This window comes from Pantherophis guttatus, chromosome 6 (assembly GCF_059756535.1).
Source record: "Pantherophis guttatus breed Tessera chromosome 6, ASM5975653v1, whole genome shotgun sequence".
Taxonomy (NCBI): Eukaryota; Metazoa; Chordata; class Lepidosauria; order Squamata; family Colubridae; genus Pantherophis; species Pantherophis guttatus.
In genome coordinates this window covers 80,031,041-80,103,129 of record NC_142068.1, presented here as the reverse complement: position 1 = coordinate 80,103,129, position 72,089 = coordinate 80,031,041, and the positions used below count along the sequence as shown (strand labels likewise).

At 43.0% G+C, this 72,089-nt stretch overlaps 2 protein-coding genes across 2 annotated transcripts; both read left to right on the top strand.

Annotated features, from left to right (window-relative positions):
* The first annotated feature begins 6,923 nt into the window (after positions 1-6,923).
* NEUROG3 (neurogenin 3) lies at positions 6,924-7,277 on the top strand. Its single transcript, XM_034438685.3, has one exon. The coding sequence runs from the start codon at positions 6,924-6,926 to the stop codon at positions 7,275-7,277; it is 354 nt and encodes a 117-aa protein (XP_034294576.3).
* Positions 7,278-40,095: 32,818 nt separating this feature from the next.
* Positions 40,096-46,618, top strand: FAM241B (family with sequence similarity 241 member B). The gene is made up of 4 exons (XM_034438635.3): positions 40,096-40,287; positions 40,627-40,720; positions 43,751-43,888; positions 45,133-46,618. Exons 3-4 carry the CDS (start codon positions 43,784-43,786, stop codon positions 45,415-45,417), a joined length of 390 nt encoding a protein of 129 aa, XP_034294526.1. The 5' UTR covers positions 40,096-40,287; positions 40,627-40,720; positions 43,751-43,783; the 3' UTR covers positions 45,418-46,618.
* Positions 46,619-72,089: the final 25,471 nt, after the last annotated feature.

Below are 72,089 nucleotides of genomic sequence, written 5' to 3'. Positions count from 1 at the left end.
AGAGTTTCCTCCTTTTCTTTCGTTCTGGGGTATTCCCTTCAAAGAATAGACTTGTTAGACCTTAGACTTCCCTAGTATCCGCATACCCTGCTATTGGCCACTTTCCTGGTGCTCTGGAGGATGCCCCTTTTGGCGACGATCGCAGAGATAAGGGAGAAGGAGTTGTGGAAACGTCCTTCAGCCCTTTATTTTACAAGAGAACCGGAAAGCAGAGGTCTTTGGGTGGGGGGACAGGGCAGTTTCCCCCCTTGGCCATTACTGAAATGAAACACTGGATTCTTTGTCTGTGGAGGGGCTCCGAAGAAGTGTTAGGACATCCCACCCAGCCTTTTCTAACCCAGATGGGTGAGGAACTACAACTTTTATCTCTTCCCAATTAGAAGCCCTATGCTGGATGTGGATAATAAGAGTTGGAGTTGCTCAGTTTAGTGGGCACCTGGTCGGAATGACAGCTCATAGATATTAGGGGTGTTAGGTATAGGGGTGACTCCTCATCCCAGATGGCTGAAACCAGTGTGCATAAAGGAAACTAACCCTAACTCTAACCCTAACCCTAACCCAACTGTGGCGTCTTTAATTCTATGGTATCCAGTCCACAACAGCAGTGTCTTGCATTCCTGGTTGCATCTTTTGATCATGGCCCTGTGCCAATGCCTTTGTTTTCACTCCTAGTTATACATGCATATCACTACAAATACTTCCTGGCAGCTCACACCCTGCTCCCAGGTAGATCTCTCCATCCCCCAACCCCTTCACCCACAGGCAGTATATGCAAAACCCAATCTAGCGATTGCTTTTACTATGAGCCAAGAAGAAAGGAGGAGGGAGGGAAAGAAAGGAAGGAAGGAAGGAAGGAAGAAAGAAAGAAAGAAAGAAAGAAAGAAAGAAAGAAAGAAAGAAAGAAAGAAAGACAGGAGATAGTTAAATAAGGAAAGGGCAAAAAATGAAATCACAAATAAAGTCAAATGGAGAATTGAATGTGTATGTGGAGGAGAGGACTTGAACCATCTTCCCAATAAAACTATCCATTTTCTAGAATATAAAGAATATAGAATATAATTAAAACCAGAAGGAAGCTTAGTGGATTAGATGTGAACATAGATCCACTCCCCACCACACCTCTTGCTGGAACTTTTCTACCCTGAGCTGAACAGAAAGGTAACTACCAAAATAATAAACAGAGGTCGAAGTGAAAGGATTTCTTTCGACTGCTTATTTTTCATGGTTAGGAAGATACTTCAACCTCATCTTAATTGGACTTCTTGCTTATTATTACCCTGAACATCGGAATAGTTTTGCATTGTAATGGAACAGATTATAAAACACTCATCCTTGCTATTGCATCTTTCTGCAGTAAAAGTGTAAAAGCGGAGTATGAAGCTTTTCAAAGTTGCTTCTGTGGGCTTTATTGTCCCAATTCATATTATTTAGGAGACAATTCCAGTGTCTCCTAAATAATATGCACTTACAACTGTGGATCTTCTGGGTGGTCTGAGGTTATTAGTTTAGATTCCTTAAGTCTAAAATGGAAACTATAGACATGGAATACATTTATGAAATGTTTGCTTTTTGTACGCTAAAATAATGCTGTTTAAAGGCGTGAGGTTTTTTGGCAACACCTGGGCAAGCCATTCCTTCCATCCCATCAAAGAAACCATGATATTGGACTTGGCTCTAAAACTTAAGTGAGCTGTGCTAAATATCAACCCTTTATAAAAATGGGCCACAAGAGTGAATGTATCCAATTCCTTGAAGTAATGTCTTACTAATTATGAACTGATAAAATTTGCCAATGTCGTTTGAAAGTTAGTAGTTTCTGAGTAGTTATAACTCATATTAGTTGGGAGTTCAACACATCTGGAGGGTTCTAGATCTAGAAGAATGACTTAAATGAAGAACAGGGTTTAAAGTATTTCCCCCCTTAATTTCCCTTAAATGTATTTGCTTAACAAATTATGAAAGCTTCCTTTGTTTGGCGAATTCTGTCTGTGGTAAATAATTCAATGGAGACGTTGGCATTGGCTCCAGCGGCTATCCTTCATTGTTGCAGCTTGCAGTGGTGCTTCGCCTCTATAGCCAGACTATTTATGGGACAATCTTTCTCTCATTACCTCTGCTCACCCCTCCAAATCTGGCACAGAGGACAACGCTCCAAGTTCCTTCCAGCAAACAATGCAATCTTGTTGGAGCCTGGAGTTGTGCCTTCTCAGTGGCACCATCTGCTCTTAACAAACAGAATTGCCTTGGATAGTTTGGATGGTTCTGGGTTGCTTTCACAAGGCACTGAAGACCTGGCAGTTTCCCCAGGTGTTTGGGTCAGAATAGGTGAGGTCTGCTGCTGTTAATGTTTGTGTGTGTGTGTGTGTGTGTGAGAGAGAGAGAGGGGGGGGGGGAGAGGGGGAGAGAGAGAGAGAGTGCATGAAAGAGAAAGAGAGGGGGAGAGGGAGAGAGAGAAGCAGAAGGGGAGAGGGAGAGAGAGAAAGAGAGGGGAGAGAGGGAGAGAGAAGGAGAGGGGGAGAGGGAGAGAGAGAAAGAGAGGGGGAGAGAGAGAGGGGGAGAGAGAGAGAGAGAGCACAAGAGAGAGAGGGGGAGAGGGAGAGAGCACACAAGAGAGAGAGAGAAAGAAAGAGAGGGGGAGAGGGAGAGAGAGAGTGCAAGAGAGAGAGAAAGAGGGGGAGAGGGAGAGAGAAAGAAAGAGAGGGGAGAGGGAGAACGCATGAGAGAGAGGGGGAGAGGGAGAGGGGGAGAGAGAGAGGGGGAGAGGGAGAGAACACACAAGAGAGAGAAAGAAAGAGAGGGGGAGAGGGAGAGAGAAAGAAAGAAAGAGAGGGGGAGAGGGAGAATGCACAAGAGAGAGAGAAAGAGAGGGGGAGAGAGAGAAAGAGAGTGGGAGAGAAAAAAAGAGTAGGGGAGAGGGAGAGAGAGGAAGAGAGTGCAAGAGAGAGAGAGAGAGAAAAAGAAAGAAAGAAAGAAAGGGAGGGAGGGGGGAGAGGGAGAGAGAGAGGGAGAGAATGGGGGCATTATTTTATCCTTTGTCATTGGAGATTGTATATTGCAGTTTTTATGCTTTTAGTTCTTACATGTTGCTCAGAGTCACCTGTGGGAGATGGGCAGCTGTCTACATCAAATAAATAATGGCTAACATTTCAAATTGTGACTCCAACCTAAGGAAGTGATTTTTAGGTTTTCTGTGTTTTTCAGCTTCACCCACTTCACAGATGCTGTGTGAAGAGAAAGACAGAAATGGATGTATGCTTCCCTAAGCTCGTTCTTGGAAGGACAGGATAAAATTATATCAGATTTGCTCTAGTGCAGGGGTCAGCAACCTGCGGCTCTGGAGCCGCATGTGGCTCTTTCACCCCTCTGCTACGGCTCCTTGTCACTCAAAATATGCGCCACAACCGCCATTGTGCGACACCCGCTGGCATGCGATTTATTGAGCTTTTCAACCCCTGGTAGGCCAACCATGGATAAATCCAAGAAAAAAAAAGTTTCAGAAGAAAACAGAATGTTTAATTCAACTACATATACTAGTTTTGTGGCTGCTCAAGAAATAGTCAGGCACGGGAAGGGTTTTGTGGCTCCTGGTGTTTTCTTTTCTGTGGGAAATGGGTCCAAATGGCTCTCTGAGTGTTTAAGGTTGCAGACCCCTGCCCTAGTGGTTGAGGCTTCAGGCTAGAAACCAGGAGACGGAGTTCTAGTCCTGCCTTAGACATGAAAGCTGGTTGAGTGACTTCTTTGTCACCCCTCTCAGCACAAGGGGAAAACAAGAAGGGGAGCGTTAAGTATGTTTACTGCTTGAGTTATTCATCAAAATAAGAAAGGTGGGATTTAAAAAAAACACCAAATCAAGTAAATAAATGAAGAGAGTCTTGATAATGTCAAATTTCTTTTTGACCAACTGAGTATTTTTTATATCATTATTATCTCTCTACCCCATAGAAATATACTGTTGATACTTTTATGCCTTATTCCAAAATTCAAAAGTATCCTTAGGAATGGAGACGCTCTTCCCAAAGAAGCCCTCACCCATGGGAATTTGCTTGAGATGATGGGCAATGTTTTTCTTTAGGACTACCTTTTTAGCATTTTGTTCTTGATTCTCAAAAGAAAGAAGTCCAGGGCACAATGGATCCATGCAAGCCCCTGCCACAAGATGTGGTGATTCTCACTCTCTTAACAGGAAAATGATTAGATAGTGGACCAAAAACAGGACTAAGGTCTCTATGTAAGTGTAGAGGAGGAGACCCCAAACTTGGCAGCTTTAAGACTTGTGGACTTCAACTCCCAGAATTCTCTAGCCAGCTGGCTGGAGAATTCTGGGAGTTGAAATCCACAAGTCTTAAAGCTGTCAAGTTTGAAGACCTCTGGTGTAGAGGAACAACATTATAATTATTGAGACAAACAATAAAGGCAAGCAACTGCTTTCTACCCTGTGCTTATGCGTTTCCCAGAGAAACCATTCAGGTACCAGATCAGAGGAATTTTCAGTAGTGTTTCCAGAGTCTTTGCAGCTCCAACCTACAAATTACCCACCTACAAATCTGTAGTTAATTTCTGGACGCAATGCATAGCTGTTTTTGAATTGGTGTCCCCCTCAATTTCCCTAACTGCAATTCTCATTGTCATTGGATAGCATGGCTCTTTTCTAGATGATGGGCAATGTAGTTTATACATTTTACATATGTGGGGGTAAGGATGGGGGAACCAGATTGGAGAAGCTGGGACAAGTGTGCATGATTGTGGCTCATTCCGAGAGGGGAAAAAAAATCAGGATTTTAGGACAGGAAGCGTGGATCTATTTAAAGCAGTGGTTCCCAACCTTTTTTTGGCCATGCCCCACCTAAGCATCTCTAAAATCCTGATGCCCCATCCAACCCCGTGACATATAATTCTTATTATTCAAAAAGCGAACTCCTACTCATGCGGAGGAAGCCTAAAAGGCCATTAACTTGGTTTAAACAAGGTTGGGGATATTGAACAGAACCTACAGTAAAGAAATTAGATATTTGATTTTACATATAATTACAGCGGCAAGGATAGTCTACGCACAGTCCTGGAAAAATGAAAAAGTCCCAACAGAGGAAGAAATAATTAAGAAAATCCTGGACTGTGCGGAGATGGACAAATTAACAAAAGAAAGAAAAGAAAAGGAAGATAAGAGAATATTATCATATATGAACTAAGTGGTATGATTGGCTCGAGACTAGGGCAAGTAAAAGTGAATAGTGGATGTGACAAATATGTATAATACTCTAAATGAATAAAACTAGAAATAAAGGTACGATAAAGAATGAGAAAAATGGAGAATGTAGAAAGTAGAAAGAGGAGCGAAGCTGATACGTAAAAAGAAACACATATTGTGTGTTTGTGTTTTGTATGTTGTGTTGTTGTAAAATTAATAAAATAATTAAAATAATTAAATAAAATTGCCCTCCTGTGGGGCGTGGGAGCCACTGATTTAAAGTATCTAATAAGGAAACAGATATTGGTTATGTCCTCCTCGACCACGGAGTCCTGACTTTGTCCCCCTCTTCCAGGATAAGCAACCTCACAAGGCTGTTGTCCTGTGGGAGCAACATTAGGGAGAGGAGAGAGAAAACCTCAATTGGAAAGGGGACTTTTAGTGCCAAAGAGCCCTTTTCCATGGGAAAGGCCTAACAATCCTTCGGGCGTCACTCAGGAAAAAAGGCGCTCGGTGCAAAGCGAGATAAAAAGGCGCCCTCAGGGACGACTGGCGCGCGGGACAAAATGTGGCGGCATCTCAAAATCCGCCCCGCAGTCCCAGGACGAGGCGGCCGCCTCTCCAAAAAAAAATAAAAATAAAATGGCAACGCTGCGTCTTTGCGCGCGCGCTCGAGGCGCCCGGCTTTGCAACTGAGGCGGCTTCCCACACTCCCCAATGGCAGCAAACCCCACCCCCCCCTCCACCGGAGGGTCGGTGGGGCCCGACGCCCAGCCAGGGGCTCGCGTGGCTGGGGCGAGCCGCCTTCCCCTTCTAATTGGCTTCCCTCGGGCGGCGAGAAGCCGGCACGCTCCCAGCCGCTCCGATAAGCTCAAGCGTGCCAAAAAGCGGGCAGGCGTGGCGAGGGCCGGAGGGAGGAAGGGAGGAGACAACAACTCCCCCTCTCCATGCCATCCAGAAGGGGGGAAAACCCCGCACTGGGCCACAGAGCGCCGTGTGTATATATATATATAGGAGCCCCGCGGCAGGCGTGTGGCCAGCCTGCCGTCGGGGAAGGCGCGCTCCTCTCCTCCTCTCCTCTCCTCCAGCCTGGGCTCCTTTCCTAGGCAGAGAGCTTCGGCGTCGGCTCAGGTAAGCAGAAGCACCCGCTGCCCCGTCTTTCCCGCAGCGGGCGGCAGAGGCGAACCGCGCTCTGCTTATGCGCAGAGGCCTCCTGAGAGAAGCCACCCAAGTGCCGCGGAGAATGTCTAGGAGCCGAACCGCCTTCGGGGAAGGAAGGGAGGTTTGGGGAGCCTCCGCTTTCCTTCACGGCGCGCGCGGGCCAAGGTTTTAGCCGGGTTGGGTCTCCCCCGGGCAACTTTTCTAATGGAGTCTCTGCTCTCCCCTCAGGATGCCTCCCCAGACGGCCACTTCGCCAGCCTCGCGGGAGACGAGCGAGGGAGGGACGCCCTCCTGGGCCATCTCGGACGACGAAGACGACGACGGCGGCGGCGCCTTCTCCTCCTCTTCTCCTTCGCGCGTCGCCGCCCGCCCGCTCGACTCTCCCGGTCCTGGCTTGCTTGCACTGGAGGCCCCGGGCGAGCGGTCGGGCCGCGGCGGAGCGCCCTGCGAGGGAGGCGTCCCTTCCAAGGCCAGAAGCCGTCGAGGCCGCGGCAAGGGCAAGAGCGACGGTCTCGGGGTGTCGGGCCGAGCCAAGCGGAGCCGGCGCGCGAAGGCCAACGACCGCGAGCGCAACCGGATGCACAACCTGAACTCGGCCCTGGATGCGCTGCGCGGCGTCCTGCCTTCCTTCCCCGACGACGCCAAGCTGACCAAGATCGAGACGCTCCGCTTCGCCCACAATTACATCTGGGCGCTCACCGAGACCCTCCGCCTGGCCGATCAGAGCGCGCTGGCCCGGCCGAGCCAGGAGGCCCCTTTCCCAGCGCTGGACGGCAATCCCGAAGGCCCCGTCGCCTGGCTTTGTCCCTGGGACTCGCCCGCCTCGCAAGAGAGCAGCCTCAGCCCCAGTGACTCTGCGGAGGACGCGCGCGTTTTCCGCCCTCCCTGTCTCAGGCTCCCCACCCAGGCCGCCTTTCCGGACTTCGTTTGAACCCCGTGCTTGGCGCAAGAGGTCGAACCGGGGCCAGGATCCCGGGGGGGGGGGGGACTCTGGTGGTTGCTGCGATCACAGGGCTGCTGGTGAGGGGAGTCTTAGCCTTTGCCTTAAATAGGAAGTTTCGGTCCACTTCCCTGCACTTTTCCCAAGGTCCTTCCTTTCTCTTCCTTTCCCCTTGAGGAAGACTCCTGGGCAGGGGTGAAATCCAGCAGGTTCTGATAGGGGAAATTTTGAGTAGCAAATACCACCTGTGGCTGGCCCCAGAATGGGGTGGGAATGGAGATTTTGCAGTATCCTTCCCCCAAGAGTGGGGAGGGAATGGGGATTTTGCAGTATCCTTCCCCCTGGAATGGGGTGGGAATGGGGATTTTTTTTTTTTTGCTTTAATTTATATGCCGCCCTTCTCTGGAGACTCAGGGCGGCTTACAACGTGTTAAGCAATAGCCTTCATACTTTTGTATATTTATACAAAGCCATCTTATTGCCCCCACAATCTGGGTCCTCATTTTACCTACCTTTGAAAGGATGGAAGGCTGAGTCAACCTTGAGCCTGGCGAGATTTGAACTTGCAGTAATTGCAAGCAGCAGATGTTAATAACAGTGCTTTAGTCCACTCTTTTTTGGAGTATCCTTCCCACTGGAGTGGGGAGGAATGGGGATTTTGCAGTATCCTTTCCCTGCCACGCCCAGCAAGCCACGCCCACAGAACCGGTAGTTAAAAAAAAATTGGATTTCACCACTGCTCCAGTGCTTAGCCCAAGGCTGATTGAAAGAATTGGGATTCAGTGGTAAAGGGATTTCTTCCCTGGTGTGATTGAACCATAAAAATCTGGCTGTCTGATTTGATATATCGAATGCTTGACTTAACAGGCTGTGGGATTCAGTGGCTGGCTACTTGGCTTGTTAAAATACTAAGAACAGTATTTCTGTAGTATGATTCCACTGCAGCTGAAAACTTTTGGAGTATCCTTAAATTATTCAATGAAGTATACTCCTCTTTTGAAGCTGCTTTTGCCAAGACTTTTGCTAGTGTGCGTTCCAGACTGATTGGTCATTCTGGGAAGTCTGGAGGGAGTAAGAATCCCTAGGGAAGTCCACTTTAAACCTAGCTCTTAGACTCCCCTGTCAACTCTGGAATGAAGTTTTGTCACGCTTTGCTAATTACGGTCTTCTTAAAAATTGGAGTACGTCTCTCTTGGAAAGGTTGCTTCACTTTATGTTGCAGTATGTAGAGCTGGGCAAGCCTACTCAGGCACACATACTGGTGAGTTTAGTGAGACACATTTTGAGATATATAGCAATACCTATATAAAGAATTGCAATCTTCCCTCCCAATACCTGCCTTTCTCAAGTTAGAGAATCTTTCCATCTTCGAGGAATGTCCAGGTGATACAATAGCACTTTTGAAACAATTTGTGTGAACAGCCTGCTAAGAATGTAAGGTGGAAGCACAATCCATCAATTTAAGTATTCACTCAGTTCTTCTTACATGGAAATAAATAGGATTTAAGTCTTGGTTGGGTTGGACAAACAATGGACATCCTTTGTTCCCACCTCCACCAAATCAGCTCTGTTCTGAATGTAGCTCTTTAAAAGTTGCTGAGTTCAGCTCAAAATTGTCTTATACTTCAGGGCTTTGCCACTTTGCCCAGTTGGAAGCAAATTAATTCTGAATATCAAATTTCCATCCCTTCTTTTGATAGAAATCCTCTCTGAGTATTGAAGGATGGATAAACCTGCCTTTTAATGTTATTCTCAAATCACCCTGAGTACTTAATCAAGAGCACTTAATATAAATTATGAAGCCGTTTTTCCTTTTAACTATTCTGTGAGGGAATGATGTTCAGTGCAATTCTATACATTCCTACTCAAACCTAACTCTCCTTGCATTTAATGAGATTTATTGGGATCAGTTGGTTCTGAAGTAGGCAGATTTAAACGGGGGAAAGAGGGAGAGTAGCATTTTTCTTTTGAATGTTGCTTTTCTTGAAGAATACTTTGTTGGGACCCAGCTGCATGGCAGCAACTAACTAACTTTAACCTTAAAAAACTGAAAAGTATCGAAATAGGAAATTTCAGGGCTGTAGGCAAGACTGGAAATTATGTCCTTGAAGAAGGCAATGGCAAACCACTTCTATATGGTTACCAAGAAATTATATGAACTTCTGTATACAGTCATCAGAAGTTGAGCTCAGTTTGCGGTGACTATATCAATTTATTGGGGACTACAAATGGATGAAAGCCAGTTTGGTGTAGTTGTTAAGATGCCAGACTAGAAACTGAGAGACTGAATTCTAGTTCCACCTTAGACACAAATCTGGGCCAATCACACACTCAGCCATAGGAAGAAGTCAAGAGTAAACAACTCCTGAAAAGTTTGCCAGGAAAATGGCAAGAGACATCTCTACAAGACGACTCTTGTAACCAGGAGTCAAGAATGACGTGACACAAAGCAATCAATATATATGGCTCTTCCATTTTCTCTTTTTGTGTGTGTTATTCGATTGTCTTTTTCTTTCTATCTTGCCTTCCATCCCTTCCCCATCCCTGTAGAGGGAAAGATGACTCTAGAGATGCATGATACAAGCACTTCCAGACACTTCCAAAATGAAGCTGTCTTCACCTCTGACTTAGAGGAATTAATAGCTCAATCCATGGTATAAAAAGCACAATACATTCCCCTGAGAATGAGAAATAGCAAATGAATAAACTTAAATTAGTTTGTGTTATTCTGGAATAATGACTGTTAAGATGTTTTGTTTTGATCTTGGGTTCTTCTTGTAATTAAGAAATTGTGTGTGTGTGAGTGAGAGAGAGAGAGAGAGAGAGAGAGAGAGAAATCAGAAATGCCTATTCCTTTTAGGCAAAACTTCCTATTTTTCTTTTTTCTATGGAGAGATTGTAATTTATAAAAAATTATCATATTTATTGATTATATTATAGAACAAAGATATAAATATATGTGTATATATATAAATTTATTAAAAGTTTGGTACCTAAGATTATAAATTATATGTTTTGGAGAACGGTGATGGGAAAGATTAAAATTAATATTCACTAGCGATGGGGCATTGCATTTTCTTTGGAAATCTTTATTTGCCATTTTTCAATCTTCACAAGCACAATGGGAGTTTTGAATGGCACTCAGTTCTGGAGCATCTTTGGATGGAAAAGGTTGATATTTTTGCTTATCCTTTCCAGAAATAAAAGTCACCTTTGAAATCTTCAATTTTGAGTGTTCATCGTGTATGTGGAGAATCATTTACTTTTGAGTAAAGGTGACTCGCGATTTTTGCTCCAAGCAACTTGACTGCTTTGGAGTTACAGCCACTGCTGATGTGACTTCCGTAGTCTTCCCCACTGCCTTTTACAAGCAGACAAGAAAACCTACACTTTTCAGTAGGTTTTCTCTTAATTGATAGGGGCAGTTGTCAGCTACCCATTTCAACAGGTTGTCCACCCATTCTCCTTAGCTTCTGTTTAAAATAAATGGATTAATAGAATTGTACTGGGCCCTATCTAACAAAATGAAATTCAGTGTAGAAAAAAGTAAAGTCTTACACTTGGGCAAGGGACACGGTGGCTCGGTGGTTAAACTTGTTGATTGAAAGGTCGGCAGTTCAGCGGTTCAAATCCCTCGAAAGCATGTAAAACATGCAAGTAGGAAAATAGGGACCACCTTTGGTGGGAAGGTAACAGTGTTCCGTGCACCTTTGGCATTTAGTCATGCCAGCCACATGACCATGGAGATGTCTTCGGACAGCGCTGGCTCTTTGGCTTTGAAACGGAGATGAGCACCGCCCCCTAGAGTCAGGAACGACTAACACATATGTGCGAGGGGAACCTTTACCTTTACTTACACTTAGGCAAGAAAAACCAAAAATACACATATAGACTGGGTGAAACCAAGCTTAATAGCAGTAACTGTGACAGGGATCTTGGTGTCTTAGTGGACAACCAATTCAATATGAGCCAACAGTGTGCAGCGGCAGCCAAAGAAACCAACACAATCCTAAATTGCATTAACAGAGATACAATCAAGATCAAGTGAGGTACTAATACCACTCTATAAAGCCTTAGTAAGACCATACCTAGAATACAGCATCCAGTTTTGGTCACCACACTATCAAAAAGATGTTGAGATTCTAGAAAAAGTGCAGAGAAGAGCAACCAGGAAGATTAGGGGACTGGAGACTAAAACATATGAAGAACAATTACAGGAACTGGGCATGGCTAGTCTAGTGAAGAGAAGGACCAGGAGAGACACAATAGCCGTGTTCCAATATTTGAGGGGCTGCCACAGAGAGGAATGGGTCAAGCTTTTTTCCAAAGCACCTGAAGGCCAGATAAGGAATAATGGATGGAAACTGAACAAGGAGAGATTCAACTTGGAAATAAGCAGAAATTTTCTGTCAGAGCAATCAACCAATGGAATAGCTTGCCTTCGGAAGTTGTGGGAGACTTGTGGGTCTGTAATAGTATCCATTGATACATTTTTGTGCGTGTGCCACTTGACGACTTAAAAAAAAAACACACCTCAAAATTCCAGATGTTCCCAACAGCTCACAAAAGTTGGGGAGAGCACGAGAGCTGGAGGCTATGTTAGAATATGAAGTTGTACACAGTTTCTTTCCAATTAATATCAATATTATTACCCTTGGGCTTCAGTGAAATGCAGGCAGCAAATTTTGGACATTTTAAAAGCAGACTTAGGACTCTGTATATATTAGTAATTGAAATATATGTTCCCCACCTAATCAGGGAAATGGAACTGCCAATTTCATAGCACCTCTTGTGTTGCCACCAAAGTGTGTTACAGTTCTGCAAAAGTGTCTCAATTCATCTCCAGGATGACATATGACACTAATCAAAACCTGGACAAAGGTTGAATAGCTAACATATATGTGAAGGACGCTGTTGTTCCATTCTTGGGGATTTGATTGAATAGGCTAAGATAAATGGATGATGATTAGGCATGTTTGCCAGGCTCAGTGGAAGAGGAACAATTGTACCAGGAGCCTTCAGGCACAGCAAGTTATAGCTACAACCTGGGGAAATGACAGCAAGAAAAGGCCAACAATTCATACAAATTAGGCAGAGTGCTAAACCTCTCCTTATATGAGATTGCAGGAGACATTTCAAGGGATGAGTAGCCATCATGAGCAAGGCCTCTTGACTTGGACAGGCAGAGCTTTGAAAATTTAGGTTAGGAGACACCCCCCCCTCCTTTCCCAGGGCTTGCAAGAAGCTGGAGTTAGGGAAAGACAGCATAAATGCTGAAATTTTAGGAGTGGTCTTGTGATGCCAGAAAAAAGGATCAACGAGGGGCTTTAAGATATATGCTGATATCCATTGAGTCTGAAGAGAGTTGTTACCAGCAAGTAAGTAGAACATAGAACATAGAATCATAGGGCTGGAATGGCTTGGAGATTTTCTAGCCCAACCCCTTACTAGAGGTAGACACCTACTACCATCCTAGTCAAATTCATTATTTAATTGTTCTCACTACCCGAAAATTTCTCCATTCTTCTAGGTTCTCTCTTTAACAGGCTTCTATCCATTGCTTCTTTTTATGCCCTCTGGTGATTTGGAGAATAAGTCAATCCCCTCTTCTGTACTTGAGGGACTTCTGTGGCAGCTTATTCTCCTAAAATAAGTCATCCCCTGATAATAAGCCCAAGCAGGCTTTTGAGTGCATGCACTAAAATAAACTTCCCCCTGAAAATAAGCCCCCCAAAAATATTTAAGTGCATGTGCAGCCAGTCCCTGCCATTTCCTCTGGTTTCTTCCACGTGCCCCAAAATAATAAGACCTCCCCGAAAATAAGGCCAAGCGCTTATTTCGGGGTTCAAAAAAATATAAGACAGGGTCTTATTTTCAGGGAAACACGGTACTGGAAGACTGATATTAAAGGTAAAGGTAAAGGTTCCCCTCGCACATATGTGCTAGTCATTCCTGACTCTAGGGGGTGGTGCTCATCTCTGTTTCAAAGCCGAAGAGCCAGCTCTGTCCGAAGACATCTCCGTGGTCATGTGGCCGGCATGACTAAATGCCAAAAGCGCACGGAATGTTGTTTCCTTCCCACCAATGGTGGTCCCTATTTTTCTACTTGCATTTTTTACGTGCTTTCAAACTGCTAGGTTAGCAGAAGCTGGGACAAATAACGGGAGCTCACTCCGTTACGTGGCACTAGGGATTCGAACCGCTGAACTGCCGACCATCTGATCGACAAGCTCAACATCTTAGCCACTGAGCCACCATGTCCCCTAAATTGATATTAATACTAGACTGATATTATGTCACCTTTAATCCTTCTCGTCCATATACTACTAGACACACCTACCTTCCTGAACTGTTCATCATACAATTTAGCCTGCAGATCCTTTATCATTTTTGTTGCTTTTTTCTGCATTTCTCCTTCTGCGTCCAAATGTTCTTTAGAATTGGAGTCTTCAGACTGATGCTTGGGTCTGTAATAGTATCCACTGATACTTTTTTGGTTCCACTTGATGACTTAAAAAAAAAAAAAGATGAGAAGCTTGCAGGCTGCAAAGCAAAATGTTGACTTCCAACTTCTCCTTTGCTTCCAAGAGGGCCATCATTCTAAGAGCCATTCTTAAGAATTAGTAGGGGTAGCATGACCTCAACAGCCTAAATGCATCTAATAGTCTAGAAAGCTTGGAGATTTCATCTGTAAAACCTTAAGCAGAATCTTTCTGACAGATCTGGTGATAAGAACCGCTCCTCTCCTAGAGCAAATAGGCAAAAACAAAACAAAACAACCGGCTATTGTGCCAATTAAAGGAAGTAGAGAACATTCAAGCCAAAAATCAATATTTCACTGCAGCTGTATACTGCTGTGTATGAGAAACTGATTTGTGCCCCATTGGGCTCTTTTTTTCAGGAGGGAGAAGCTATGGGTCTCCAAATCCCAGATAAGATGGCCAACAGTACATGACAGTGGTTCTTAATCTTTTCTTCATCCCAGATTCCCTTTAAATATCTTTTGTGACCAAGGACCATGGCCATGGACCACCAAGACCTCTCAAGTTTAAATCATAACATTTCTTCAAGTCTTCGTGAACTCCCTATGGTAACATGATGCCCCCCCACCTCCCCACCAGGGATCCACAGACTACAGGTGAGAAGCACTGGTATAGGATGCTGGGAGGAATTTCTCAGGACACACTAGCAATTTTATTCTGCTTAGAGTTGCATACCCCGGCACAAGTGAAACACAAGGGGGGAGTACAATAAGTACTGTATTTTTCGGAGTATAAGACACACCAGAGTATAAGATGCACCTGGGTCCTATCAGCTAAACAATGTCGGCTGGCGGGCCCGCGGGGGAGGGCCTTCTCTGTGCCTGCCCCAGCTCTCTGGAACCAGTTACCTCCTGAGGTCTGGACCATCCCCACCCTATTGGCCTTCCGAAAAGCGGTGAAGACCTGGCTTTTCCGGCAGGCCTGGGGCCGTTGATCTCGCTCTTGTGATCTGGCGAGATCTGGCCATGAATGGTGTGAATGAGTTTTTAATGTTTTTAATTTTTCAGTGTCTTTTTATAATGATTTTTTAAATGTATTGTGAGCCGTCCTGAGTCTTCGGAGAGGGGCAGCATATAAATTTAATTAATTAGATTAAATTAGTTTTTGGGGAGGAAAATAAGAAAAAAGCTGATTGACAGATGGATCGGCCTTCCGGAATACCCCCAATCAGTTGTTCCCAGAGGTGAATTTTAGCAACAGGTTCCTTGGTTGTGAGTTCTGTGCCTTGCTTTTTTTTTTTTTGCTTTTTTTCCTGCCTCTGAAAGTTTCCGAAACAGAGCTTCAGAAAAAAAGCCTCTGAAGCTCTGTTTGGGGGCTTCTTTTCTGAAGCTTAGTTTCTGATGCTTTTTTCAGCCTCTGAAACCTCCATTTGAGAAGCTGGGCGGGGCTACATTCGGAGTATAAGACGCACTCAGATTTTCACCTTCTTTTTGGGGGGGAAATATTCTGAAAAATACGGTAGCTAAACTAATATTATCATACAAATAAAGCACACACTTCATGTAGATTGTGCAACCTCCCTCATTGAAAGCATAATGAAAGCCCGGACTTCAATAATTTCAGTGTTTCATAATAGTGAAGAAGTGTACTCTACCATTACACTGAATTATGTTGTTGTTTTTTTGACTCTCCTCATCTGTCACTGGGGTTTGGGCATGTTAATGGTTTATTTGATACAGATATTTTGGTGTGTTTGTCAAAAGCAGTCCAGACATATTGCTGAACCTTCCTGCTTAACAAAGTTTGAGTATTGGTAGACACTGGAAATAGGAAACTTGGTGAATCTTCCATTGTTGTAGCAACAACATTGACAAGTAAATTAACATATTAACAGAGTTGGAGAACGATTCCTTCTTGGCCAGAGATCAGGAATGAAGTGGATGGAAGTAGATGCTAGGAATATATTGTTCACTAATTAGAAAGGGATAAATATGGCTTCAACACCTATCCCAGGTGACATCATAGTCCAATGTCTTGAATAAACCCATAGGAGCCTGGATAGCTCAACAGACAGAGCACTGTAATTTAACACCAGCTGTCTGCAATTAAAGTAAGATCGAATCTTGCCAGGCTCAAGGTTGACTCAGCCTTCCATCCTTTCTAAGGTAGGTAAATTGAGGACCCAGTTTGTGGGGGCAATAAGCTGACTTTGTATAAATATACAAAAGTATGAAGGCTATTGCTTAATACACTGTAAGCCGCCCTGAGTCTCCGGAGAAGGGCGGCATATAAATAAAATAAAAAAATAAAACAAAATAAAAATAAAATAAAGATATATGGATCATCCAAAATGTGTCTTAGCTAATACATAGTTCCCTGTGCTCCAAATTATTGGAGAATTTGGCAAGATGAGATCTAGCCAATTGCCATTCATGTCCTATATCTGTCTTTGTCCAATCAACTTTTTGGGTTTTTACAGAAAAAAGATGGTCGCTCCTCTAGTAGAGTCCCCCCCTCCTTCTCTAAATCTAAAGCCTTTGTCTGGGTTAAAGAATGCATAGCTTAAAAGCCATGAATCTTGGCTCTCCCCCCTCCCTCCTTCAGCCTGCCCTCCTCCTCTTCCACCATTAACTCCTCAGACTGAGTTTGTTCTAGGTAGATTTATGGCGCCTCTCCTTTCTCTGCCTTCTCCCACTGCCTCTTTGGCCATCCATCCCATAAACAAAGGGGGGCTCCTGGGCCAAAAAGTCAATTGTCATGCTAACTGATGTCAGTTGGAGGCCTCATGGCCAGCCGAGTAAAGAGACCCTATTGAGGCAATTTGTAGAACAAAAGAAATTTGGTTATTTGGGGACAAAAGCACACGCACATCGCACATCCCTCCATGCTTCGCCCCTCTAAGGAAAAGCAGACTTGCAAAACTGCCGCTTAAACTGGGATTCCTGTCTGTCTGAGATTGTTTACAACCTGCTCCTCTGAATGGCTTTTGCAGGGCATTTATTTTTATGCTCCCTTGTTTCCCCATAGGAAAGCTTGATTATTTTTTACCACCCCCGTATTCCAATATGCCAATGGATGTTGAGGACATCTTAGGAGCGCTTTCACAAACTGACAAATCAGTGGGTCGTTCTTAATGGCGAGAAGCTAAGTCTTCAACCCCTGAAGTCAGGAATTCAGCTACTTTAATGAAGAGATGAATGCTTATGTGAGGGATTTGGGCTTGTGTTTCTTGAATGGTTGCCCTTTGACTCATTTCCCTATGATTGTCTGACAATGGAGGGAGGGTACAGGAACGGAATCAAAAGAATGGAGGATGGGAGGCATATGTAGGCATCTTGACCTGACACATTTACTGAGGAAATACATCCCATTGATTTCAATGGGACACTTTTCTAGTCCAGTGAATTTCGAGCCAAGGCATGAGCTAAAGGTTACAAATTAATGAATGCATACAGTGGAGGTTGGTGACTCGAAAAAGAATTGGTGGGTGACAGGGTCTTCAACCATTAGTCCACCTGCATATGCTCCAAGTTGACTCAGATTTACTTGCTTTCTTCTCCTGACCTTCATATACACAGTGCCACTCATTGCTAAGCATCCATAGCAGTGTTTCTTAATCTCAGCAACTCAGACTTCAGTTCCCAGAAGTCTGGCTGGAGGAATTTGGGGAGTTGAAGTTCACACATCTTCAAGTTGCTGAGGTTGAGAAACACCTGCTCTAGATAATTTGACGATACATCTTGCAATCTTTTCTTCCAGCTTAATTCCTTCTCTTTCCAATGCATCTGAATCAGTCCAAGGCTTTTTGTTGGAACCTGTCCATTTATTTATTATGTAAGAAAGTCATACTTTTCTTCTAAGGGGGAGCGGTACGGTGGCCTAGAGGTGGAGCTCTCATCTCACAATCAGGAGGCTGTGAGTTTGATCCTTGGTAGAGGCTGATATTTCTCTCTCTGGGCACACTGAGAATATACCTGCTGAACAAAATTCCGCATTGGCAACAGGAAGGGCATCTGGCCATTATAACACCCTCCTAGCTCAATTCAGTTGCCCAGACTCCACTGCACAAGGGATTATGGGGTCGTTAAATCATGTTGATGATACTTTCCTTCTAAGGAGAATAATGCAGAGCATATGCTTCCTTCAATCCCCATGTCATTATCACAGTCATTTGGATGTGTTACATTAGCTATGGATGATGGTGGAGATTGTAGTGCACGGCTGGGAACAGTGGAAAACCAATTTGATTTCTGTGCTGGGATCTGCAGTAATCCTTTTTGTCATCTTCTTTGGTGTTTGTAATAGTCGGGGAAACATTTGCATCGTATCATACAAAGCTGTCTTCTCTCATCTCAAATACTTATGAAAGTCAAATCTGACCCACAGAAATATTCCCATCTCATGACCTTCAGCATTTCTGTCCTATAATCCCTCCCTCCTTAGTGAAAAATCTTAGGTCAACTATTTTTGTAAGGACCTAAAATATTCAGCTAGTGCAGGGGTTCCCAATCTTTTCTATACCCCACACCCTTAGAACACTTCTGATATATTCTCGCACCTCTTACAAAAGTAAATAATTATATGCATATAATTATGCATATATAATTATACACACACACACATATATAATATGCATATATATAGTGGGATGCGGTGGCTCAGTGGCTAAGATGCTTAGTTCAGGAAGGAAGGTAGGTATGTCTAGTAGTCTATGGAAGAGAAGGATTAAGGCTGACATAATATCGGTCTAATATTAATATCATAATATCAATTAGGGGACTTGGTGGCTCAGTGGCTAAGATGCTGAGCTTGTCAATCAGAAGGTCGGCAGTTCAGCGGTTCGAATCCCTAGTGCCACATAATGGGGTGAGCTCCCGTTACTTGTCCCAGCTTCTGCCAACCTCGCAGTTCGAAAGCACATAAAAAATGCAAGTAGAAAAATAGGGACCACCTTTGGTGGGAAGGTAACAGCTTTCCATGCGCCTTTGGTGTTTAATCATGCCGGCCACATGACCACAGAGACATCTTTGGACAGCGCTGGCTCTTTGGCTTAGAAACAGAGATGAGCACCGCCCTCTAGAGTCAGGAACGACTAGCCCATATGTACAAGGGGAACCTTTACCTTTACCTTTACCTTTTATGCATATGTACTATAATTTTGAAACTTCTAAACCCAAGTTTTCACACCCCCTGGAATATTGTCTCGCACTCCCTGGTTGGGAACCCCTGAGCTAGTGGGTTGAATAGTATAGGTGGCTGGCATATTTTCTAATCCACTTGGCTTGGTATCTCTCTGTGAAACAGCTTCTCATTCACTAGGATGTTACATGCGTGTGGCATGCTGCAAAAGTATAACAAACGCTGGATTTCGTGCAGTGAAGGAAAGCAGAGTATTGGCCACTGACCATGGTGCTGAAAAATAAGAGCCATGATTCTGATTTTTCAGAAATTCAAAGGATTGTTGTGAAGGTGTCATGCACGAGCCAATAGCTGCCTGTGTAACCACATTGCTTTTACGGTTTGTCTGAAATAGCTAAGATGGATCTTGTGAAGGAGATACTCTCAAATTTTATTTATACTTGGAGTTTGTTATAAATTTGTCAACAATGAGGATCTATTGGCTGAAAATGAAAATTGATTGAAAGTGACTTGGTAGTTAGCAGTAATTGACTGGAGCTAAGAAATGGTTTTCGTCCAGAGCTAAATTGTTTGTTAAGTAAATTGATTCAGGCTCAGAAGGGGAAGACAAATACCTTTGGTTTCATATCCTTCACCAATAATTATTAATTTTTGTTTCAGGGCGCCGATGGAATATTAGTTGGTGTTTTGCAAATTTGTTAGGTTAAAGGTTCCCCCGCAAATGCGTGTTAGTCTTTTCCAGCCCTAGGGGTGGTGCACATCACTGTTTCTAAGCCTAAAAGCCAGTGCTGTCCGAAGAAGAAGAAGTCTCTGTGGTCATGTGGCCGGCATGACTAAATGCTGAAGGCGCACGGAATGCTGTTACCTTCCCACCAAAGGTGGTCCCTATTTTTCTACTTGCATTTTTTACGTGCTTTCAAACTCTTAGGTTGGCAGAAGCTGGGACAAGTAATGGGAACTCACTCCTTTACGTGGCACTAGGGATTCAAACCACTGAACTGCCAACCTTCAGATCGGCATCTTAGCCATTGAGCCACCACATCCCTTTTCCAAATTTGTTAGATCTTTACACATCATCTTGGTCTTTACCTTAACTTCTTGCATGGATAGCTAATAGAGCTGATTCCCTGCTAAAAATATGGTACAAATAAACTGAAGGAGATTGGATAGATTGGCGTAAACTATGCAGCTATGCTACCTGAGAATTCTGGGAGTTGATGTCCACAAGTCTTATAGCTGCCAAGTTTGAAGACCTCTGGTCTATTGGAACTGTATTGTTGCAGGACAGAAGAACAAAATCCTGCTTTTGCCTCCTGTTATGCCAAACAAAATCAAGTTTGAGTTTCTTCCTTATGTTATGTTCCTTCCCAGGGCTGAGATTTCATATACTATCTCTGTCATCTGGTTTTCACCTTTCTGTGCTATCTTGATCACTTCTGCCCTGACCCTCATTAAGCCCACTATCTTTATATACCTTCAGCTTCTTTCCCATGTATCCAGAAAGCTTTATGGCTTATAGAAATGGTGGCAGCTCCAGTGACGGGATTCAGCCGGTTCGGACCGGTTTGGGTGAACTGGTAGTAGTGAGAACCAGTAGTAGCGACCTGAGGGTGGGCCCCCCTCCCCTTCCCTGGCACTGGGGCCACCCCCCCACCCTGGTGCTGGGCCTGCCCCCCCACCCGGCGCTGGGCCCGCCCCCCCACCCCTGCGTTGGGCCCGCTTCCCCCTGGCGCTATGTTGTTGTCCTATTTAGCCACATGTGCAAGCCGCATGCACTCACATTTTTGGTGGTGGGCAAACCGGTTGTTAAATTACGCGAAGCCCACCTCTCGGCAGCTCCCTGCTCATTGCAGATTTTCAAACATGAGTTGGATTTTATTCAGGGAATAGAAATAGAGTCAGGGAAATGTGCTGGGCAATATAGGAATTTGAGAAATAATAATAATATTATTGAGAAATAATTAAATACACATATGCCAAACTTTGTTCCTGCTGGCATTCATCTTACTATTTTAAATTATTTTATATTTTTTTACGTATATATCCTTATTTGACTTCTTTACTTCGAATAAAGCTCTGAAAAGCTCTATCTAACTCATATTCCAACATATTGGAAAGTTGGATCAGGGGATTTGGAAGTCAACCTTTCCCTCCATATATATGTTTTTGTAAATTTCACTTTTTTCATCATTGTATATCCCTCGATGTTGAGAGAAGACCTTTCAATGCACGTGGCTTCAATTTAAAGGGAAAGCTTTTATCTTAATGAAATGAAGCCCTCCTCCCTCAGCTTCTTTTCACTATTAAAAATAATAACAAGCACGATTGTTTCCAAAACTTAAAAGTCTCTCTTCTTCCCTCTTGTCTGCTATAATGACAATCAAAAGAGTTCTTGATTAGTTTTAAAACATAGTTATTCATTCACTGTTCGCCAAGCATAAAACTCTGGCTCATTTGTTCCCTTTCTTTGTGCAAATCACCTCAAATTCAGGATTCTAACACTGAGGGCCTGAAAACCTGTCATTCATACTTTTAACTTCTTTCTGTTGCTTTCTTTCTATTTTTTGGGTTGGGTTTTTTTGTGTGCTTTTTTTTTGTACTCTGCTTCTTCTACAACTCCACCCTCTTTTGTGGTAACAAAGGGAAGTCTGGGAATTTCTTTAAATCAGCCGTATCTTCCTTTAAGGCCTATATTACAAATAAGTACCGTGTTTTCCCCAAAATAAGACCCTGTTTTATATTTTTGTGAACCCTGAAAATAAGCGCTTGGCCTAATTTTTGGGGAGGTCTTATTATTTTGGTGTGCGTGGAGCAAGATGGGGCTCCTCTTGCCATCTTACCTGATTTCCAGCTCTGTCTCCCTAACCCTAATTTTCAATTTCAATTTAATTCAATTTATATGCCGCCCCTCTCCGAAGACTCAGGGCAGCTCACAACCAGAGGAAATGGCGGGGCTAGGCTGCACATGCATTTAAATATCTTCAGGGAGGGCTTATTTTTAGGGGGGGTTATTTTAGCGCATGTGCTCAAAAGCCCAATTGGGCTTTATTATCGGGATGTTTTATTTTCGGGGAAACACGATAAGTACATTGCTGAAAGGCAACTGTATATGTGTACTCCTTTTGAGTATGAATAAAAAAATAAAGTGGGATTTTTATTCCATTCAGTGTCAATAGTGTTTTATATTTCCAGTCATGATAGTATTGACATCAGTTATTTTGAGTTGAGGAAATGTTTGCACTTTGCAATATCACATCGGAAAACTGCTATATGCTCGAAAGAAATTCTGCATAAGTAATGTTGCTACTGTAGTCTCACCCCAGAACTGTTATGTTTCCTTTTTATCTATAACTTGGTTCAAAGATCCTAAACCATGATGGGGTTAGTGTGTTGCGCAAACTCAACTCAACTCACCCTCCCCAGGCTCTGGAGGATTTTCTTGAGCCTCCAGGAGGGCGAAAATGGCCTCCCTGGGGCGTGGCATGGCATGGCCTTGCCTATAAATAGAGCGCTGAGAGCCGTTAGCTCCCAGCGCTGACTTTGCAACCGTTAAACGCTCATTTGTGCCACGCCTCAGGCTTGAATACAAAAGCACCAACTGTTTCCAGAGCTTGTTCGTTTCTGAGTTTAGAAGGCCTGGGGACTGGACACCTCAGAACTGTACTTTGTGGCTCAGAATTGAGGGAAAATTAAAAACAGGCAAGACTACCAAGAGCAAATTGGTGAATTCCTTTGCGTGAAACTGGTTGATGATTACTTGCATATCCCACCCATCTCACTGTCCAAAGCAACTCTTATAGTCAAAACTATATAAATAGCCATTGAAGAGGAAGCAGAATGCATGTTTTTAGAATACAGCCAGTTATCAAAAAGCAGGCCAAGAAAACCAGTACAAATTCTTCTTGCATATATTGATAATCTGATTGGAGGGAGATTTTTTTTCCAAGGGGAGGGGCTCCAGATCCCTACTGTGAGCCTGGACAGAGCAGAGTCTTGAAATCATCCTGTTCTCATATAATAAAAACACTCTTCTCTCCAGGGCCCCATTACTTTTTAATGCTTATAAAAAGAGCTATTTCAGGGTTGTTTTTTCCCCTCAAGAGTACAGTTGTGGTCTCAGTATTCTATTTTTGTTCTGTCCCTTCTTTGTAATAGAGTCCTCTGAACCAGGGGTTTCCAACAGAGGTGGGTTTCAGCAGGTTCTGACAGTTCTGGAGAACCAGTAGTGGAAATTTTGAGTAGTTCGGAGAACCGGTAAATACCACCTCTAACTGGCCCCACCCCCATCTATTCTCTGCCTCCCGAGTCCCAGCTGATCAGGAGGAAATGGGGATTTTGCAGTATCCTTCCCCTGGAGTGGGGTGGGAATGGAGATTTTACAGTATCTTTCCCCTGCCACACCCAGCAAGCCACGCCCAACAAGCCATGCCATGCCCAACAAGCCACACCTACAGAACTGGTAGTAAAAATTTTTGAAACCCACCACTGGTCTCCGACTTTGGCAACTTTAAGCCTGGAGGACTTCAACTCCCAGAACTCCCCAGCCAGCAAAGCTTTGCTGGCTGGGGAATTCTAGGAGTTGAAGTCCACCAGGCTTAAAGTTGCCAAGTTCGAGACTCCTGCTCTGAACAATCATGAAGTTCTTCTCTGCAGGACAAATACACACCTACACACACATGCATTCCAATTCTTGTATTTCCAACCTGTCATTTATTTATTTTTTTAAAAAAAACCAAACCGCCAATTAACAGTTTTGCTGGCTTAGCAACAGCAGGTAGAGAGGGTGAAAACACCACACTTTTGGGTTTCCTTCAAACCATTTTGCGAGGTCAGCAAATAACCTGTTCGTATAACAAGCCTTCTTTTGCCTGAGTTAGGAGATTAATGGATTAAAACAGGTGTTTGAGGCCAAGAGCTTGGAAATACCACTGATAAGGCCTTGGTCCCGAGATAGGGTCACATCTGATCAGGCCCACCTGGAGAACAGAGCTGTCATTCAGGAATGGGAAAGGGAAAGACAAAGTGTGTGCGTTATCTGCGGTTGGAAACTCTTAGATCAACTCAGCTGACTGCGGTTATGCATCTCTCACCGGCTGCCAACCAGATAGATAATGTCCAGTACCTACTGAGAGAGAGGGAGAAAAAACATGAACAAAAAGGCACAAAGTGGATTTTCTTGGATAAGAAATGAGCATTCCTTGAGTCAGAATAGCAGAATAACAGAGTTGGAAGAGATCTTGGAGGTCTTCTAATCCAACCCCCTTGTTCTGAGCTAGGCGTCCCCAGCGGCACGAAGCCGAGTCCTCATCCCGATAAACCCCTTTTATTTAATTTACAGTGAATTCCTCTCCAGGAAACCCTTTCCTCTCCCACAGTCTTTCAAGATAGTTTACAATTACTGACCTTTATCAGGCTTGGAGAGTGGCCAGGCTGATAACTTTCAGACACCGCAACGATGCAGGAATGAACTAATTGTCTCCTGCAAACTCCACTCCCCTTTCGTTCCTCTTTTATTCCCTCTGGGAGGGGCCATTTATCGTCCACCTATGGCCTTACTCCTAAATCGACTATTGTTCCTTAGCTGTTCTCTTTGTCTGGCAACACTGCACATGGGCACACTGGGAACAGGCTCCAGCTGTTCATCTGCCTCACTGATGTCTGACTCCGAAGGCAGCTGATAACTAGCATACGGCCCTGGCACCTCTCTGCCTCTGATGCAGAGCCCTCATCAGAGCCTTCCCCAGACTCCAGGACTGGCCCATGTTCCTCCCTAACCTCCTCACTGTCCGAATGTGTGGCCAGATCTGCTGGCCGCTGGTGGGCTACTGCACCCCTGCTCAAGCTGTACCATTTTAGACAAATGGTTGTCCAGTCCTTTTTAAAAGCCTCCAGCATTTGAGCACCCACAACCTCTGGAGGCAAATTATTCCATTGGTTGATTGTTGATTGAGTCACTTCTAAGGCAATCGGGCAATGGATGGAAGTCCATAACCAGAGAAGGACTGTTCATGGGAGACAAGAGGAGGAAGCAATTTAGACTTCAACTCCTGGATGGTGGCCATCCCAGTGGATCAAGGACATCACATCAACTCTCTTCTCATTATGAGAACATGTTATAATCAAAACATGCTTTGAATTGTTATTGATATATATTTTATTCATTTATTTAAAAAGAGATGCTATCCCTTATCCTAAACAAGGTTGGACATTCCCAAGTTATGTAATGACTTTACAAGAGAACCATGTAGGATATAATATTCAGGATGTAAAATGTTCTACATGTACCATTGAGCAACAGATATCTTGGCTTCAGCCATCTTCTCCTTCTTCCCTCCCTCTCCTTCTGCTCCCCCCCTCTCTCTCCCTCTCCCTTTCCCCCTCTCCCTCTCTCTCTCTCCCTCCCTTCATTATTCTAGTGAAAAATCTTGTTTTACTTTTTTCTAAATTAAATTATTTCTTTTAATCCAAGGTATTCACAACCAATTTCTCCAGTACCATATTTCAAAGGCATCAACTTTTCTTCAGTTAGCCTTTTTGATGGTCCAGATTTTATAACCATATGTTCCCTTCACGGCCAACATATGTTGTTGTTGTTATGCAGTTTAAATTTTTTTTAGACTTGTCATGGTCTTTCTCCCAAGTAGAGATGTGTCTATTTCGTGGCTACAGCCATTATCTGTAGGCATTTGAAGCCTAGAAAGATAAAACCTGTTACTATTTCAATTTCTCTATTACAATATGTAGTAGTGAGCATTTGCACTCAATTCTCTCACCTTAGGAGAATTTTCATCTGTATATCTGAAGCCTTTGATGGGACTCAGTGATCAAACAAAATAGAAATAGATACAGTTATATAGATATATATAAGAATAGATATCGTAAGTAACAGTAATATCGGATTGTACGGGATTATAGATTACAATATATAGAGTGATAAAGATATAGAGTGTTATGGCACAACTATGAAAATAATGGTTATAACTATGACGTACAACATTATGTATTTAAAAGAGACTATATTGTATGACTACGAGAATAATGGTTATACTTAGGGTATATAACAGGGGTGAAATCTCCTGGTTCGGACCGGATCACCCGATCCAGTAGTGATGGAGGCGGGTGGTTTGGAGAACCAGTAGCAAAAATCCCTGCCGCCCCCCATGCCCAGCTGAGTCGCACAATCATCAGAGGCTTTTTTTTTATTTTTAAAAGCATTTTTTCTACAACCTCTTTGGCCGGAAAAATGCTTTAAAAAAAAAAAGAAAAAAAAAAGCCTCTGATGATCGCGCGGCTCAGCTGGGATCCTCAAAGGCTTTTAAAAGAAAAAACCCCCCTTTTTTTCTTTTAAATGCCTCTGACGATCCAAGCTGAGTTGCCTGATCGGCAGAGACCTTTTTTCTTTTAAATGCCTCTAACGATCAGGCAACTCATCTTGGATCATCAGAGCCTTTTGAAAGCATTTTTTTACAACCTCTTCTTGTAGAAAAAATGGTTTTAAAAGTAAAAAAAAAAAAGGCCACGCCCACCCAGTCACATTACCCTCCCCCCCCAAGCCACGCCCAAAGAACTGGTAGTAACAAATTTTAGATTTCACCACTGGTATATAGTGCTATTTGTACTTAAAAAGGACCTGATACAGCTAGGACACCAGCGTTGCAAAACTGGAAATGTGATGTATAATAAAGGAAAATGTATAATAAAAAATATTTTTTTAAAAAATTATATGTCATTTATTTTAGGTGCCATATTGAAAATATGGAATAGATACAAACACCCTTGTGGCTCTGAGAACAAGAAGATTTTACAGACCAGAAAAAAAAAAAAAAGCAAACACAAAGGTATTGTGTGTCAAATACTAGTATTCTGAAATACTAGAATTTTGTCAAGGGAAATATGAAATAAAATCAAGAGAAGAACTGGTGGCAGAGGGATATAGTAGTCCATGAGTCTCCTATTTACAATTACTAGAAAGGTTCAAAGTGGACAAAATAATATATGGTTCTGAACATTCTTAAGCCTGAGTTAGAATTGTGTAGAAATAATAAACACGTAATAGCTAAACTTTTATTGAAATTTGAAACAGAAGAACAAGTGAATGAATGCATGATAAAGTAGACTAAACAGTTTGCATTATACAGATAATCCTCAATTTATGACGGTTTATTTAGCGACAATTCGAAGTTACAATAGTTGCCGTCAGGTTGACTGGTTGGAATTTTTGGTTTGGACATTCACTATCCCAGGTATGATGTCATATCATGTCAGTCTTTCCATCCATCCTTCCACCCATCCATCCATCATCCATCCATCCATCCATCCATCCGTCCTTCCACTGATCCATCCATCCACCCACTGATCCATCCATCCATCCATCCATCCATCCATCCATCCATCCATCCATCCAACATGGATTTTCCTATAACTATTGTGCTAGTTACGTCAGAGGTGTCCAACCTTGACAATTTGAAGACTTGTGGACTTCAACTCCCAGAGTTTCCCAGCCAGCATTCAATTTGTAAATTTAGCAGATGGTCATCTAAACCTGCAATTGTTCTGGTGTAACGTCAGCCTTCTAATACAAAGACTGTGCAGAATGTTCATGACCTTCTTTCGTGGACCCTACTTATGGTTGCAGAAGCATAATCTCCCTAAGCTTTTGCTTAGGCTTCAGCAAGGAAGCACGGACGATGGCAGAGGCTCAAGATCTTGGTGCCAGAAGACCTGCTCCCCCCTCTGAAGCAAACGCGGGGCTGACAATGAGACTTTGCGAGAGAGCACCCAAGTCTCTTCTGAAAACAGTCACCTCCCCCCTGCCCCAAATCCGGAAAGGTCTGGTGCAAACAAGCCAAGAAAAAGATCAATTTAGATCTTAATGCGAGGCATACGGCTTGCTGTCTGACCTTGTGGCTCTGGTAATGATTTAACAAGAGATTTGTAAACCTGTCAGATGTGAGAATGTGTGTGTGTGTGTGTGTGTGAGAGAGAGAGAGACACACACACAGAGAGAAACAGAGGTTCTTGCCTATGTTTCTATGTTGCAGGGGAGCTTCAGCAGAGCTCTTTATCTGGGCAGGAGTGGGGGAGGCAAAAAGGGTTATCCTTTTGCTTGTGGTCTCTGTCCTGCTTAGTGTCCCCCCCCCCCCACCTGGCCTCTCTTCAGCCATCTGCTGTGGCTGGCTGGTTCTATTGATAAAATGACACTCAATAGCTCATCTTCCCCCAAACTAGGCCAGGCAACCCCAAGGTTTCAGCTCCCCATCCATTCATAACTCTACTGAGCCTGCTGCCTTTAAATTTATTGCTACTCCTTTAAAAAAAAAAAAAAACATTCTTCATGTGTTTCTCCTCTTTCTTTCCATTTTAATGCGCTGGCATTTCATCATTTGGGCACAATGGCTTGCAAACACTCTTCTTCTCTCTTGGCTAATTCGAAGTCTCCCCATCATTTCTCAGAGACACAATTATACCCCCACCCACTGTACTACCATTTGGACTAAGTTATTGCTTTGAACTTATGGCCTCTCTGTCCTAGTATTATTTTCCTCAATTGCCTTTATGTTTAACAGTTTTGGAGAATGAAACACAGTTCCTCACACCCCTGGATGCACGTAAGATTTTTTTTCTTTCTTTCTCCAAGGGCAAATCATCTCTATATGGAAATTATAATCAAGGAGGGAATATTCTTGTCTCATAGTATTTTTTGTGTTGAACTTATCCATTAGAATAGAATAGAATAACAGAGTTGGAAGGGACCTTGGAGGTCTTCTAGTCCAACCCCTTGCTTAGGCAGGAAACTCTACGCCACTTCAGACAAATGGTTATCCAATATCTTCTTAAAAACTTCCAGTGTTGAAGCATTCACAATTTCTGGAGGCAAGTTGTTCCACTGATTATTTGTTGTAACTGTCAGGAAATTTCTCCTTAGTTCTAAGTTGCTTCTCTCCTTGATTAATTTCCATCCATTGCTTCTTGTTCTACCCCCAGGTGCTTTGGAGAATAGCTTGACTCCCTCTTCTTTGTGGCAGCCCCTGAGATATTGGAACACTGCTATCATGTCTCCCCTAGTCCTTCTATTCATTAAACTAGACATACCCAGTTCCTGAAAAAGTTCTTCATATGTTTTAGCCTCCAGTCCCCTAATCATCTTGGTTGCTCTTCTCTGCACTCTTTCTAGAGTTTCAACATCTTTTTTTACATCGTGGCGACCAAAACTGAATGCAGTATTCCAAGTGTGGCCTTACCAAGGCATTATAAAGCACTCCACGTGAGTTAGCATTAGCATTCTCCAGTTTGTGGCTCTTTAAGTGTGCTGGCTTCAGATGTGAACCAGATTGAGAGATGATGAGATTTGACATTTCATACAAACAATGGATGCTAATTTTGTTTCTCCACCTGGCCCAATCATAACAGAGGATCTGATGAGAATCAAAGAGAAGCTGAATTCAGAAATAATGTTGTTTTGGAGCTCCACAGATGTTTGGGAGATAAATTCTGAAAGATGTCACCTCTCCTTCAATGCCACATCTCAAAGCTTCCTTTACCATTTTGAGTGCTCCATTCATAGTTAATTTGATACAACATCGTTATGTTTTGTACCTTTCTAAATATACAGAAGTATGAAGGCTATTGCTTAACGCATTGTAAGCCGCCCTGAGTCTCCGGAGAAGGGTGGCATATAAATCAAATTTAAAAAAAAAACAAAAAAAAACTACAGAGTTCAGGCTGTACAAGATTAAACTCCAAACCCCCACCATAGCCCAATATTATTAGTTTTGTAAAGTAATCCACTGATTATAAACTATGTTCCAACTCTAATATAACCAAATCTCTATGTATTAAAGGCCATCAGAAAGCTGAAAACCCAGACTCTTCCCTTCACAAGTACTCCATGTGGTAAGACTATCTTCTTCCATGTTCACTTCCATGGCATTCTTCTAGGACCACCCCAACTCACATACACTTCTCCCCTCCCTCTTCTTTCCCCCTGGTAAAGACCTTGTTCATTATATGCCTTCTTCCTAAGGTACAGAAGTGGCCAAAATTGTGGAAACCTTTTGGGAAAAGTGTATTTTTGAGGTTTGATGGCTAATAACAACACTCTTTTTTGGAGTTTCAAGATAACCATATCCCACTGCTGGAATGGCCTGGAAATAGCCCAGACCTTAACCCCATTGAAAATCTATGGAACCGACTAAAAAAACTTGTTAGTCAGAAGCGACCCAGCAATCAAACCCAGTTAATAGAAGCCATCATTCAATCTTGGTTTCACATTATAACAGCTGCAGAACTAAAAGACTTGGTTTACTCCAGTGGTGGGTTGCCCCCAGTTCGGACCGGTTTGCAAGAACCGGTAGTAAAACCGGCGGGAGGCTCTGCCCACCGCTCCGGATGTCATCATTGGCGATCTGCACATGCCGTTGCAAACTGGTAGGAAAGGTAAGTAGAACCCACCCCTGGTTCACTCCATGGGAAGACGTTGTAAGGCCGTAATTCATGCTAAAGGTTACCTAACTAAGTATTAACTGACTTGGTGATAATTTTTGTATATCACATTTTTTCTATGGTGATAATTTTTTTATATCTCGTTTTTTGTATATCTTGTATATCTCATTTTTTCTATGGTGATAATTTTTTTTATATCTCACTTTTTGTATATCTTGTATATCTCATTTTTTCTATGGTGATTTTTGTATAGCTCATTTCACTTTTCTTCTTTATACTGCAACTGCTATTCTAATAGCAAATCCTTCCTAAAAGTTATTGCATTACATTCTTGATTGAATTATCTTTCCATTGATATATAATTTTATGGTACTACTCCCCCCCAAAAAAGGGGTGTTATTAGCTAGTTTTAGAAAATACACTTTTCCCCAAAAGATTTCTACAATTTTGGCCACTACTCAAGCTCTCAGCCGGATAACCATCCTTATCCTTCCAATCTCTAGTACTTGGGCAGAACCTAATAAAGGTTTGGTAATAATGACCTTCATCTCTCTCTCTCTCTCTCTCTCTCTCTCTCTCTCTCTCTCTCTCTCTCTCTCTCTCTCTCTCTCTCTCTCTCTCTCAAGTAATACAGAACTGGGCCGAGGAGGGCTGCAGTGCTGAAATAATTCCTGGAGGACCAGCAGTCAAAGCTGGTGTTTCAGACACATCTATAGAGTGTAGTGACTAATTGGAATCGAAAGGAACGTAGAAGAGACTCAGGGAGGGACACTTTGCAGGCACTACCTTGGCCATCTAGTTTCTAACCTCCTGACCCTGAAAATGCTGTTTGGAATCAAAGTTCATTCACTGGGTTGGAAAAAAGGGTCCTTTGTCTCCCCCCCTATTTTTTTTCCTTTGTGCCCCCTCTCCCGCTGCTCTTCATGGAGGAACTCTTGTTCAGAGCTTCCCCGAAAAGGAGAGTTCAATTAGCTCAGTCAATCGTCAGGAGAAGAAAAGGCAGCACAATGTGTGGGCTTCATTCAGTCCCCGCAGTGGCTTTGAAGGCACGATTTGCTCAGCCCTGTTAGGCAGAACCCAAACAGATGCTAATTCACCTGCAGTGCAGAGCAGGCCTGAGTCAATGCTTGTCTCCAAGGCAGTGGATGGTTGACCAGGCTTGTCTGAATTGTCAGAAGGACTAAAAGGGGAACTATGGCTCTCTCTCTCTCTCTCTCTCTCTCTCTCTCTGTGTGTGTGTGTGTGTGAGGGAGGGAGGGAGGGAGGGGGAGAGAGAGAGAGAGAGAGAGAGAGAGAGAGAGAGAGAGAGAGAGAATTCAATTCACTTCTCCTCCTCCTTCTTCTCCTCCTTCTCTTCACTTTCTCTCTCTGCCTTTGTTTCTCTTTTATCTGAAGTGATGATAGTGTTACTCTTCATCTTCACTCTTTCTCGAGGAGGAAAGGCAGCCAGAGAATTTGTGTGTAGAAACTCCTACAGGGAAATACCTTGGAATAAAACCTAGGTAACTGCTCAGACAATTGCTACTGGACAGAGGTGGGTTTCAAAGATTTCTGCCACTGATTCGCTTTGCGTGTGTCCCTTCCGTGCATGCGCCTGGCCCTCCGCGCCTGCGCCTGGCTATGAAAATGTGGCTAAATAGGACAGCATAGTATTGAGGTGGCCACCCACGATCTCTGCTTATTGGTTCGTCCAAACCGGTATGAACCGGCTGAATAACACCACTTCTACTGGACTCTCGTCTGGAGAGATGTGCTGGTACATTGCTAACTCAACAAGTAGAAGGCTTGGAAAAAAATTCTACATTTGTATAGGAAGGGACTGTTGTTCCTTGATGGGAATCAGGTAGGCATATTGATTCTCCATATTGAAGCTCTAAAGTAGTATGGGACCAGAACAGTTTTATCAGCTCTTTGATTCTCAGGAGAGAATGAAGGCTCTTGGGGAAAAGAGATCTGGGTGTGATAGAGCAGGTGTCTCCAACCTTGGCAACTTTATGATGTGTCGACTTCAACTCCCAGAATTCCTCAGCCAGTATGTGCATGCTGGCTGAGGAATTCTGGGAGTTGAAGTCCACACCGTCAAGGTTGGAGACTCCTGTGATAGAGGGCCAGGGCTTTGATCACATGCTTTTGGTTGCAATCCTGTCATTTTTTTTGAAATCCCTATCCTTCCCTCCTTGATGCTCCTGTATCTGAAATGTCTCTGTAGTTGGCTTTGGGACGATGCTGTGAAGAACATCTCTAAGAACATAGAATAACAGGGTTGGAAGGGAACTTGGAAGTCTTCAGTTCACCCCCTTTGTGGAGCAGGAGACCCTTTACCATTCAGACAAATGGCTGTCCAATCTCTTCTTAAAAATCTCCAGTGTTGGACCACCTACAACTTCTGGAGGCAAGTTGTTCCACTTGTTAATTGTTCTCACAGTCAAGAAATTTCTTCTTAGTTCTGGATTGGATCTCTCCTTGATAAGTTTCTATGCCTCTTGTCCTGCCCTCAGCTGCTTTGGAGAGTATATTGACCATCTCTTCCCTGTGAGAGCCCCTCAAATGTTGGAGGACTGCTATCAAGAAGCTTGTTAACAAAATTGTTGTTGTTAGTTGCAAAGTCGTGTCCGGCCCATCGTAACCCCATGGACAATGTTCCTCCAGGGCTTCCTGTCCTCTACCATCCTCTGGAGTCCATTTAAACTCACACCAACCACTTCAGTGACTCCATCCAGCCACCTCATTCTCTGCCGTTCCCTTCTTCTTTTGCCCTCAATTGTTCCCAAGATTAGGCTCTTCTTCAGTGAATCCTTCCTTCTCATTAGGTGGCCAAAGTATTTATTTATTAATTTATTTATTTATTAATTTAATTTGTATACCGCCCTTCTCCCGGAAGGGACTCAGGGCGGTGAACAGCCAAAATTAAAAAACATACAAATGCAAAAGTTAAGATAATTAAAAGAATTAAATCATTGGCTACCCAAATTTAAAACCCCAAATCCATAAAATTTAAAATCCCAATTAAAAACCATTTAGGCTAGGCCGGCTTGATGAAATAAAAACGTCTTCAGGGCTTTACGGAAGGTCCGGAGGTCCGGGATCAATCGTATTCCAGGAGGCAGCTCATTCCACAGGGCGGGTGCCTGAGTTTGAGTTTCATCTTCAGGATCTGGCCTTCTAAAGAGCAGCCAGGGTTGATCTCTTCTAAGACTGACCAGTTGGATCGCCTTGCAGTCCAAAGGACTCGCAGGAGTCTTCTCCAGCACCATAGTTCAAAGGCCTCAATTCTTTGGTGCTCAACCTTCCTTATGGTCCAACTTTGACAGCCATACATTGCAACTGGGTAAAACAATAGCCTTGACTATACAGTTAACAAACTAGGAATGCTAAACTCAACTCTTAAAAAATGGGATCAAGTACAAAAACAATAACAAAAATGTCCATCTTTATTTTGCCTGTGGATCAATGCTCCTGGAGCCTTTAGATTAGCTGGTTTTAAAAAACAGCATAGTTAAAATATAATAGTATAAAAAGTTTTAAACTACTAGATTGCTAATTATTAAATTGATTTAACAACTAAACATTGTCAAAATAATCATAACAGTGAATTGACTTGAATTAAATATAATTCACTAGTTGAGAAAACCAGTAATGTCCCAGTTCTCATTTTAATAGCTATCAACACAAAAATCTGGGGGAGAGAAATGGACAAGTTAAAATATAGGTCTCAAACTACTAATAAAGGACATTAAAACTTTAAGACAAAAAAAAAATAACTGGAACTTTAACAAATATCTACTACTATAAAAATTATGTACGGTAAACAGTTCTGGAATAGAAACCAAATAACAAGAGGACAGATCCTAACTCTTCAAAGCACGAATAATTATATACAGTATTTTATTCCCCTCTCCTCCCAGCTGGCTAGTCTAAAATACATAGACTTACCAAGACTTTTTACATACCTGTCCTAATCACATTAGGAACTTTGGCACGGCTAAGCTACAGCACAGCTAAGTATATTGTGGGGTTGAGAAGTTATTTAATCAAAAGTATGGAGTTTGTCTAAATCACGTTTCCTTTGTACCAAAAATGAAATGTGAATTTACATTTATCAGCTGAGAAATCACCTTAGAAATAACTGCATTAAGGAAATAGAAGAGCACAGTTGAACTGCCTATGTCAGAATTGTTAATGAGATTCCAAGTTTCCCAGTTTGTAGAGACAATCGTCCTGTGGAATATCATTCAGACCTTAAATTGCTGCAGGATTTTTATGTGAACAGGTGCTGAATTTCTAGACAGATAAAGAACTGGTGTTACTATAATGGTTTTAGTTATTAGTCTTCAGTGGCAACGAAAACCTTTGATTTGTGATTCCCTGTTTGCGGTTCTAATATGTAGCGAAGGAACTTCCGTTCAGGCCCTCTTCTAAAAGCCTGACCTTTGACATCTGTCTAGCTTTAATCCAGTGTGGATAGTGGCCACTCCCCACCCGGCACTGTTTTCCTCTCTGCCAGAACGTTGCCCACATTGTATCTGCCCAGTATACCATAGCTGGGGGTCCCCTCCCAGACTGGTTTGGGAGAGTCGTTCTCCGCCTCGTCTGTCCCGTCAGGCACTCTTCCACTTGAACGGCCTATTAGGGAGCCTCTTTGTGGTGTAATTGGATTTATCCCCTTGTTCGTTGCCAATGAAAATGTCATTTAGCTAGAGGGAGGTGCCCATTCAACTCCAATTAAATTCAGTCATCTCTTGGGGTGGGGGTGGGGGAGTGTGACACTATTCAGGCTGCAACAAGCAGCTGCAACTGGAGGAAAATATGCCAAGCAAAGCTCACTTCATTCCTGGCAAATTAGGTGGACTTAACCCAGTGTTTCTCAACCTGGTTGGCTTTAAGATGCTTGGACTTCAACTCCCAGAATTTCCCAGTCAGCAATGCTGGCTAGGGAATTCTGGGAGTCGAAGTCCACACATTTTGAAGCCAACAAAATTGGGAAATGCTGCTTTAATTTGAGGACCCTTCCAATTCGGAGAGTAAGAGGAGTGTTTGCTGTATTTGCTATAGGGGACTCCTAATTGAGTGGACATGTTGTTCAGATCCTGATCATCATCCAGTAGCCCCCGAGTTTATATCTCACTTTTGCAGTGGTTCCCTTTAAGACATGTTGGAAGAAATATCCATCTGGTTCAGTTCCAAGCTGGGAGAAAGACATTGGAAACATTGAGGCTAATTGGAAAGAAAGGTTCCATTTATTTATTTATTTATTTATTTTGAAAAGGTTTTTTATTTTATACACAAACAAACATTTAATACATCAATCTTCCCTTCCGTGCGACCTCTTGTTGTTTTCTCCGTGACTTCATCTTTTGTTGTTGTTGTTTCTTCTGTCTTCATTTTTACCTTTCTCCACAAGTACAATATTTTAATTATACCATTTTTTTACATAGCTATTAATTTACTTATCTATATCTTTTTTCTAACCAATGGTAAAATTGATTCCATATCTTAAAGTATTCTGAATCTTCTCTTTCTTTAATCATCAAAGTTAATCTATTCATTTCTACACAGTCTAAAATTTTTTAAATTACTTCTCCTTCCAGAGGTAAGAAAAGTTCCATTTATTGATGAAGCAAAACCACCAACCACACATGATTTTTGGGACAGCTGACAAAATGGAGTTGAGAGTGGGGAGGGGGATGATATACCTTCTTTGGGCTTTGTATTTGAGTGTCCTGTTCCTGTGCAAGAATACGTATTCTATTGGCTGTTGTCAGATTCCTATGGGGTCATGTAGGGGTTATAGCTGGCTCTACAGGCAAAAGAGGAAATGTAAATCCTAGATGCTTGTCTGAGCTAATTTGGTTGAAGTTTGGACTGCTCTGGGGTGGTGTAATGAAGGGGCTTGTGTTCTGAAAGGGAGTTGGGCAATTCCTATTGTGGCTAATGACTTTCGTCCTATTTTGGATCTTGAGTGGGGGGCTGTTTCTAATCCTACCATTTTGCCTTTGTTCAAAATATTCTGCCTTGAATGGATTACCAAATCTGCATTTCTAAAAGCTGCCTCCTCAGTTTCTCCTTGGGGGCAGGGAGAGTGGGGCTGCTTCCTGCCTCTAAAAAACATGTTTCTTCATTTCTCATTTAGGGAAATATAATATTCTGCCTTTTAAAAAAATATTCCTCAAAATATTTCATTCATCCAGGAGATGGGGGCTTCCCCAAGACATCTGGCCCTTTTCTTCCAAGTTCCATTCCTAAAACCTTCTACATAACTGTTCTGTCCCCTCCCACAAGTGGCCTTGCAGAGGCTCAAATAGCCCAGCAGTAACGAACGCAGACTAGAGAGACTAAAGCTGGCCCTTTAATAAATAGTTCTCTTCCAAAGTGTATATCAGTCCAATAATTACCGGGCAATGTTCCGAAGGTCTTGGCAGATGGCCAGCAGGCTAATGCAGGAATGCAGACTCTTGTCAAAAAAACCCTCCAAACTAACAGTTGTAAATCCACTGCATCCAAAACGCCAACAAATTGTTCACCACGCCTTTCCATCCCAGTCACACCCCTTTTATACTTTGTAGGATGTGGCCCTATGTCTCCTGACCACACCTCTTGGGACGTGGCAATAGCTGTTCTCTATGATGTCTCCTACGTCTCTCTCTTGCATCCAATAAGGGCTCCCCCGTTACCGGCCTCTGTTTCCTCCTCAATTTGGCTGGGGTCCAGAGGCACGTCAGCAACTGTCAGTTCTTGCTGACTCACCAGTGAAGACGGTCCCTCCAGCACATAGCTCGTGACAGCTTCCTCCTCCTCCATATCATCCTCCGACTCAGCATGCGAAGATAAATCAGCCTCCGGGGCCGGGGTCACAACAATAACTATACACTGACCAAAAATGCTAAGATGGACTGGGAGAACAGGGAATCACATCTATTCTAGAATCCTGAGAGAAAATTTCATTTGCCCAGGCTGACTGATCTCCTGCAATGAAGCTATGTAGGGAGGCTAGGCAGAACACTTTCAGGAAGGGGTCCATGGGTGTGTGGCCGTATGTCAAGTTGATGTTCACAAGCATTGGTGGTTTTGGATCCCTTCTTGAGGATGCTTCCAATTCCCAATCATTTTGAACGCTACTCAATTATGAATCATAGCACCCTCACAGTTAAGCGGTCAAAAGTTGGGTGCTTGTTAATCGCCATGTTTTTATGATGGTTGTAGCATCCTGGGGAGGTCACAGGATCACCATTGGTAATCTGACGAGCAAAGTCAATGGGGAAAGCTGGATTCACTTAACATGGCAAAAAGATCATAAAATTAGTTAAAACTCTCACTTCCACGCACTTCCGAACCGGTAGGGAAGGTAAGTAGATTTCACCCCTGATTTGCATCATTTTTCTTAGGGCTAGTAGTTGTGCTGGCTGGGGAATTCTGAGAGTCTTAAGTCTACGATCTTAAAAATGGCCAAGTTTGAAAAACAAAAAACCGATTTAGCTCATATCCTGCAAAAGAGCATATATTTTCTATTCCCCAATTTCTGACATCACTCTTTATACTATGGGGAACTGAGCAGATTTTTATTTTATTTTATTTGCAAGCGACATTACTGTAGCCAATCATACCTCCTGACCCAAATGCCCAAGCCAATCTGTGCTTGCTTGCCGACCAGTAAGATAAATAGAATAGAATAGAATTCTTTATTGGCCAAGTGTGATTGAACACACAAGGAATTTGTCTTTGGTGCATATGCTCTCAGTGTACATAAAGAAAAAATAAAATATATTCGTCAAGAATCATAAGATACAACACTTAGTGATAGTCATAGGATACTAATAAGCAACTGTACATCTCCACCCCAGACCACCCCAACGATGCCCTTGATGTGATGTCTCGCTGCCTGGAGGCCGTGCGGGTCTGGATGGGGAGGAACAGGCTCAGACTCAACCCCTCCAAGACCGAGTGGCTGTAGCTTCTGGCGCCCCGATATAGTCAGCAGGTGCCATCGTTGACTATTGGGGGTGAATCTTTGCCCCCCACGGAGAGGGCTCGCAATCTGGGTGTCCTTCTGGATGCACGGCTGTCTTTAGAAGAGCATATGACGGCCGTGGCCAGGGGGGCCTTTTAACAGGTTCGCCTGATCCGCCAGTTGCAGCCCTTTCTGGACCGGGACGCCCTGCGCACGGTCACTCACGCCCTTGTTACCTCCCGGTTGGACTATTGTAATGCTCTCTACATGGGGCTCCCCTTGAAGAGCACTCGGAGGCTCCAGCTGGTCCAGAATGCGGCCGCGCGGGTGGTTATGGGCGCAACTCGTTGTGCCCGCGTGACACCCCTCCTGCGTGAGCTGCACTGGCTCCCAGTGGTCTTCTGGGTGCGATTCAAGGTGTTGGTTACCACCTTTAAAGCGCTCCATGGCATAGGACCTGGGTACCTTCGAGACCGTCTTCTGCCACCAATAGCCTCCCACCGACCAGTCCGCTCCCACAGAGAGAGTCTCCTCAGGGTGCTATCGGCCAAGTTATGTCGGCTGGCGACACCCAGGGGGAGGGCCTTCTCTGTGGGAGCCCTAGCCCTGTGGAATGAACTGCCCCCGGAAATACGTAAGATCTCCGACCTCCGCGTGTTTCGCTGCGCACTGAAGACCCTGTTGTTCCGCCAGGCCGGGCTATCAACATAATAGTTTTAAATTGGGGTATTTTAAATTTCTGGGGTTTTAATTGAGCCAAATTTATTTAATCATTTAAAATTTTAATTGTTGTTTTGTCTTGTGTTTTTAAATAGGCTGTACACCGCCCTGAGTCCTTCGGGAGAAGGGCGGTATAGAAATAAAATTATTATTTATTATTTATTATTTATTATATCGGGAAGACTCCATGCCCAATTCAGATCCGACCTTGGGGAGCTTTGCTTAAAGCGAGCTCAAGTTTGGTCGGTGCTGTCACCTGCCTTGTTGAGGCAAAGAGGCCCTCTCCTTCAGCCATTATTTTAACCCAGACAACTTTTTGTTGTTTTTTGTTGTTGTTAGAAAATGCCATTTCCAAAATATAGATGTTATTATAGATAAATGTATGTTTAAGAGATAAATAAATATGCAGAAATAAGGGAAAAAGTATTAATATCATATCATATTATGTTTAAATAATGAACAAAGCTTAAGAACTATATGTTTATAGGAGTACTAATATTATTGTAAAGTGACGAAGATGTTTGGAACCAGTGATGTCATATCTATGTTCAATGTTTTTTTTAATTTTGTATTATTAATAAAATTTTAAATTAAAAAAAAGGAAAAATAAAGAAAATGCCATTTCCATTCCCTCTCCGCCTGCTAAGGCAGGGGTCTCCAACCTTGGCAACTTTAAGACTTGTGGACTTCAATTCCCAGAATTCCTCAGCCAGCTTGCTGAGGAATTCTGGGAGTTGAAGTCCACAAGTCTTAAAGTTGCCAAGGTTGGAGACCCCTGCGCTAAGGAATTGTCTTCTGTAATCCCTGAGTTGTGCTGTGTGAGGAATTCTGAGGAATGCTAAGGCAGGGGTCTCCAACCTTGGCAACTTTTAAGACTTGTGGACTTCAATTCCCAGAATTCTTCAGCCAGCTTGCTGAGGAATTCTGGGAGTTGAAGTCCACAAGTCTTAAAGTTGCCAAGATTAGAGACCCCTGCGCTAAGGAATTGTCTTCTGTAATCCCTGAGCGCTTTCACTGATGCATCGCCTCGCCGTGCAAACCGTGTAATTCACCTTGGCGCCTGAAGAGGGAGCTACTCCACAGTTCCACCCGGGGGGGGGAGGGCCAACCACTTTGCTCTCTCTCTCTCTCATTCTTCCCTTCTCCTGAAAAAATGTCCGGTGATGATGACGTCCCTGGAAGTCGCCGGGCTGGAGATACTGGACAGTCAGCAGAAGAAGGGAAGGCTGACGTCAGCAAAAGGAGACCGCAGACAGAGAGAGAGAGGCGAGCGGTGAGTGGGCGCATGGGAGGGGGCATGTTTGCGACTCCATCCGTACAAATCAATTTATCAGCCTTGAATTAACCAACGTAGAGCAAATTTGTTGGGATGTAGCATAGATTGAAGGGCCGGATGCTTTTCCCTCCCTGAACCTGCTGGCAGTTGGGAAAGGGTTAATCCGGGTCCCAGACATACTCTTGAAGCTAACCACACAGCAATCGTGCCTCTGACCATGTACAGAATGTTCATCTCCAGCCAAGGGCGAGGATTCCCTGAGCTTTAGTTGAGACCCCCTTCTGTTGATACCAAGTCGAGCACTGTATCGCATTTTGTGTGTTTTTTTTCTTTTAGGATTGAAGAAGCCTTCGCATCAGGAATAATTGTGACATCATCGCTGTTTGCTAATCATTTCTCTGGCTGCTTGCTTGGTGCCTTTTTATTATTGGTATGTGCATTTTGAGTATTCGTATGTATTGTGTGGGTTCCCAGTATTATCTTTTAAGCATAAATACAGTAGTGGCCAAAATTGTAGAAACCTTTTGGGGAAAAGTGTATTTTCTAAAACTAGCTAATAACCCCACTTCTTCTACTTTTTTTCTTTTTTTTTTTTTGGAGCAGTACCATAAAATTATATACCAATGGAAGGAAAATTTAATCAAGAATGTAATGCAATGACTTTTAGGAAGGATTTGCTATTAGAATAGCAGTTGCAGTATAAAGAAGAAAAGTGAAACACGTAGAAAAAATGAGATATACAAAAATGATCACCATACAAAAAACTAGCTATACAAAAATGATCACCATAGAAAAAACGAGCTATACAAAAATGATCACCATAGAAAAAACGAGCTATACAAAAATGATCACCATAGAAAAAGCGAGCTATACAAAAAGTATCACCATAGAAAAAACAAGATATAAAAAAATTATCACCGTGTCAGTTAATACTTAGTTGGGTAACCTTTAGCGTGAATTACGGCCTTACAACATCTTCCCATGGAGTGAACCAAGTCTTGTAGTTCTACAGCGGTTATAATGTGAAACCAAGATTGAATGATGGCTTCTATTAACTGGATTTGATTGCTGGGTCACTTCTGACTAACAAGTTCCTTTAGTCGGCTCCATAGATTTTCAATTGGGTTAAGGTCTGGGCTATTCCCAGGCCATTCCAGCAGTGGAATAGGATTATCTTGAAACTCCCCCCCCAAAAAAGTGGTGTTATTAGCCATCAAACCTCAAAAATACATTTTCCCCAAAAGGTTTCCACAATGTTGGCCACTACTGTAGTTGGTTCTAGAAGTGAGGCTTAAGGTTACCTTATGGATTCATGCTGAAATAGGAACTTCCTGGTTTTGTGGGTTAATGCTTCGTATTGTCTGTGTTTGTAAAAATAAATTATTTCTCAAAAAAACATTATATATAGTCCCTTCTTGAGGTAGAAATAGGCTCAAGTTGGTCTCATTGCACTAAGCTAACCTATGCGGGGGGGGGGGGGGAATCGTGCATCTCATCATTCTTGCTTTTTATTCATATATTTTCCAGATTTGCATTTAACACCAAACTAGTAGGATGAGGGGGAATTCTCTGTAGTTAAGGCTGTGGGAATCTTGGGAATTCTCTTTTCTTCCTAGGAATAAGAGAAAGACTGCTTTCTTTCTACATCTAAGGACATTTTAAGCTGGACCCATTTGTTGACTAAGAAGTTGCATTATGCAATTGTGTATTTTTACCTCAGATGCTATGTTTAAAATTTGTTCTGTTTTTCAATATTGTCATATATTTGAAACAAGTGACCAAAATGCCTCAATAATATATTTATTACCTGTTTTTAACTCGGTTGTATGACACCCTGAGTTGCTTATTTGTGAGATGGGCAGCTGCATAAATTGCTTTAATAAATAAAATAAAACATACATTAAATTAAATCCACCTCCATACTCCTGGCCTTCTGAAAAGTCGGAAAACTTGACTCTGTCACTAGATCTGGAGCTCTGACATGGGCCTGCTATGTTGAGGGTGGCTGATTAGGTAGAGAAAATACCTCCCTCCCTCCCTATCTCATCTTGATTTTTACCTCTTCAACAATTTCAATTGTTTTGTAATACTTTTTAGCATACTATAAGTTTCCCAGAGTTGCTGTATCAGTGAGAGAGGCAGCATAAAAAAAAATTCTGTAAAATATTATGATTAATTTTATTTTAAACCAATGGAACATATCACATGATTATTATTTTTTTAATGTAGATCTTGGATATCTGTGCAACAGATACTTTCTCTGAGCCAGGAAGGAAATATCTTTTCCTAAAATGGTGCCCATTATGACCTTTTAAAAACCAACAGCATTTTGCTTACAAGGAAAAATATTTTTTGGAAGTTCTGCAGATTTACTTGACTTTAAAATCTTTTGAATCAGGTAGGATACTGAACTGGAAAGTGGTTCTAATTGAGAGAATAGGATGTCGCATTTCTGTTCTCTGGCTCAGATGAGGGTATGGAGCATACATACTGTACAAGTAACCCAACGCACAAAAGAACATAGTTGCCATAGAATGTGACAAAGAACATTGTTTTTGGATTTTTTGTATTTTCAGCCATCATTCTTACTTTTTTTGTGAATTATTTCAAAAGTTCCTGTATGCAGTGGAAAAGTATTTCAATTAATTGTGCCCTTGAATTGTAGAACATTGTAAGAAAATTGCTAATGTATACCGTGTTTCTCCAAAATGAAGGATGGGTCTTATTTTCTTTTGACTCCCGCGAAAAAAAGGCTAGGCCTTCTTTTTGGAGGGTTCTAATTATTGACTCACCTTGTGGCCATGGCAACGACAGCCCCGCCCAGCAGGACCCCGCTGCTGGCCTACTTCTTCTGTAGCCGCTTGCTGCCTTGCACGAATTGCCCTGGTCTCCGTTTCGCCTTCAGATGCCTGCCGGAAAGCCCACTGCAGCTGATAATAGACCTCGGGATCGATCTGGAGTTCTGTTATTGGCTGCAGATGCCTTCCGGCAGGCATCTAAAGGCGAAACAGAGGCTGGAGTGATGCATACGAGTGGCGGCAAGTGGCCGCAGAAGAAGGCAAGGCAGGTGTCGGGGTGCGTGAGGCCTGATAAGTAGGGCAGCTCCATCCCCACCCTAGCTTATTTTTTACCTGTGTGCCTCGCCCCACCTCTGCACCCTGGGGTAGGCAGGGTCTTATTTAGGGCTAATTTTGTGGGTGGGGCTTAATTTGCTCAAAAACGTGATAGGGCTTCTTTTCAAGGTGGGTCGTCTTTTTGGAGAAACACGGTAGTAGATCTATACATGGGAAGAATGCAGCAGGGGAATGTTAAAATTCTCATGTATTAGCTATTGTGATTGTGTAAGAAATGCTTTACTGCTAGAATTATGTATAATGTTGGTATATTCAACTTATTTGGGTCTCTGTTCCCCATGGAACTAGTAATCATATTAAAAAAATCTTCCCACTGTAAATTACAGGTGTGACAAAGCAAACCCAAGACTGCTATAAAGATGGTGCGAATTTTGGCTAATGGAGATATTGTGCAAGATGATGACCCTCGAGTACGACAGACCACTCAGAATAGGGAGAACTCCTCTCGACTCGTGAGGAATGGTGTATGTATTGTGGTTTGCGTAGAATTGTTCCGTAAAAACTTTTCTTCTAGCACTTTGGAAATTTGGAAAAGGTGTATGTGAGGCTACGAAAGTATCATCTGTAGATTTTTAAAGTATGTGTATCTTTTCCCAAGAGGGACCCGGTGGCTCAGTGGCTAAGACACTGAGTTTGTCGATCAGAAGGTCGGCAGTTCAGCGGCTCCCGGTGGTCTTCCGGGTGTGCTTCAAGGTATTGGTTACCACCTTTAGAGCGCTCCATGGCTTAGGACCTGGGTATTTACAAGACCGCCTTCTGCCACCGATAGCCTCCCACCGACCAATACACTCCCACAGAGAGGGGCTCCTCAGGGTGCCGTCAGTCAAACAATGCCAACTGGCGGCCCCCAGGGGGAGAGCCTTCTCTGTGGGGGCACCTACCCTCTGGAATGAGCTGCCCCCGGAGATACGGCGGATCCCGGATCTTCGCACCTTTCGCCGTTCCCTAAAGACGTATTTATTCCAGCAAGCCGGGCTGGCTTAACTCTTTTAAATTGTTTTAAATTTTTTTAATAATGGGTCTTAATACAGGGGTGCTTTTAATTGTGGGCCAAATTAATTTAATTGGATTTTAATACTTTTTAAAATTTTGTATTTCTTGTGTTTTATCTGTTGGCTGTTCACCGCCCTGAGTCCTTCGGGAGAAGGGCGGTATATAAATATAAACAAACAAACAAACAAACAAACAAACAAATAAATAAAATTTGGCTAAAGATAAAGGTAAAGGTTCCCTTTGCACATATGTGCTAGTCGTTTCCGACTCTAGGGGGCGGTGCTCATCTCCGTTTCAAAGCCGAAGAGCCAGCGCTGTCTGAAGACATCTCCGGGGTCATGTGGCCAGCATGACTAAATGCCAAAGACGCACGGAACGCTGTTACCTTCCCACCAAAGGTGGTCCCTATTTTTCTACTTGCCTTTTTTACGTGCTTTCGAACTGCGAGTTTGGCAGAAGCTGGGACAAGGAACGGGAGCTCACCCCATTCCGCGGCACTAGGGATTCGAACTGCTGAACTGCCGACCTTTCGACCGATAAGCTCAGCGTCTTAGCCACTGAGTCACCGCATCCCTTTATTTTTTTATTTTTTTATTATTTTTATTTTAATTTGCCCAAAGAGCTGCATTTCTGACATCTCCCTTTACAGTCCCATTTCTGTGTCTCAGAAAGACAGCTTCTTGTGCTTGTTCACTTTCTCGTGTTTGCTCAACAGGGCTTTTTCAACGCAACCTCCAACGCTGGTCCCAACCCACCACAGCACTACCAGCAGCAGCAGCAACAGCAACAGCGCCAGAATGCAAGGCCTGGGGAACGTTCGCCGTTCTCAGACATCAATCAGCAGCTGGTGAACATGGGTTTCCCCACTTGGCACCTTGGCAACCAGGTGGTAGAGCCGGTGATGTCCATCCTGCTGCTCTTCCTACTTATGATGGTGGGCGTGCGAGGTCTGCTCTTGGTGGGCCTCATTTATGTCGTCTCCCACCTAAGCCAGCGATGACATGAACTCCAGCACGGACTGCTGGTTGCCTGAGGGATTCGGAGCCAAATATTTTTGTCCAATGTATGAGCGTGGGTTAGAGAGAGTCCGTATGTCCGTATATGTGTGTGTTTGAAACAAATTCTCCTTGCCCAAGAACTTTTGTAAACGGTGTTTTCAAGAGACAGAATTAAGCAACTTGGAGTATGAGCTAATGGGAATATATATATATATATATATATCTTTTTCTTTCCTTCTCTAGCTTGAAATGAGCCATTTTTTCATTCTGGGCCCATGATATTCTGGTAGGAATGATAGCTTTTTTTTTTTTTTTTGCTGAGGGCACCATCTCACGGTTATCAAAGGGAACTTTATTTAGGATTTTCTTCTTTAGGACCGGCGGTGAAAGCTCAGCCTCTGATAGAGAAACATTGAAAAATAGGCAGGTTTTTAAAAACCAGGTGGGAAATCATGCCTTCCATATAGGTGGGAGAACTGAAAAGTCATATACAAAGAGAGAAAGAGAGAGAGGCCTTGGGACTTGGCTAGTTCACATTGTTGGAATCCCTTCCTCTCTGACATAGGAACTTTGGTTGTGTGAAATGGGCATTGGGTTGTGGTTAGCTGGGGTTCGTGAAGAAGAGCCATTTTGTGGCCTCTGGGATCAGTGAGGCAGCCATGTTGAGATCACTGCATTTTTTATAAACCGACCCTCTTGGTGTGTAATATTCAAAGGTGACTCCTCAGGTATTTATCTGGAGGCTTCCTGGTGCCTCAAGTCAGGCCATTTTTTTTGTAATATTAAATAAAGAATACAAAAGCAGGGTTTGTATGTGTTGCTGTGGGGGTGGGGGTTGTTACCGAATGAGGCTGCAATTTCTGTATGTAAAATGATACTTGTTGCTTCAAATAAGCAGAATTCATGGGACAGAGCAAACATCCATGTGTATGTAAGCTGATGAAACAGTGCCCCCAAATGCTTTCTCTGCTAGCATTGTCTGCCTTCTAAAATAGTGGAGGAACTGAGTCAAAGCAAAGAGAAAGTTATTTGTAAAACCATCATCAAGACTCTTAATTCCAATTACAAACTGTTTTTTTTCCTCTCTTTATATTTCCCTTCTTAGCAGAGTATAGTTGCATTTCTTTCTTTCTTTTTTCTTTTTGTTTCATTTTGGCCTATTCGCAGGCTTGACAAAGAAATAAAAAATATCTACCTGCTTCAGCTCAATTCTTATTTTGTAAATTTAGGGTGACTTGCAATATATTTAAAGCTAAAACTTAAAAATAAATCTACAGCTCTTCCTTTAGTTATAAAGCATCGTATAGTAAAAAAAATCTATTTCCTCTTGAAAAAAAAGATGATAGTTTTAAAAATGGGTGAAATTGTTGGAAGAATAAATATTTGAGAAGCGGAAAGAGCAAAACAAGGTGTGTGTATGTGTGTGGGGGCGGCTTTTGGGGGAACAAAAATCAAGCGGTAATTTAACATAGTGAATTTCAGTTCCATAAACCCCTTTCCCTAATTTCCGCTAATTAAAATGTAAGAGAGAAACAATGGGTTTTGCTGCTTGCCTCATATGTAATTCGTAAGATTGTACTACGAGAAGGAATTCCTAAATGCAAGGGAGATTTAATGGAACAGTGAGTTGATCAAAGGATGCCCCAAGTGAACTGCATATTTCAAATGGCAGATTCAAATAATCGCAAGTGTCTATCTCTCTACAATTATTATTATTATTATTATTATTATTATTATTATTATTATTATTATTATTGTTATTGTTATTATTGTTATTGTTATTGTTATTGTTATTGTTATTGTTATTGTTATTGTTGTTATTATTAATTTTATTTCTATACCGCCCTTCTCCCGAAGGACTCAGGGCGGTGTACAGCCTAATTAAAAACACAAAGACAGACAAAATTTAAAAATAATTAAAATTATTAAATAATAGGCCCAATTTATAAAACCCCAAATTTAAAATCCCATTTAAAACCAATTAAAATCTTTACATTGATAGCCCAGCCTGGCGGAACAGCATGGTTTTGAGGGCACAGCAAAATACACGGAGATCAGAGATTTTACGAATTTCTGGGGGCAGCTCATTCCAAAGGGCAGGGGCTCCCACAGAGAAGGCCCTCCCCCTGGGTGTCGCCAGGCGACATAATTTGGCCGATGGCACCCTGAGGAGACCCTCTCTGTGGGAGCGAACTGGCCGGTGGGAGGCTACTGGTGGCAGAAGACGGTCTCGAAGGTATCCGGGTCCAATGCCATGGAACGCTTTAAAGGTGGTAACCAACACCTTGAATCGTACCCGGAAGACCACTGGGAGCCAGTGCAGCTCGCGCAGGAGGGGTGTCACATGGGCACAACGAGTTGCGCCCATAACCACCTGCGCGGCCACACAATATGTCTGTTTACCATTGTAGTTTTTTGGATCTGAAATGCACTCAGTTTATTGAATGCAATACAGGATCTCCTGCTGGAGCAGGAGGTTGGACTAAAAATCCTCTAAGTCCCTTTGAACTCTGTTCTGCTATCTGAACCTTGGTGTCCTGGTCCCAAATAATGGCTGATTTATACAATGATAATACTCATAGTAAGTGATTTGAAGGTGCAGGTAACCTTTCAAAGACGACACGTAAAGGGAGTAGGAGCCAGAACAATGTCTAAGACCATGACAGATTCTACCTTACCCTACAGAAGTTTGAGAAATCCCACAAAGATTTTATAGTCTTCAGTAGAAATGAAAGCCTTCAACTTCTTGGTTAGAATATGCATAACACTCTTAATTCCAAAGATGTAGCCCATCTCACTCTGTTATACATTGGATTCTTAAGCAGGAATGGTTTCCTTATGCACCATTACACATCATTACCGAAGAGCCAGCGCTGTCCGAAGACGTCTCCGTGGTCATGTGGCCAGCATGACTCAACGCCAAAAGCGCACGGAGCACTGTTACCTTCCCACCAAAGGCGGTCCCTATTATTCTACTTGCATTTTTTATGTGCTTTCGAACTGCTAGGTTGGCAGAAGCTGGGACAAGTAATGGGAGCTCACCCCCTTACGCAGCACTAGGGATTCAAACCACTGAACTGCTGACCTGATCAACAAGCTCAGCGTCTTAGCCACTGAGTCACCACGTCCCTATGCCTCCTTCCAAATTCTCGGAAAGCATGCATCCAAGGTACCTTAGACAGCACTGATTTTGGTAGGCTAGTCCAGGGATCTCCAACCTTGGCAACTTTTAACACTTGTGGACTTCAACTCCCAGAATTCTTCAGCCAGGAACTCTGGGAGTTGAAGTCCACAAGTCGTAAAGTTGCTAAAGTTGGAGACTTCTGGACTTGGACATTCTGGAGCATCCTATCAAGAGGCTTCTTAATCTCTCAATCTTTTGAATTAGATGACAATATGGGGACGTTTCTTCCCTTTTTGTAGTAAAAGTAAGCCTCAATTAAAAACATGTTTGAAATATTGTGCTTGAAATTGAGTTCTAATCACTGCCTTTGGGACAACCGCCTCAAGGAATATCTCTTAATTTGGCAATTCGTTTTTTTAATCTCCACTTTTGCCCATTTCTGTCTTTCCCATTACCACCACTAGATGTCACTGACCTATTGCTTTACTGACTCCCAACAGACCTGAGAATTAAGTGAATATTGCAGTGAAATTAGGTGGAACAAAATCCACTGAGAAAGGTGCTGAGATAGGTGACACCTAGGGGAATAAGTCAAGGGAAGATGCCGGTATTCCCGTATTCCCATATGAAGACACTGAACATGTTCTCAAGAACCTACAGCAGAAATATCTGAAACCAACATATTCCATTCTTAGCAGAAAGTACCTGTTGTCAGAGGGGCCATTTCCATACAGGAAATGAAAAATCCCATTTTCTCATCTGTGTGATATCATCCTGTGCATATTATCATTGTGTTTTCAACTGGACACCAGCTACTGTACAAAAATAACAGCAGCAGAATACAAATAATATATACAATACCTAAAGAGCAATCCAAGCATGTATATACCGTGTTTCCCCGAAAATAAAACCCTATCTTATATTTTTTGAACTCTGAAATAAGCGCTTGGCCTTATTTTCGGGGAGGTCTTATTATTTTGGGGCGCGTGGAACAAGATGGGGCTCCTGGTGCTGTCTTACCTGATTTCCAGCTCTGTGTTTAAATATTTTTGGGGAGGGCTTATTTTCAGGGGGTGGCTTATTTTAGCACATGCACTCAAAAGCCTGATTGGGCTTATTATCAGGGGATGTCTTAATTTTAAGGAAACGGTAACAAGTACTTTTCATTGAAAGGAACCATTTACTACTTGATCAAAGTAAGGTGGTGATTTATTCTCTCCAAAACTGATTGAAACAATAGCGCCGGAGGCTGAAGATGACTAATATTTCCCCCTCAAATGGCTCAAATCCCTTCTTACCCATTACAGCTGGGCAAAAGATTCATCAGCTTCACTTCGAACATTGCTACTGCAATCAATTTCATAGTCACTCCAGACTGTACTACATGTGGTCCGCCAGCACCTTGCGGAGCTGGCAGCGGAGTCGGACAGCGATGAGGCTGAGGAAGAACATGGGCCAGTCCTGGAGGCTGGGGAAGGCCCGGATGAGGGCTCTGCATCGGAGGTAGAGATGGGGCCAGGGCCAGGACCATTGGGGAGTGATGTGCGGACTCTGGAGCCTCCAGAGGCTGACAGTAGAGAGGCAGAGCAACAAGAGGAGCCTGTTCCTAGTGCATGTATGAGAAGAGCTGCTAGAAGGCAAGAGCAGCTAAAGCAAAGAGAACGATTCGGGAGTAGGGCCAAGAGATGATTGGCCCCTCCCATAAGGCTTAAAAGACCAGCAACGGCTCTTGGGCTCTTTGTCGGAAAACAACGTTTTTTATCGACTTGTTCTTGTCTTGCTGCACTTATCTCTGGTAGGCGTCTTCTGCTTCTGAACTTTTGCCAAGAGAAGCCTTTGGCAGTTTGCCTAATTATACCAAGGTTGGTGATTAGACTGAAGAATTTATGTTATGAAGAATTTGTTTTAATTTAGTTTGGACTATGCTGAGAATGAGTTAATTCTCAGCTGTTCTAATAAAGTCTGTTTGTTTTGGAACTGTTTTGTGTCAACTACTACCTACTTGGGCCTGGGTCACAACAGTACATCTCTTAAATAAAAGGGAGGGAGGGAGAGAGGGAGATACCTGCTAGAAAATAGTCCTACATAAGCACTGTAGTGTGGGGGTCATGTAATAATATATCATGTCAGAGTTTCTCTGTTGAGACTATTATGGGGACTCTCTTGGAAAAAGGCTTGGGGGTTGGGATCTCTCATTACAAAGTGGTGGCCATGAGAGATATAATCAGTTAGTTATAAACAGAGGTGGTATTCAGCAGGTTTTGACCAGTTCTGGAGAACCGGTAGCAGAAATTTTGAGTAGTTCGGAGAACTGGTAAATACCACCTCTGACTGGCCCCACCCCCATCTATTCTCTGCCTCCCAAGTCCCAGCTGATCGGGAGGGAATGGGGATTTTGCAGTAACCTTCCCCTGGAGTGGGGTGGCAATGGAGATTTTACATTTTCCTTTCTCCTGCCACGCCCACCAAGCCACACCCACAGAACCGGTAGTAAAAATTTTGGAATCCCACCACTAGTTATAAAGCTCCAGAATGCTACCCTGCATTCTCTTTAGAGTCCTTTCTAGATTGCTTATTTGTACCCTATGACTATCATTAAGTGTTGTACCTTATGTTTCTTGATGAACGTATCTTTTCTTTTATGTACACTGAGAGCATATGCACCAAGACAAATTCCTTGTGTGTCCAATCACACTTGGCCAATAAAAAATTCTATTCTATTCTATTCTATTCTATTCTATTCTATTCTATTCTATTCTATTCTATTCTATTCTATTCTATTCTATTCTATTCTATTCTATTCTATTCTATTCACTCCTCTTTTTTTTTCTTTTTTTTTGCTAACTCATGGGACCTTCATCCTTCTTCAGGATAAGGATGTTTCTAAAACATTGGTTTTCAACCACCCTTCTTTGAATTTTCTAAAAGAGCTTCGGGCCCCTGAGATACTCTTGGAAACAAAAAAAATGAGGTTAGAGATTTATTCTGCAGCATGTACAGCTTACTCCCCGCCCTCAAAAAAAGGAGTTATAATAAATATAAAAGCGTTAAAATCAGACGGAGCAAAGAACCTAGCAGACATCAAGAGACATCTGTAGGCACTGCACAGGGATCACAGCATCACAGGAATTTCCTGCCTTCTACATCAAAATAGGGAGAAAAAAATGATATATAAGCCAGTATTTCATAGTTATAGCTCCAGGCGATTTGCAGCTTGTAAAAATGGGCTTCATCACCCTGGCAAAATAATTGACATGCAGTACAAGTGTATGGAAATAGATGTTCAAAAGAAATGTCAAAGGTCAGAAGCTTGTACAGGTAGTCCTCGATTTACGACAACAACTGAGCCCAACATTTATGTTGCTAAGCGAGACATTTGTTAAGTGAGCTTTGCCCCATTTTACAACCTTTCTTGCCACAGTTGTCAAGTGAATCACTTGCTGTTGTTAAGTTAGCAACACCGTCATTAAGCGAATCTGGCTTCCCCATTGACTTGGCTTGTCAGAAGGTCGCAAAAGGGCATCACATGACCCCAGGACACTGCAGCCGTCATAAATATGAATCAGTTGCCAAGCAGCTGAATTTTGATCATGTGACCATGGGGATGCTGCAACGCCCGTAAGTTTCAAAAAAAATCATGTCACTTTTTTTAGTGATCTGGAAATTTTAAATGGTCACTAAATGAACTGTTGTAAGTCAAGGACTACCTGTAGTCCTTTTTGGGGTTTTTTAGAGATACATTAGAACAGGGGTGTCAAACTCGATTTCATTGAGGGCCGCATGAGGGTTGTGTTTGACCTTGGCGGGCCGAGGTGTGCGTGGCCAGCTCGACGTCATTTGTGTCAGGGGCGCCTGTGGCAGCCCAAGTGCTCTGCCAGCAAAAATAGGCTCCAGACCTCCATTTTTGGCTGGGACGGCCTCCTGCAACCCTCTGCCAGCAAAAACGGAGCTTGTGAGGGCCATGTGCAGTCCTCGTGAGCTCCATTTTTGCTGGCAGATACAACATAGGTCAATACTTCTCTCTTTCCAGGGGGCCCCTGCGGGCCAGATTTAACCACCCTGTGGACCACATCCAGCCCGTGGGCCTTGAGTTTGACACCCCTGCATTAGAAGATACGGCCGGCATGAGTCTTCTGCCACCAGTAGCCTCTCACCGACCGGTACGCTCCCATAAAGAGGGTCTTCTCAGGGTGCCATCGGTCAAACAATGTCGATTGGCGGCCCCCAGGGGGAGAGCCTTCTCTGTGGGGGCACCTGCCATCTGGAACGAGCTCCCCCCGGTGATACGGAGGATCCCGGATTTAGGCACTTTCCACCGTGCCCTCAAAACATTCTTATTCCAGCAGGCTGGTCTGGCCTAACCTCCCTTTTAATTGCTTTTAAATTTGTTTTATAAATTGGGGTGTTTTAAATTTGGTTTGGGCCAAAGTATTTAATGTATTTTTAAATGGTTTTTTAACGTTTGTACTATGTGTATTTTATCTTTTGGCTGTTCACCGCCCTGAGTCTTTCGGGAGTAGGGCGGTATATAAATTAAATAAATAAATAAATAAATAAATAAATAAATAAGTAAATAAGTAAATAAGTAAGTAAATAAATAAATAAATAAAATTTGACCTCACTCTATCGACCATTGCTATTGGATCTGTTTCTAGAGACAGATATACAGTACCTTCCTATTGATTCAATTGATTCTAGTTAAGCACAGTTCTGAAGTGTTTGAAAAACTGCAATTACCGTACTTTTCTGAGTATAAGACTCATTGCCCCCTCCCTAAAAGAGGGTGAAAATGTTGGTGTGTCTTATACACTGAATACAGCCATTTTTGGCCTCCCGAAACCCCGCCCCGCATGTCCCGTTTTCACCAAAAACAGGCCCGTTTTTGGCCTCCCAAAACCCCCATGTGTCATGATTTTGCCCTCCCCAGCCCCCAGGAGCACTCTGCAGGCCTCCCAAACCCTCTGTGCATCCTGTTTTTGCAAAAAATGGGCCGTTTTTCACAAAAACGGGATGCACAGAGGGTTTGGGAGGCCTGCAGAGTGCTCTTTTTTACCTCTTCTTTACCTCTTTGAAATCTTGGTGTGTCTTATACTCCAGTGCATCTTATAGTCCGAAAAATACGGTATACACCCTGTTCCTTCCATTTTTAATCACTTTTGCTGATAGGTGAGACAAAGGAAATAGAAGGAAAGGAAGGAAGAAGAGCCATTCCCAGACTCTAGGCCAACTCTTTTGGGATGAGAGAATATAGCTCAGGGGTGTCAAACTCGATTTCATTGAGGGCTGCATCAGGCTTGTGTTTGACCTCAGGGGGGTGGAGCGTGGGGCGGGTATGGCCAGGGTGGGTGTGGCCAGCTCACTGTCATTCGTTTTGGGGGTGCCTGTGGTGGCCTGAGTGCTCTGCCAGCGAAAACAGGCTCCCGAGCTCCGTTTTCGGCTGCGACGGCCTCCTGCAACCCCCTGCCAGCAAAAACGGAGTCTGGGAGCTCATTTTCACTGGAAGAGGCACCACGGGCCGGTCCTTCGCTATTTCCAGGGTGGCCCCGCTGGCCAGATCTAAGCACTCTGTGGGCCCAATCTGGCCCACAGGCCTTGAATTTAACATCTCTGGTATAGCTCATTTAGAAGGGGCTAAAAACTCAACCTCCAAACTTAGTTGTTACAGCACCTCATATCATTGCCCACAGCGTTGTCCATGATTCCTATATTCTTTTCAAAAGTCCATGGAGCATCTCTTCCTGGTTAGCAGATGATTATGTGGACAGTTGCCTGAATAACAGTCTGCAAATGATCTGTGGTTTGGAATCCCTTCTGAGAGGGAATGAATTTTTCCCTTTCAAGGGGACGATAATTGTGGGGAGCTTCATCATCAGAAGAGAAACGTAGGAAAGGAATTCTTCCGTTATCTTTGGAAAATCCTGCTCTTTTAGCACATATGTTTGCTATAAGAGCAAATCTATGATAATTTTAATTTTAAATAGCTAGCAAAACTCCCTCTGTCTCCATCTCATGACAGGAAGATGTCATTCTGCCAAAGAGAATTTATGAAATTAGACTAAAGCCAGGTAATTCGTTTCGTCAAGAATTTTAGTTTTCTTTCTTTTTTTTTCTTCCCACCATTTGCCACCCATCTTGTTAAACGGGGTTGTTACGTGTCAGACGCAGTATGATTTTTCTCTCTCGCTTCACAGCAATGGTTGAGTTTCTTCCTTTCCTGCCTGCTGGGGAAGGAAATGTCCTTCAGCTTATTCAATAGACTGTGTAAAAGTTGACAAATACCAGTAATTCATTGTCTGGCCATGGGTATCTGCAGGATGTGATGGAGAAGTCAAGATGGGACCATGCCGCTATGATCAAAGCTTCGCTCAATTTTTTATGTGCAACATACTTTTGGGGCCACCATGCCAGAGGTGGTATTCAGCCGGTTTGCACCGATTCAGGTGCCCACCCGCCACGGCTCTATGCCGTCCTATTTAGGTACGTTTTTGAGGCTAGGTGCATGCACGAAAGGTGCACATGCGAGCAAGGCACATGCACAGAAGGCAGGGTGCATATATGGAAGGCAGGCACGCCCAATTTTTTATGTGCAACATACTTTTGGGGCCATCATGCCAGAGGTGGTAATCAGCCGGTTTGCATTGGTTCAGGTGAACTGGTAACGGAAATCGCGGGTGGGCCTGCCCAACCGCCCCGGCTCTATGCCATCCTATTTAGGCACATTTTTGAGGCCGGGTGCATGCACGGAAGGTGTGCATGCCAGCAAAGCACATGTACAGAAGGCCAGGTGCATGTGTGGAAGGGTGCAGTGCACAAGCAAACTCGAGCGCATGCGCGGGGGGCGAACTGGTAGTAACAAAATGTGAAACCCACCACTGCACCGTGCTTGTCACTGAACTGCTGAGCTTATTTACTTTCCACTCAGTTCTGATGCAAGAAGAGTTGGTACAACGGTGGTGTTGGAGGAGGATTTCCAGCTCTGTGGAGTTTAAGGTTGAGGTCATCTTCCACTGCAGTGTTTTTCAACCTTGGCAACTTGAAGATGTGTGGACTTCAGCTCCCAGAATTCCCCAGCCATTTTGGAATTCATAAATCTTTAAGTCACCGAAGTTGAGAAAAACTGCTTTAGTGCAGATGACTTTTATGTAGGCTTTCTCCTCCAAGACTCAAACCCGGCTACCACGCTGCAATGTCCACAAGAAAAAAATTGGTTACAGAATTATAGATGTCAACTGGTGCCAATTTTTTGGAGATATCTCTAACAATTTTTGGAAAAATACATTTACTCACATATTTATTGGGTCTCCACTCATGTAAATTAGAGAGTGACCCTAACGGTTTGAGATCATGTATTTTCATAACAGGGATGTTATTATTCACAATTAATGTCAGTATTATTTTTAATTTATTGTGTATCTGTTGCTGGTCGATGACCGTAATAAAGTTTATATACTGTATACTGTTCTAGTGTTTGGAAATAGCCCCACCAAATCTTCTGATTCTTGAGTTCTTCCTCCTTCCTTTTTATGCTGAGTGACCTTGGCACCTTGCTATCCTTTTGCCCATCTTTCTAACCTAAAGAGTGCTTGATTATCACACAGACTTCCCCCCCGCAAAAAAAATCAGATAAATTATAGAGATAAGTGCTGGCTGGCTGGCTATGGAAAGCCAGTGTGGTGCAGAAGTTAAATAGTCTAGGGATGAAGAGACCAATGTTTCAATCTACCTACAGCAGTGGTGGGTTGCTCCCGGTTTGGTCCGGTTCTTGCGAACCGGTAGTAATGGCGGCAGGAGGCTCCGCCCACCTGCCCCCACATCATCACTGACGATCTGGGCATGCGCAGAAGTGCACACGCTCCCATTGCGAACTGGTAGTAAAGGTAAGTGGAACCCACCCCTGATCTACAGCCATGGAAACTCTCTGGGTAATTTTGTCTTAGCTTATTTTCCTTCACAGAGGGCTGTGGAGAAAGAGTAGGTAATTCTATGTATGGCACCTGAAAGCTCCTGAATGAAAGGCGGGATACAGGTACAGTAGTGGCCAAAATTGTGGAAACCTTTTGGGAAAAGTATATTTTCTAAAACTAGCTAATAACATCATTTTTTTGGGAGTAGTACCATAAAATTAATCAAGAATGTAATGCAATAACTTTTAGGAAGGATTTGCTATTAGAATAGCAGTTACAGTATAAAGAAGAAAAGTGAAATATGTAGAAAAAATGAGATATACAAAAATTATCACCATAGAAAACATGAGATATACAAAAATTATCACGTCAGTTAATACTTAGTTGAGTAACCTTTAGCATGAATTACGGCCTTACAACATCTTCCCATGGAGTGAATCAAATCTTTTAGTTCTGCAGCTGTTATAATGTGAAACTAAGATAGAATGATTGCTTCTATTAACTGAGTTTTATTGCTGAGTCGCTTCTGACTAACAAGTTTCTTTAGTCAGCTCCATAGATTTTCAATTGGGTTAAGGTCTGGGCTATTCCCAGGCCATTCCAGCAGTGAAACTCTTGAAACTCCAAAAGAAAAAGAAAAAGAAAAAAAAATGGTGTTATTAACCATCAAACCTCAAAAATACACTTTTCCCAAAAGGTTTCCACAATTTTGGCCACTACGGTATATGTTAAATAAATAATCTACAACACAGCATGAGTTAGTTTGCATGGCAATGGCTTTTTAGAACTGGACATGGTAAAGACAATTGCAGATTGGCTTAAAAAATGATTCTAAAAGTTTAAAGAATGATTGTTTTAAAAAATGCCAAAATTTGCGAGTTCAGCCCAATTCGTGGTCCAGGTCGCTTTCATTTTGTCAGTATAGAAAACCTTCAGCTTTTTTTTTTTAAAAAAAAACTTCTCAGTTTGACCTTTAGCTTTGGTATTCCTTGAAAAATCCCATTTTAAGTTTAGTTAGACCAAACCTTGCTTACTATACCAATTGGTTCGGTGATATGGTTGCGTCTGAGTCTTATTCTTGATTTCTTTTTGAATTTTGTTTCTTTTCTTTTTTTAAATAATTTTTATTATTTACATCTTTAACATCCTTGTTACATTTTTACAGCTTTCCGATACCGGCATCTTTGATAATGTCTATTTTATCTTTTAACCAACTATATATACATACATTTTATATATTACTTACTAATTTCTATATTCACTACAATTTATACCTATCTATTACACAATAACTATTTCGCTCCTCTCTAATATCTTCTCTTACGTTTATACATTTATACATTAATGTTGGATTCTTTCTCCAATCAGTTATACCATCTATTCCATGTCTCATAATAAATCGTTTCCTCTTGGTCTTTTAGTTCCATTGTTAATTTATCTGTTTCTGCACATTCTAGCACCTTTTTTATGATCATCGTATTTGATGGAGCAAATCCGTGTTTCCAATTTTGTGCAAATGAAATTCTGGCATGAAGTATAAGGGTTTTGTTTCTTATCAGCCTGTTAAAGGAACAGTCTTAAATCAGCGACGTAAAAGTTTTAGTTTTGCAATTAGAAATAACTTGGGGGAAAGTGACTCCGATTGCAATTTTTTTTCCCTTTTGCCCAGAAACTGTGAGAAGGTGTCAGGCTTCTCTGCACATATTCACTCAAAATCAAAAATTCAAGCTGATTAAGAGGATGACAACAGTGGTGTCTATGGGCTGATGGTGTAAAAAGTCAGCAGAATGGTAGTTATGCAGCACAGGTGTGGTACTCACTTACCTTCGCTACCGGTTCACAAATGGGAATGCATGCGCAGAACGTCAAAAACGGGACGTGATGATGTCCAGGTGGGTGGGCGGAGCTTCCTGCAGCCGCTGCTGCTGGTTCTTCCGAACCGGATACAACCAGCTGAATAGCACCACTGATACAGCACAATGTAGGACTTTTTTTGAATGTGCATTGTACATACAAATGGGTTAGGTTTGGGCTGTGATGCTGTGCTTTTTAATCTTGCAGATTTTACTCACCCCTCTCCTGCAGATGCTCCTGGACAGCAAGATCCCCCAACAAAAGTGATCCAGCAATTGTAGTTTTCTAGGGAAAAAATGAGACAGAGGGGGTTTCAAAAGGATTCTTCTCTTGCATTTGAGATGAGCATTGTCCTTAAATAGGGATTTCAGAAATATCACTATTGTTCCATCTGTTTCCATGGGAGAGCTAGGAGAGTTCATACCAGGCTCAGGGGTGGGTTCTACTTATCTTTACTACCGGTTCGCAACGGGGCCACGTGCGCTTGCTTCGCTCGCGCGTGCGCTCTTCTGCGCAGGCGCAGAAGCATTTTGATGACATCAGGGTCAGTGGGCGGAGCCTCCCGCCAGTTTTACTACTGGTTCTATAGAACTGGTGTGAACCGGGGGCAACCCACCACTGACCAGGCTGTAGTATGCTGAAATCAGTATTTTTTATTTTTATTTTTTTTATTTTATTTTCAATTTATATACCACCCTTCTCCATGAGGACTCAGGGTGGTGCAGAGCCAGAATTAAAAACATGAAATACAAATATTAAAAACAATTAAAATCTATATAAATTTGGCCCAAAAATTAAAAAAACCACAAACCAATTAAACTTTTAAAAAATTTAAAAAATTTCTTTCTAAGCCAGCCCGGCTTGCTGGAAAAAGTGGGTTTTAAGGGCACGGCGGAAGGCACTGAGGTCTTGGATTCTCCTTATCTAATAATTCAGAATGCTTACTTCAGGTTTTCAGCTCCTGCATTTCTCCAGAAAGAAAGGGTGCACATTTCAGCAAAGCAGCATTCAGCTAAGAGGTGGAACTAACATTCTTACGAGGCCTTCCCAGTTACAGATCCCCTGTCACACATTAGCAGTTACAGAGATGAGAGTGCACCATCAGTGGAGGCTTTTAAGACGAGACAGAAGAGCCACCTGTCTGAAATGGTATAGGATTTCCTGCTTGAGGGGGGAGGGCTAGAACAGGGGTCGGCAACCTTAAACACTCAAGAGCCACAAAGGTCCTAACCGGAAGCCCCCGTTCAATTCTGGAGCTGATCGGAAGTCCGGTTCTCCCATCATAGTCTCCTCCTAGCGCAGCATCCTTTTTCCTCTACCTGTCCTAACTGAAAGCCCTATCAATTGTGGAGCCGACCAGCAACAGGGAGCTGCAGCAGAGGGAAGAAAGAGCCACATGTGGCTCCAGAGCCACGGGCTGCTGATCCCTGGGTTGGAGATCTCCAAGGGCATACTTGGAGATCAACCCTATTATTCTATGTTCTAATTGTGGGGCATTTGGTACTGATGAAATTATAGCTAAAGTGTGGAAGTTGCTGCCTTCATAAATCCAGGCAAAGGACCCTGGGCACTTTCAGGCTAGACTGAACTATCAGCAGTATATGTTTATTTATATTTATTTTATTCAATTTGTATACCGCCCTTCTCCTAGTGGACTCAGGGCAGTGCACAGCCAAAACTAAAACACATACCAATACAAAATTTTAAATTTTAAAAAGAATTTCATGACTTTGGCCCAAAATTTAAAACATTCAAACTAAAACCCATTGACAATTTAAAAAGCTAAAAAAGCTAAAAAAATTGGGGGTGGGGTTTCACGCCAGCCCTGCTTGATGTAAAAGAAAAGTTTTTAGGGCACGGCGAAAGACCCGGAGATCCGATATCCTTCGTATCTCTGGGGGAAAATCGTTCCAGAGGGCAGGAGCTGCCACAGAGAAGGCCCTCCCCCTGGGGGTCGCCAGCCGACATTGCCTGGCTGACGGTACCCGGAGGAGTCCCTCTCTGTGGGAACGTACTGGTCGGTGGGAGGCTATCGGCGGCAGAAGGCGGTCCCGCAAATAAATCAAAATCAATAGCCCATCCTTTTACTGTGTGAGCAACACCTAAAACAGCTAATAACATTTAAGGATATGGGGGCTATTATGATGAAAACAAAACCACAGAACTGTATAGTTGGATCATTGTACAAAAGTCAATATTTGTTCCTACGCATTCTGCAGAGGGATCTTTAAAATCCAGCAGCATTGTTGATAAAAAAATAAGAGTTGATTTAGGAAGCTTCAAGCTTAGAAAGTTTGATCTCTTTAAGATTCTTCAAGCTAGGATTATCCCCCAGTTTCCAAATTAAAGTGTGTTTCTTATTTGACTGTTTCCCTCTTGACATTAGATAGCATAATTTCTTATTTATATTCATGGCTGGCTGCAAAACAATTTTGCAGAGCAACCTGGGATCTATCTCATGAAGACCACAGATGGCAGGAGACTAAGAAAAAAAAATACACCCCCCAAGTCTCCTTGCAAATAATTCATCCAGACAAAATTAATGGCTGCAGAGGAGGAGAAACCTGGAAAATTCATTTTCCATAGCTAATCTCCTCCATAGGTCTTCAATACTAGGCAAGAAGACAGATATTTAGAGCAATCACTGTTTTATAGCATGAACTAATTTTAATGTGGTTGATATAGGGTCATTATTTTGTAAGAGGAAATTTAGGGTTATTCTGCTTTGTAAACATGTTTCAGAATCTGCTTCATCAAAATCTAGAATATGCTGCCTATTAATAGAATTATTTGTTGTGAAAAGAGACTAAGAGGAAAAAAAAGTGTGATAGGAAGAGGAAAGACACTGCAACAAGAAAATTATAAGAGTAACATTTAACAGATAATTCTTTCCAATAAAAAAAAATAAACCTGGTTCATGTGTGTTGGGAATTTACTTGTTTTCTCTACCTTGGACTTGTACGATTTGATGGATGAGTGAGAGGGAAAAATGGCCTCTATGGAAAAACACGGAAGCCACTGAGGTGAAACAAAAGGTTTATCTATTATTGTGGGAAGCTTTAACGATCCAATGAACCCTGAATCTATTTATGAATGAAAGGTCACTATGGGCTTATAATTTTAAGTACTCAAGCTATTTTCGGAATCAAAGGTTACAAAAATTTCAAGTGAATGTATTAGCTTGGAACAGCTTTGCCCACCTGGTGATTCAATCATGCATTAGATCAGGGATCTCCCAACCTTGGCAACTTTAAGACCTCTGGACTTCAACTCCCAGAGTTCCTCAGCTAGCTTTGCTTTGCTTTTCCTCAGCCAGCTCAGCTTCGCTGGCTGAGGAATTCTGGGAGTTGAAGTCCACAAGTCTTAAAGTTGCCAAGGTTGGAGACCCCTGCTATGGAGGATCCTGGGAAATAGCCCACACAGCCAGTGGTCGGTTTCACATTATGTTACGACCGGCTTGCCGCGTGCACGCCAATCCGCACACATGCCCGCCTTCCATGCATGCGTCCAGTCTTCCGCACATGTGCTTTGCTCACGTGTGCGCCTGCTGTGCATGTGCCCTGCCTCAAAAACGTGCCTAAATAGGATGGCATAGAGCCGGGGCGGGTGGGTGATTTCCGCTACCAGTTTGGACGAACTGGTACGAACCGGCTGAATACCACCTCTGCACACAGCCCCAAAACATTGCAAGTGAACAATACTTTTGGCAGATACATTTGTTCACACTTAGGAAATCCTGCCAGATTAGAAGTGACGAGAGAGATCTCCTCACAGCATAAACAAATGTAAAATGTCTCATCACTGGTTGGACTAAACTGGTGCAATTAATGTTTTTCTTCCCTTGTTGAGTTATAATTCTTAGCATCTCTTTCCATTGAATGAATGAATGAATAAATAAATACATGAATTATGCAATTTATAACATTTGATGGTCTATGCAAGGGAGTTGAAGTCCACAAGCCTTAAAGTTGCCAAGGTTGGAGACTCCTGCATTAGATAACTCCCATCATCGTTAGGCATCTAGAGAAGGATGATGATGAAGATTCTAGTCCAACTGGTCTGGAGGACTCCTGGTTGCAGAAAGCTATTCAGATATCTAAGTAATGCAATGAGAATTAACATATTTGGAAAGTATCCACTCGGAGATGATAATCTGCAAATAAAACAGCTGTTGTGATCTCGGCTTCCTGAGTCATTAAAACACACGAGTAGTCCCAAAAACCTCTTTTATTGCAACAGGCTCCTCCTGTTCCTCTGCCTCTCTGATGTCCATCTCTGGAGGCTCCGGAGTTGGCACATAACTCCCAGATGGCCCTGACCCCATCTCTGCCTCTGACGCAGAGCCCTAGTCCAGCCTTCCCCAGACTCCAGGACTGGCCCATGCTCCTCCCCAGCCTCCTCACTGTCTGACTCCACTGCCAGCTCTGCAGGCTGCTGGCGGACCACAACAACAGGAGGCTGTTCTCTACAAACATATCCTGTAGCACATTTCCATTGGTTTATAACAGCTGCCTTTTTCTGCAGGTCTGGTTCACTGAGACTGATAGGAATAATAATCAGATGCATCTGGAAGTCACCAGGTGATGGCGGATTCTTTGGAGATGTCTTGTTACATTATGGATCTCTGAGCTGTGCAGGAAAGTGGAGGCTTTAATATCTTCACTGGAAACAGTTTGCCTCCACTCTTAGTAGACTTTTCTCTTGAAAATGGTACTTCAAATCATAGATCGTAATGGTGGGTTGCATTAAAGAACATTCCCTGTGCACACCAGTGACATAAGATAAAGTTCTTGCTTATAGGAAACTAGCAGGATGCCCGTGCTTCGCTATGGAACTATGTGATCAGGCGTGATAAATTGCCACTTAACACTTGTAACTTCATATAGAATGTGTAACTCCATAGCATCAGAGCGTGTTAATAAATGCAACTGGCAGTTGGAACAGAGGGGGACTAGAATGTCCCAGCCCACAGGCCGGATGAGTCACACGCTGGCCAGCCCATGCCCGGTTTAGAGAAGGGGTAGCATTAGAGCATGTTAATATAAGGCAACTGGCAGTTGGGACAGAGTTTCTTTCAGGTGGGGAGTGGGAGTAGAACATCTAACTCCTTAGCATCAGAGTGTGTGAATATAATACTGTATATGAAATACTAATGATCTGATGGTCATTTCAAAAAATCCTTACTTAGCGAGCACCTAGAAGCCAAGAGGAATATACGTGCCAAATTTTGTAGGCTTTACTTTTCTGGAGATTTCGTGATGAGTGAGTGGTATTTGGCTCATATATATATATATATATATATATATATATATATATAGATTACTGGGTCAGGTTGAAGGTTTATCACACTACTGCAGAATCATTGAAACTCCTTTCAAAAAGTCAGGGATAGCTGCTTTTGAGATTGCTTATGACATTCTTCATAACTGCACAAATCCTTGTGTGAGGTCTTCAGCTACGGAGGAATATCTTAGGAGCCGCCTGTCCAGCAAAATAGGTACTTTTAGATGCTCTCCAGATGTTTCCACCTGGAACCAACCGGCTGGCTGTATACAGAGGAAAATGTAAGGAAATATACATTGACTGGCAAACTGAAATGGTTCTGATCGGAGTAGCCCTTGCTAGGCTTCTTAGAAAGAACTTCCAACACTAAAAATTGTACTTGATGCCCATAAGGGGCCTGGTGGCACAGCTGGCTAATAGCCTGTTATTAACATTCAGCTGCCTGCAATTACTGCAAGTTCGAATCTCCCCAGGCTCAAGGTTGACTCAGCCTTCCATCCTTTCTAAAGTAGGTAAATTGAGGACCCAGTTTGTGGGGGCAATAAGCTGACTTTGTATAAATATACAAAAGTATGAAGGCTATTGCTTAACGCATTGTAAGCCGCCCTGAGTCTCCGGAGAAGGGCGGCATATAAATCAAATTAAAAAAAAAAAATCTGCACATGGTTCTTTTCCAAATTGGTCTCAGGAGGCCATAAATATGTTTGTTCAATCTTGTAGGAGGATGCTAGGCTTTTATTATTACATTTTATATTGGGCCATGGTTCTTTTCCATATGGAAATAAATTGAAAAAGAAATTTAAATAGATTCCCTATATTTCAATCATCTCTGCTAATTGTGCCAAGCTTCCACCCCCCCTCCCACCTCTCTTTAAATTATCCCGCTGGATTGCTCTTGAAACAATGAAAAGCCCTGTAATTCTAAATTGAAAGGAAGTAATGAAAATCAAAGTTTTTCCTTAGGATTTCTTGGAATTATAGCAACTGGAGCTAATAAAAAGGGAAGTTGTGAAATGAAATGGAACTGGGAACAATCAACCTTGTTCCATTATATGCTTAACAATAGAAAGCTATTCAAAATGTGGCGTTCAATTTTTCAATATAGAAAAATAGTCCTTTCCCACAGATTGGTTCTGAAGCAGATTGCATTGAAATATTGATAGCTGTTTATAATGCTGCTTGCCCCTCACAAATGGAAAATGTTTCTGATATAAGCAATGAACATGGTATAAGATTGACAGTAGCTGGTTCGATGGATGGTAGGGCTTGTGACACCCTTCATTTCATTCATTCATTCATTGGCATCCTTCAGTCTCAAAAGACTATGGTATCGTGTTCTGGAAAGAGGTCCTAAAACAGCATCTAGTGTGACTAAAAAGGCCAATTTGAGAGTGGCAATCCCTTCCACACTGAGGGCAGATACATTCTGTCTCCTGCCCAACCCCCAAATTTCGCTGGTTCCGGGATTGCCTCTTTGCCTCAGCCTGCCGAACAAGTGTCTCTTCGAATTGGAGAAGGCCATGCTGCGTCTTTAGCCTCCAAGCTGAACGATCGGAGGTCAAGGTTTCCCAGTTGTTAATGTCCATTCCCAGGGCCTTTAAGTCCCTCTTGCAGATATCCTTATATTGCAGCTGTGGTCTCCCTCTGAGGTGCTTTCCCTGCACTAATTCTCTATACAGGAGATCTTTCGGAATCCCACCATCAGCCATTCTCACGACATGCCCAAGCCAGCGTAGACGTCGCTGTTTCAATAGTGTATATGTCACAAGTGTTTTCAGGATTGCCGTGGCTACTTGATCAGTCACAAACAGTATGGTTTCAATCAAGCCATCTCCTGTTTGCAATTACCTGCAAGCCTTCCCCGCCCTAGTTAATTGCAGGTTAACTCCCCATATAAGCAAGGACCTTTTCGCTTGCTATTCGGGCCTAAACGCTGTTTAGGCCTAGATGCAGAGCTCCTGCTGGAAGCTGGATGTAGAGCTCAGTGTAACGTTACAGAAGGGAGGAGAACACAGATAAGGACTCCAGACGCTGTTGCAGAGATACTCCTACAGATGCTTGCCTTTTGCTGTTTTGAAGCACGCAAGCCATCATCAGAATTGCTGCTGCTGGACATTCTTCCTCCCACAAGCTTCAAGCTACGTTTGCTGATTGAAATTGTTTTTTCTTCAGGTGACTTTTTTAGCTGTGAAGTTTATGCTGCCGCCCTTCTACTACCTCGATGATGTATCGACACCGAAGCTGCTTATTGTCATGTTAACCTTTTTCTCTTGTGAACTGTTTTGGTATTGTGGAGAGGAATCTAGGGAGATAGCCTGGCTTCACATAACCAAGATAAGACTTTGTTACTAATGTGCTTTTTTAAAGACATAGTGCTTTTTAAATGTTTTAAAGTAAATTATATTTTTACACTAGACGCCTCTGTCAGATTTATTTCAGTCCTAGTGTGTTTGCTCATGAGCTGGTTCACGGTCCGGGATACCCCTCAACCCCACTTCATAACAGTATACATGCTAGAAATTCCAGCACATTCCAAGACTGTGCTATTTGGAACTTTATCCTGCCAGGTGATGCCAAGAATACGTCGGAGACAGCACATACGAAAGGTGTTCAACTTTCTCTCCTGCCGTGCATAAAGGGTCCAAGACCCACTGCAGTACAAGAGTGTGCTCAGGACACAAGCTCTATAGATCTGGATCTTTGTATGTTCCGTCAGCTTCTTATTAAGCCATACTCTCTTTGTAAGTCTGGAAAATGTGGTGGCTGCTTTACCAATACGTTTATTCAGCTCAGTATCTAAAGAGAGAGTGTCAGAGATAGTTGAGCCGAGGTACACAAAGTCATGGACGACATCCAGTTCTTGTGCAGAGATTGTAATACAGGGAGGTGAATCCACGTCCTGACCCATGACTTGTGTTTTTTTCAGGCTGATTGTTAGTCCAAAGTCTTGGCGGGCACCCTTCATTTATGAGTTGTATATTCAAATGTTTTCTTTCATGCTTTCAGTAGACTTGGTCAGTGGAAAGCATGAGCAAGAGACACTCAATCCTGTTTTGTTCTATGGAAACTATCTAGAGCAGGGGTGGGTTCTAATTTTTTTTACTACCGGTTCTGTGGGCGTGGCTTATTTTGTGGGTGTGGCTTGATGGTCATGTGAAAATTATTTAGGATTTAGCAGAGGTACTGGTCAACCAGGCTTTTAACTGCTTGCAGAGCTGTACCAATCTACCCATTTATTTTTGCAGGCACTGGTCTACCCATTTATTTTTGCAGGCACCGGTCTACTCATTTGTTTTCTTTTAACACTGATCAGCTGTAGGGCAGCCCTTTGAGGCCCCGCGGCAAGAGTTTAAACAGTTTTTTTCCCCTCTAGCCATCAGCTGCGACTCAGGAGGCAGCAATAGATTGGGGGTGGGGCCAAATAAAAGGTAAGAATAACGTAGGGCGGGTGGGGCGGCGGGGAGAACCGGTTCTGTGATGTCATATTGTCACCGCTACCGGCTCGGCGGAACCGGGCGGAACCGGGAGGAACCCACCACTGATTTAGAGCCATTCCAACTTGGGCTCTGAGTAGATTATGAAGCAGAAATGGCCTTCGTTGCCTCAGTGGAGGGAAAAGAGATGGATGGAACACAACTATGTTATTCTTATATGATCTCTGAGCTGATTTAACAGAATAACAGTATAACAGAGTTGGAAGGGAGTGCTCAGGCAGGAAATCCTATACCAGTGGTGACGAACCTTTTGCTCACCAAGTGCCAAACAGGTACGCACTTCACGTGGTTTGTGTGTGCGCGGGCCATCCGCGCTAACGTGTGGCTCCTCCCCCATGCACTGCGTGTGCAACCGCACCATCTGTGCATGCGCACAGCTTTGCGCATATCCCCACCGTGTACTGCGGATGCAACCACACCATCTGCACCTGCGAACAGCTTTTGTATGTGCACCCACCATGCGCTGCGCACACAATTGCACCATCTGCGCATGCACACAGGTTTCACGCGGCTCCCCCCTTGCGCTGCTTGTGCAATCGCAGCATCTGCACATGCCCGTGGTGAACCCCTGCAAACCCCCAGCAGCCCACCCCTGAGTTTAGGTAATTGTGCAAGGGGACTTTTTTCTGCTGGGCAACAAAAGACCTCCTACAATGTTCCGGTCTTTTCTTCTTTCAATGGAATTAAGGACAACAGAAGAAGGTGTGGAAGAGCTCCAAATGGAAGAGGATGATGCTTGGATCACCCATAACAGTTCGTGGCCAAGGTAACTCAGCTGCCTCACACCAAATGGGACCAAGTCTTTGTGTGCTTTCTTAGGTTCAGTCAAGCCTCATTGGGGTTTGATGAACTACAACTCTATGCTTTTATGTTAAAACATTCCGGTGTGTGTTAAATGTCAAAAGGTCTGTTTTAATGGGGGGAAGCAAGGATGTGTGTTCATAAACTTTTTACTTTATGGGAATTTAGAGATGGGAATAAATGAGGCAGCCAACTGAGTGCTAAACTAATGGACTAAATGCCAGCATTATTCTTAGAGAGCCACATGCTTGAAAGCATATTGGCACATTTTTGAGATTCCCACACTGGCCAAACAGCATGCCTTCTCAGGGCACCATGTCAACAGGAAAGACTTAGAATGGAATTGGCAATGAAGAGAGAGAGCGCCAGACACCCAACCTCAACGAGGAGGAATCCCAATCTAGTTCAGAGAAGGAAGGAGCAGCAGAGGGAGAATAATGCAAGGATTTTTGAGGAGTAACTTAGACCATAAATTTTACTATCGGTTCTGTGGGCGTGGCTTGGTGGGCATGGCAGGGGAAGGATACTGCAAAATCTCCACTCCCACCTCACTCCAGGGGAAGGATACTACAAAATCCCCATTCCCTCTCCACTCCTGGGGGAAGGATATTGCAAAATCTCCATTCCCACCACACATTGGGGCCAGCCAGAGGTGGTATTTGCCAGTTCTCTGAAAAATTTCCGCTACCAGTTTTCCGAACTGCTCAAAATTCCCGCTACCGGTTCTCCAGAACCTGTCAGAACCTGCTGGATTTCACCCGTTCTCATAAATGTTCAGTAATAAGCCAGAAACTCAGGGGTGAAACTCAGCAGGTTGTGACAGGTTCTGGAGAACCAGTAGCGGAAATTTTGAGTAGTTCAGAGAACCGGCAAATACCGCCCACCCAGATGTCCTCACGGACGCTCTGCGAATGCGCAGAAGGCTGTGCACATGCGCAGAGGTGGCGTGCGCACTCACATTTCCGAACCGGTAGCGAAGGTACTGCCTCCCACCCATTTTTCTTGCCATGTATCAGAAAATAAATATTACAGGAAGTTTACCTTGTCTTCTTTTAAATTGGTCATTGTGATGCAGCAAAGAAGGAAGAACTCAAAGATAGTTTGAGCCGAGGTGGCGCAGTGGTTAGAGTGCAGTACTGCAGCTACTTCAGCTGACTGCTAGTTCAGCAGATCAGCGGATCAAATCTCACTGGCTCAAGGTTGACACAGCCTTCCATCCTTCCGAGATAGGTAAAATGAGGACCCAGATTGTTGGGGGCAATATGCTATTTAGTATACTGTCTTTGGTGTAAGCCGCCCAGAGTCCTCAGCGAGTGGGCGGCATAAAAATATGACTAATAATAATAATAATAATAATAATAATAATAATAATAATAATAATAATAATAGTTTGGGTCTATGCAAATGTCTTTGAACCCCTTCCCATTCTTTGTGGCAGCCCTTCAGATACTAGAAGGCTACTATCATATCACTCCTAGTCCTTCTTTCCACTAGATTAGACATATCCAATTCCTGTAACCATTCTTCATTTGTTGTTATATGTTCTTCTATGTTCATATGTTCTTCACATGACTCAGTGACTTGCTCACAGTTGAAATAGCATATAGAAGTAGGAACAGGTGAGCATCATTTGATGGGAGAAAATGCTGCATACACAGTATGTGTGCATAATTTTGCATTCCATCCTCTGCAATTGGTTTTGCCTTATCTTTATTTAGTGGGTGTGAGAACTTATTCTCACACTAAGAAAAGAACCTGATATCAGATCTGGCTGACAGATCTGATCGATGGAGACTTGGACCTCCCATCCACAAATGAGAGCTACGCAGCCCGTTACACTGAGTGGGTGGGAGAAAGAGACACAAAAATTGGACCTCAGATTCAACGTATATGGAGCTTACATTTGTTATGTATATCCATCACTGGAATTATTTGGTTATTTTATTTTCTACAATCAAAGTCCTTGATTTTTGAGTACCCGTTAATTGTTTCCAGTCCAGTCTGCCTGGGAGAAATCTTCCAGGGGCAAATTATCCGATGTGGAGAGAATTAATAATCTTTTGCCTTCTTTTTATTCTCTCTGCAAGCTGTATGGAATATTTTAATGCCAGTCTGATATTCTCAGCTCAGTCATGTCAAGTTAGTTTGTGAACTGCCTCCAGGGATCAAGTCTTCTATTTGCACGAGTTGAACACTCTGTTTTTTTTTTAATTGAAAAGTTTAAAAAAAAAAATTCTACAAACAATTTTCCCACCCCTCCTCCCCCCTCCCAACCCAGCCCTCCTCCCCCCCCTGGACTTCCCAGAGCAAAATACAGGGTATAGCATTTAACAAACATAAGCTAACATATGCAAACTATCTATAAACTCCTATCTCCCTCTTGCACTTTAACTCCCCTTTACATGACTAAATATAAGAATTCCCTTAAATCTCTCTCTCTTTTTTTCATTCATAAACTATTTGAAACTTTTTAGTCCCATATTTATTTTGAATATAGTCAATCCATCTTCTCCATTCCAATATATATCTTTCATTTGAGTGATCCTTCAAATATGCTGAAATTTTAGCCATCTCCACTAAATTCACTACTTTTAGTGTCCATTCTTCAATAGTAGGTAGATCTTCCTTCTTCCAGTACTGCGCCACCAAAAGTCTGGCTGCGGTTATTAAGTTCAAAATCAAATTAGTCTCTATTTGAACACTCTGTTTTTGATCTGTGCTAATTACTCCATCCATGAATCTCACCAGAGGGCAATAGCAATAGCAATAGCAATAACACTTAGACTTATATACTACTTTACAGTGCTTTACATCCTTCTCTAAGCAGTTTACATAGTCAGCATATATGTCCCCAACAATCTGGGTCCTCATTTTACCGACCTTGGAAGGCTGAGGCAATAGCAATAGCCCTTAGACTTATATACCGCTTCACAGTGCTTTACAGCCCCTCTCTAAGCAGTTTACAGAGTCAGCCTCCTGCCCCCAACAATCCCCCATCCCTTGGAAGGATGGAAGGCTGAGTCAACCTTGAGACTGGTGAGATTTGTACTGCAGTCAGCCGGCAGTCAGCGGAAGTAGCCTACAGTACTGCATTCTAACCACAGTGCCACTGTGGCTCATGAATTATATATAATAATATATACAATTATTTGCAGAATAGTCTAGAGCAGTGGTTCTCAATCTGTGGTCCCCAGACCCCTGGGGGCCCGTGATGTCATTACAGGGAGTCCGTGAATGCTTGAAGAAATGTTATGATTTAAATCTTACGTCAGGGCCCACAAAAGGTAATACAGAGCCTTGGTAGTACGGTGGTTTAAAGCACCCTCTTATTAACACAGCTGCCTGAATTACTGCAGATTCGAATCTTACCAGGCTCAAGGTTGACTCAGCCTTCCATCCTTTCTAAGGTAGGTTAAATGAGGACCCAGTTTGTGGGGGCAATAAGCTGACTTTATATAAATATACAAAAAGTATGAAGGCTATTGCTTAACACATTGTAAGCCGCCCTGAGTATAAAAATCAAATATAAATCAAATTAAAAAAAAAAAGAAGGTACTTAAAGGTGGTCCATGATGAAGAAAAGGCTGAGAACCACTGATCAATAGAATCCCTATTCAAATCAGTGGAACACCTTCTCTAGGGAGGCCTGCCTAGTATTCTCATTGTATATACTTATAACCAGGCTGATTTGATGAGTGATTTGTCTGAATGCCAAACTTCTAGAAATTTCCTAGTGCCGTGATGGCAAACCTATGGCACGCGTGCTACAGGTGGCATGCAGAGCCATATCTGTGGGCACGCAAGTGTTGCTCTAGCTCAGCTCCAGCACGCATGTACACCCCGGCCAGCTGATTTTTGGGCTTTCCGGGCCCACCGGAAGTCAGGAAACGGGTTGTTTCCGGCCTCTAGAGGGCCTCCGGGATGGGGGGAGGGAAGCTGTTTTCGCCCTCCTCAGGTTCCAAGAAAGCCTCTGGAGCCTGGGGAGGGCGAAAAACAGGCCTACCGGGCCCACCGTGCTATCCCGTGCCAAAAGTGGGGGGAGTGTGGGGGGATGGGGCACACTGAATTATGGGTGTGGCCATGTACATGCGTGTCCCCTTGCGCTCCCCCCATTTTTGGCATGTGACGGCAAAAAGGTTAGCCATCCCTGCCTTAGTGTTTTGGATTATCTTGGTCTAGCATGCTTACATTTTCTCAGCTGAAACCATGTTTGA

Bases quoted from the DNA above. Each gene is read 5' to 3' on its own strand.
- NEUROG3 (XM_034438685.3), top strand. From the start codon at position 6,924: ATGCACAACCTGAACTCGGCCCTGGATGCGCTGCGCGGCGTCCTGCCT.
- FAM241B (XM_034438635.3), top strand. From the start codon at position 43,784: ATGGTGCGAATTTTGGCTAATGGAGATATTGTGCAAGATGATGACCCT. The intron at 43,889-45,132 runs GTATGTATTGTG...TTTGCTCAACAG, and splicing joins CTCGACTCGTGAGGAATGGT to GGCTTTTTCAACGCAACCTC.